Source organism: Odocoileus virginianus, unplaced genomic scaffold, assembly GCF_023699985.2.
Source record: "Odocoileus virginianus isolate 20LAN1187 ecotype Illinois unplaced genomic scaffold, Ovbor_1.2 Unplaced_Scaffold_3, whole genome shotgun sequence".
Taxonomy (NCBI): Eukaryota; Metazoa; Chordata; class Mammalia; order Artiodactyla; family Cervidae; genus Odocoileus; species Odocoileus virginianus.
In genome coordinates this window covers 3,679,161-3,751,249 of record NW_027224265.1, presented here as the reverse complement: position 1 = coordinate 3,751,249, position 72,089 = coordinate 3,679,161, and the positions used below count along the sequence as shown (strand labels likewise).

Below are 72,089 nucleotides of genomic sequence, written 5' to 3'. Positions count from 1 at the left end.
TTCCCTTCTCTGTGGACTATTTGTGTACACCTTCCCTCAAGTTTCTATTGAGTTATTGGTCTTTTCATGTGGATTTAATAGGAGATCTTCATCTGTGGGATACGTTAGCCATTGTCTGTGACTTAAGCTGCAAATATTTTTCTGAATGTTGGCTTTTACTTTGGTTGTTTTTTCCCATGGATATATTTTTTATTTGAAAATAATAGAATTTATCATTATCTTTTATCTGGTCTTTTTTCTCTTTTTTTATGCTTAGGATGGATTCCCCATGTGAAGATTATTAAAGATTATACTCTGGTTTCTTCTAATACTTCTGTGGTTTTGTTGTTTACATTACAATCTTTGACCACTGCAGAATTTATTTTGGTGTAAAGTATGAGATGTTGGTGTAATTACCTTTTTTTCCTAGCTGCTCTAGCACATTTTTGTGATAATCTCTTTCCCCAATAGTTTTAAATTCACCTTTATCATATATTAAGTGTTCATGTATTATTTTGGGTCTATCCCTGGACTTAATATTATTTCCTATTAATCTGTGACTCTGTTCATGCATACTTATCATACTTTTTATGGTAATGTTTTGTGTTTTATTTTACATATATGACATTGTATACAACATTCTGTAACTTACTTTTTTCATTCAATATTTTGCTTTCACAGATAGCTAGTGGGAACCTGCTGTATAGCACAGGGAGCTCAGCTCGAGCTCAGACTTAGATGGATGGGATGGAGGTGGCGGCAGGAGGGAAGCCCGAAAGGGAGGGGACATGTGCAAACATATAGTTGATTCACTTTGTTGTACAGCAGAAATTAACATACAATTGTAAAGCAATTATACCCCAACTAAAAAAGTACATGGTTCCAAGATCTATTCACGTTGATCCATGTAAACCTAGTTCATTGATTTTTCACTGGTAAACAGTATTCTTCACCGTATCAGTTCAGTCAGTTCAGTCGCTCAGTCGTGTCCGACTCTTTGCAACCCCATGAATCACAGCACACCAGGCCTCCCTATCCATCACCAACTCCCAGAGTTTACCCAAACTCATGTCCATCTAGTCGGTGATGCCATCCAACCATCTCATCCTGTGTTGTCCCCTTCGCCTCCTGCCCCCAATTCCCCCCAGCATCAGGGTCTTTTCCAATGAGCCAACTCTTCACATGAGGTGGCCAAAGTACTGGAGTTTCAGCTTCAGCATCAGTCTCTCCAGTGAACACCCAGGACTGATCTCCTCTAGGATGGACTGCTTCGATCTCCTTGTAGTCCAAGGGACTCTCAAGAGTCTTCTCCAACACCACAGTTCAAAAGCATCAATTTTTTGGTGCTCAGCTTTCTTCACAGTCCCACTCTCACATCCATACATGACCACTGGAAAAAACCATAGCCTTGACTAGACGGACCTTTGTTGGCCAAGTAATGTCTCTGCTTTTTAATATGCTATCTAGGTTTGGTCATAACTTTCCTTCCAAGGAGTAAGCGTCTTTTAATTTCATGGCTGCAGTCACCATCTTTGCAGTGATTTTGGAGCCCAAAAAAAATAAAGTCTGACACTGTTTCCACTGTTTCCCCATCTATTTGCCATGAAGTGATGGAACCAGATGCCATGATCTTAGTTTTCTGAATGTTGAGCTTTAAGCCAACTTTTTCACTCTCCTCTTTCACTTTCATCAAGAGGCTCTTTAGTTCCTCTTCACTTTCTGCCATAAGGGTGGTATCATCTGCCTATCTGAGGTTATTGATATTTCTCCCAGCAATCTTGATTTCAGCTTGTGCTTCCTCCAGCCCAGTGTTTCTCATGATGTACTCTGTATATAAGTTAAATAAGCAGGGTGACAATATACAGCCTTGGCGTACTCCTTTTCCTATTTGGGACCAGTCTGTTGTTCCATGTCCAGTTCTAACTGTTGCTTCCTGACCTGCATATAGGTTTCTCAAGAGGCAGGTCAGGTGATCTGGTATGCCCATCCCTTTCAGAATTTTCCACAGTTTATTGTGATCCACACAGTCAAAGGGTTTGGCATAGTCAATAAAGCAGAAATAGATGTTTTTCTGGAACTCTCTTGCTCTTTTGATGATCCAGCAGATGTTGTAAGCATACTTATACTATACTGTATTTATCAAATGCATTAGTTGATGGGAATTTGCACGGTTGAGTTTCTGGCTGATAGGGAATCTCTGCAGTGCTTGCCTGTACTCAGGGAATAGGCAGCATTCTAGGTGAGTATAATGAGAAAGAAGTGTCAGTTTGTCCTTACCACCATCCATATCTGACATGATAGCAAAGTGTCCGGTCACTTAACGGGTCAAGTTAAATACCTCCTGAATCTGACATCACAGTAAGTGGCACAGAGGAAAGTTTGTCTAGGCTAAGACTCCTAAAGCAGTAACTGAAAGGATTGCCATCTCTCCTTGAGAAAGAACATACAGAGGAATAAAGAAAGAAGCACGCCCACTCTGACTAGAATGAAGATTCAACACAAAATAATTCTCCTCTGACTAGTAATGTCAGGAAGTTGCATTCTCATTTCTGAGCCTCTAGAAATGGATAGGAAGTTTCTACAATATTTTCAAAGATATTTGAAGTTGACCTGGGATGGCAGAGGATAGCAAAGTCCGCTTCTGTAGCTATTATCCTCTGCCTCCTTGAACTTGAAGCACCTAAATGCTCATTAGCTAGTGTCTGACTTGGTGGGAAGGAGAAATCAGGAAGAGAAGAAAGAAGCCTCCTTGTTGGAGAATTGGGTGTCATTCTCCAGGATCTTGTCTCAAGTCGATGAAGGCCAGCTGCAGCGTGTCCTCCTGGAACCCAGGCACTGGGTCGGATCTGGCCAACTGTCCACATTCTCTGACATGCAAGTTGAACTGCTGTAATGCTTCCAAGGTGAGCTGTCTTACTTCGGCTTCCAGCAAAAGTTGCATCAGAGAAGTGGCTAAATGCTTGCAAGCTGACATACATGCAGTCTGGGTCACCTTTCCAGGAAGGTGTGTGAACACAGCAAAGGTGCTCTGTAGAAAGGCAATGACGTCTACTAGGTAATCACTTGTTTTGCTGCCCAAATCTCCTGTCACCCAGTCATAGCCAGCCAGCTGTAGAAACTGGTCAATTTCCTGGTTTAAGTTGGTATAAATCTCTTCTTCAGCTGCTTGTCTGGCAACCTTAAAAGACATGGTGCCATACAGCTTAGTAGCGTGGACTGTCCCTGGAAGCACATTAGTGATATTGGTGATAAATTCTTCAAAGTACTTACAGGATTTCTCCAAGTGTGTTGTATTGATAATAATCTGGACAAGCTCAGTAAGTCCAATATTCTTCCTTGTAATGACATTCTGCAGAGAGTTGTTTAGAGTCCTAGTCAGCTACAGGTCTGTAGATTTACAAATCATCTCATCAACTTCAGCTGAGCTCAGATGAAGATCTGAAAACTTCAGACAGCTGTAGATAAATTCTTTAATTTGATTGTACACTTTTGGCACAAATTCAAAAAATGGAAACTTTTGGAAATGGTTGCTTTTCCAGCTCTGTATCTTGGAATGGGAATTGTCCTACCATCTTTTTATACATCTCAGGACTGTAGTTGTCAGAATCAAGTATGTTTCTGAAAATACACGACCACTTCTTTAGCAAAGTTTAACTATACTGGTCTGTGATTTCTGGCAACATGTCAAAAAACTGACTTACAGGAAAACCATACAGCTGAAGTGTCAACAAAAAGTATAGTGAGGTTCTTCAAATCTAATATGAGGTTTGGATCAGAGCAGTAAGACAAGTGAGTACGGAGTGCTGCAGTGGTTTTTAAAAGTGCCATTTCCCACAGTTCACCAATGTGGGCTCTATTTACTAAGTCCTGCATTGTATGTAAAATGTGATCTTCACAAAAGAAAAAAAAGCCGACAATTTGATTAGAATACTTCCTGTAGCCATCTAAAGTTTCATGCATGTTAGACAGAGGTTGGAGCACCAAACAAGCCTGTTTTTGCCTCTGTTTTTGGTAGTAGTTCTCAAATGTTTCCCAGGCCCCCAGGACAGAATATGTGTAGACACTGATAAACAGGAGAGAAATCAGCCAAATCTTGGGTCCCAGGTACCTCTTCATCATCTTCCTCATCTTCAACATCCAGAATTCCTGAATCCTGTTCAGACTTGGGGCTAGTGCTTTCTATCTCTGTATCAAAAATTGTAGATGCTTCTTTCTTAGATTTTCCTATTCTGAGTTGTTGCAAGATGATGTTATCCAGGTTTCTTTTTTCTTGAGCTTGCTTCATGGCAGTCTCTCAAATTTTGTCTGAATGTTGCAAATGCTCTCCAGAAAGTCTTTGAGATCAAACATAGACACATCCTTAATTTCTTTTCGAGGCTTGGGGATATTGTCTACCCTCACCTTGCAGAATCGACAGTGGCTTACTTGAGGCAGACAGGTGTGTTCTACCTATGTTCCAGAGTTTTCAGTTCAGGATAATGCCTTTTAGTTTTCACCTGGTCCCTCAGTTTGCTATACATCTCCAGGACTAGAAGACACAAAATTAATTTATCAACAGTGGCAGAAATATTTCTCTGTTGTAGTTGACACTGCTTCAGCTCTTCCATTGCTATTACCAGTTCCTTTCCCTCATGTTGTAGTTTTCTATTAGTATCCGTCACTTGATGTTTGAGTTCCTGGGCTGTTTCTTTCACTTTCAGCAATTCTATTTTGGAGTCCACAAAGCCCTAACAAATGAAAGTTGCACAATTTATTGGTCATGATTGTGGATGCGAGTTTCAAGCTTCTCCATGAATGGTCCATGTTCTTTACCATCATTGACAGACTTGAGTGTGGGCCAGATGCGGGCCGTGTGGGTGCTCCGGATTGCTCTCTCTGTTTTTATTTTTGGCTTCACAGTGGTTTAACATGAACAGAGTTGAATATGACATTGTCTGACAGAAGAATGAACATTTTGCTGAATAAAAGCCCCGAGTCAGGATATATACACAGCAGAAATGGGGCCTCAGGCTCTCAGCACTTGTGCACAATGAAAGAAGGAATCTTTAAAAACAAGTAGTCAATAACAGAGGATACAGATGAAAAAGGCAGCACCACCACCAATACTGGAAAGGTGGGAAAGGGAGCAGAGCCCCTCTCTAGGGGCTGCTCAGGCCCAGCAGCCAGAGAGCTGGTTTGTCTCAGGGAACTTCAACATTTAGACGGACTTAAACCCCATATTAAAATCCAATCCTTAATCTCTCTGTTCAGGGTCTTGTCAGAATCAATAATCCTTTTCCCCAAGACTATATAAAGAACTCCAATCCTTCCATGATAGGAAGTCTAATAAGCAAAGAGCCCCCACTTTTGACTTGACACCAGAGTTAACCTGCTCCTATCCCACAACTTGGGATAGACATCGGGCCCCAGCAAACCAATGACCACCTCCTAGAGAGAAGCCCAGGAAAGCTGCCGGCCTCAAGAAGCTGCTTCAGGCTCTAAGATTTAGGAAATCTATACCCAGCAGCTAACCCTAGCTCAGCTTCTGGGGAGAATGCTGGGGTTCCATGGGAAACAAGTATAGGCAGTTCAATAACCCTGTGACCAAGCTGGGGAGGGCAGCCACACCTCTTGCCCCTAAGCCCCATTCAACAGCTCAAAGTACTCAGAAGTCAGACTGTGTGGTCTGTTCATGTGTTTCTAGCTTGTGACAGCACTAAATAGGATGAGGGGGTAGGGAGAATGGAAGGAAGAGAGTGGTGACGTCCTTCCCTACCACTGGGAGGTACCTAGAAAATGATCCACTCCCACCCTTCAGGGAGTTAATCTGGCAGTGGTGAGTTTCTCCCAGCCCCCAAGCCACCAAACCTGCAAAGCTAACCCGTAAAAGTAGCAAGGGCTTGGGGAGTGAGAGCTTCTGGCGCCCCCATACGGACTCACCTGCTGGTGAGCAACAAACAGGCAACCAGAGTGGGGCGCCACAAAGGAGGGGCTAGGTAACAGGATCTCCCCGGCTTTCCTATGGCTTTCTTCTGATTCTGAAGCAGCCAAGATGATGGACTCAAAACACCCACACAGCTTGTTCCATACAACAAACTGCTTACACTCTAAAATTACTGCCCTGAAAAGCAACAAGGGAGAAACAATAGCAAAAGAAAACTGGGAAAACACCTAGAGAAAATGAGAGTTTCAGGGGATCTCTTCCACCCCTAAAGGAAAAAGTTCATGCAGGTAGGAAAGGCAGGGTCTTTCCCTGCTCAGTGTTCCTGGTTAAACCTAAGAGTAAGAAAACGCCCCTGGACTTGCAGCATCAGTGTGTACCCAAGTGTCCCACCAGCACAAGAACCCCACCCCCAGGTTAGCCCTCTGGTATGGGTAAATGCCCAAGAAATTGCCTTCCAGTCCAATACCCCCCCATCCACTACCCAACCCCAAGCAGAGGGCATCTGCCTGTGGTTTCCTACCTCTCCTCTGAGAAAAGGATCCTAATAGAGCACCCGCGGTATAGTCAGGTACCAAGAGACACAATGCCAGACAGTCTATCAGGCCAGGGGATAGGCAGACAACTTCAGGTCAAAGAGAGAAAGAGGCTTCGCGCAAAAACCAATGTCAGTTCAGCAGGAAAGTAGAGGGCAAGTGGTGAGAGAGGCTCCTACTGGCGCACCTTCCTGGGGACGTAGTTCCTGTCAATTGCCTCCTCCTGCAGGAACATGTGTAGGCAGCGTTCCTTCTGAGCCAGTGGGTGCCCAGCAGTTTTGTTAATAACTTATTGCAGGCCCTGCCTCTTTCTTCAATAAAGGACTCCTCAAAGATCCCTTCATCTCCTCGGAAAGGGAGCTGCCGCTTCGAGGCTTTCCCAGGGAGTGGTGGTACTACAATCCTACTATCTCGCTCCAGCTCATTTTTTAGCCACTCAAAGTCACTGTAGCGTCGTCGTACACGGGACCGCTTCAGTCTGAAGGAGTCCTGCCTTTTGTCCGCAAGCGAACCTCACAGGCGGTGAGGCGCGCGCGGCCTAGGCCCACCGTCTGTGGATAAAGATGGCGGCCTCCAGGCAGTTACTCGGAGGCGTCGGTCAGGTCCTGCGGCTTCGAGTGAAGGCGCGGCGTGTCAGCTACTGCCGTGTCCGACATCTTTCCGAAGGAGAGACCGGGATGGGGGAAGGGGGCGGGGACAGAGGCCGAGGGCAGGAGCCTGCTCTGGATCTCTTGAGGAACCCGTTTGAGCTCCGCCATCTTACCCCGCTCCACAGATTGGGGGAGCCCCGCAGCGCGTCCCTTCCTGCTCCGCTCGGCTTTCGCTCCCTCGGTCTCCTCTCTCCCTCCAGGTTCCAGAGGCTCCTCAGCCTCCGGCCGCCTGCAGGACGACTTTCATGCGGTTTTAATTATTGTCACCTTATAGTATGCTTTAGTATCTAAACAGGCTAGTAACCCTTGTCGCTCTTCGTTTTAAGTAGTTTCTTTTCCTATACTATCATATTTCATATGAGTATGAAATACTAATTTTTACAATATTATTAAAACATGTGTATATTACTTTAAAAATTCTTTTATTACTTATATTAGGACTGTCTTACAGTATGGCTTAGTTTACAAAGATTTGATCTCTCTTTTTGAAGTATTGCTGGTTTACAACAGTTAGTTTCTTGCATACTGCAGCAAAGTGATTTAGATACATATATATATTCCTTTTCAGACTCTTTTCCATTGAGAGTTTCGGGTTAGTAAGTACACACTACTATATATAAAATAGATAAGCAACAAGGACTACTGTATAGCATGGGATATTATATTTAATATCTTATAATAACCTCTGAGATAGTATATTTAATATCTTAAGATACAGTATATAGTTATATAATAAACATAATTACTATAATTACCAATTAATTATAGTATAATTGTTATATATAGTAGTATATATAGTATATTAGTATATACTATATATCTATGTATAATAGTACAACTATGTAGGAATTACATAGTTACTATATAACTAAATTATAATTAAAATATATATTATTAAATTATATAATGAAATATACTTGAATTATAGTAAATGTTATATATGACTATTACAGAATTAACTGTTAAGAATCACATATAGTTATATATAACAACTATCTAGTGCTTATGTAATATATTGAGATATTAAATGTAGTCTCCCTTGCTCTACAGGAGCCCTCGTCGCTTCCCTGCTTTATGCACAGTCCTGTGTGTCTGTCAGCCCCAGACTCGCAATTCGTGCCTCCATTCCCCCTCCTCTGGCAACCATTAGTTTGTTTTCTTTGTGCATCTGTTTCCATTTTGTAAATAAGTTTATTTGTATCATTTTTTTTTTAGATTCCATGATATCACATGATACTTGTCTTTCTCTAATTTATTTCACTTAGTATGATAAAAAGAAATGGTATCTTGAAGATACAGATCTCAGACGTGTGTCTTCCTGTCTAGCAATATCTTATGCCAAAGAGTAACATGGGTACCATTCTGGGAGCTTTTAACAAAAAATGTCAAGCTTTTGGATGCGTTATGTGCCAAGGATTTAAAGTGGGCCTTGTATAAGTGCACCAATAATTTCTACTTTAGGACTTAGACAGGCATCTTGATTCTCTGTGTTATGGTTATGTCTCTAAAATTAATACTAAGCATTTTAAATTTAAATACATATAAAGAACCTTAAAAATTCATATTCTAGTAATGTTTGAAAACAATATAATTAAAGATATGTAGAAATATTATATATAAGAATGCTTAGTATTTTTCATAACAAAAATTGGAAATAATGTAAATGCATACTGGTGGAGGATTGATTAAATTATGGTAACCTTTATCTTAAAATACTATTCAGTGAGTCAAAATTTTTCTTTTCATAAATATTTATTACCATAAATATTCTAGTTATAATTTTAATGTAAAAGCAAAAGTTAATTAGTATGTTTCTAATATGTTTTTAAAAGTTGAATGTGTATGTATTATGTATTCTTTGAAAAAAGACAAAAAGTCAGTAAACCAAAATGTTAGCATTCGCCATCTGCAGAGTTGGATTGTACTTAATTTTATTTTTTCTTTGTTTTGTTGTATTTCTCATTTTCTGTAAGAAGCAGAATTATTTTATATTAATTAATTCTTAACGAAATCCTTAACAATGAGCTTTCATAACAAGGTTGTGGTGGAAGAGCAGGCATAGGAGGTGTATCAGTAGTTGAAAAATATTTTCTGAAATTCAGAACAGCGTATAAATGCTGAGTGATCCTCCTCTTTATTTATGGCATATTTGTCTTTCTGAAGGGCACTGCGAGTTTGCAAAGTCCTGGAATCATGGTTCCTTTATTGAATAGCTGATATATAAAAACATAGCTTCAAAAATGGTGGATTGTAGGAAAAAACATGAAAGAAACACAATAGTAAAGTTAGATGTGCAAAACTAGAAAAAAAGGAATCACGGGCTAATTTTATTATTTGCCAGTGGCTTGACTGCACACATTTTGTAAAACATAACAACAATAGAGAAATCAACCACTGTTACAGTTTTACTGTCCAAAAAAACAGTCTTAACCATCTGTAAATTAGCAAAAAGAAAAAGAGGCTAATTACATGATTGTGATGTGGATCAAGAGCAGACGAGGACGACAATATGTCTGCTCTGTCTTTACTGCCGCCAAAATGCCCGCTTCCCATTGTGTGTCTCTGTGCTCTCAGGATGAATGTTGTCAACTCTCTGTTGCTATTGTGCGTGTTTACTGCCCTCAGACACAAGAGAACAACGTGAAAACTTACTTGAACTCAGTCTTAAGAAGTGAAGATTTCTCTCTTGTTAGGTTCTATTTGAAATATTTATGGAAATGCGTTTTCCTTTTATCCCCAAATTCTTTTATTGCTGAGTTTTTAAATGTTTTTTCCTGAATTTTTTAAGAAATTAAATTTATAAGACACATGGATTTTTTTTCTGGAGGCTTCAATAACTACTGTGGGCTGAAATTTTGTTGACACATGAGTGTAACTTTTAATCAATGGAAGAGCATCAGGGTTTAAAATGAAAGATTTACAATGGCAACACTTTGTTTGCGGGGGTAGGGGGGCAGATGGGGAGAATAAAATTTTTCCTTAAAAATGTGTGTTTTTTATTCACTGCTGACCCTTGACCTTCCAACATGAGATATTTATAATCAAATGTTTTTCTAGGAAATAGTGATTTTTCTCAGGTTGAGAAATAGGACTCAGAGTTCTCAAACTGTTGGCAGTATAGAATTATTTCTATCCTCACCTACAGCTTCATTCAAAATCTGTTATTGAACACATACTATATGCAAGAGCTTGAAGATGTAAAGATAAATAAGACATGGTTGATGCTCCCAAAAAGGGTTAAGATGAGTGAAAGGCACAAACCAGGTAAGAATATAGTCATCCATTTACCTGGTATTGTGAAAGATGAAAGAGGAGCACTTCGACTCTGATCTGATATAGAAATTTCATCCAGTGGGTGGCAGCCTCAGTGGAATGGAGTAATAATGCTAATAATGATTGACAGCGAAGACAACAGTGATAACAGGGCCAGACATTGTGCTCAATACTTTACACATATTAATATATTACCTGTTTAGGCTTTGCCATAGTTCAATGAAGTAGCTGGTACAGTAATTTCTTTTTACAAATGATGAAACAAGAGGCACAGCTAAGATGCAAACCTGGGTCCATTTTATTCGGAGTCCAAACCCTTAAAAAGTTCATGCTTTGAAATTCCATACGCTAAATCTTCTCGCTGAATACCTACTGGTAAGTTAGTTCACCTCTTTAAGCTTTGGTTTCCTGCTTTGTAAAATCGTGATATTAATAACACCCGAGAATGCTGACTGCTTCCTACCTGATAGCTACCTCTCCTTCTTTCTTCCATGCCAATAGAGCTCACCTCTAGTCACTAAAGCTGAACATTCCAGATGCTTATGTTCTCAGCTGCCCTTATAGCAAGGGCCTGGACGCATGACCAAGTCCTGGCCCATGGAACCTGAGAGGGAAATCAAGGGAAGGAACAGTTCATCTCTATTAAAAATTAATGCTAGGAATCTACTTTCACTTCCTGCAGTGAAGCCCAATACTACTGTAGCCAACCTGCAATCCTAAAGAGCCACCATGGACACGCTGAGGAGAGCTCCCAGAAAGTGGTGAGCGGAGGAGTCCGTGTTAACATCATGGAGTGATGTGGACAGTACATTTTCTTCCTTATTTAAACCTCTTTTAATTGGATAGTCTGTGACTCAAAGGTATTCCAAATTTAATGAGTTTTAGATGAGCTAAAGAGTGTACAAAGCACTTAGTATAATACTTGCATACAGTAAGTGCTCAAGAATAGAGAGTCTTATCATCTGCTTGGTCAAAGTTATCTAAGTATGATTTTTGTTAGCTTTTGATCATTAGTAAAATACAGAGTTTTCTCTTTTTAAATAACCATTTCTAAATTGACCAAATCTAGACTTATAAATAATATGTAGACCAAATTACTGATACTCTTTGACTTCTCAAGGGATTAAGCACAGTGAAAGTAACAACCAGGGGCTTCGTAGGTGGTGCAGTGGTAAAGAATCCGCCTACCAATACAGGAGACTCAGGAGACTCGTGTTCCATCCCTGGGTTGGGAAGTTCCTCTGGAGTAGGAAATGGCAACCCATTCTAGTGTTCTTGCCTGAAAAATCCCATGGACAGGGGAACCTGGTGGGCTATAGTCCGTGGGGTCACAAAGAATCGGACACGACTGAGCACTCAGGCAGAAATTAACAACTGAGTTGGCCCAGAGCAGTGAGCTATCAGATACGCTGCTGGATCAATCATTAAATCCAGATCCACTCCAGAACTTGTATTAAAGGATTATAGGCATCCTTGTGCATGCATGCTAAGTCACTTCAGTCATGTCTGACTCTGTGTGACCCTATGGACTGTAGCCTGCCAGGCTCCTCTGTCTATGGGGATTCTCCAGGCAAGAACACTGGAGTGGGCTGCCATGCCCTCCTCCAGGGGATCTTCCCGACCCAGGGATCGAACCTGAGTCTCTTATGTCTCCTGCATTGGCAAGTGTGTTCTTTACCACTAGTGCCACCTGGGAAGCCCAGGCATACTCATAAAGAGGCTTTTGTCTTTTTAAATTAAAATAACATACAAGAACGCACCTGGAACTCCACTTTCCACCAGGTGAGCACTGTAGAAGTCATCAGTCTGCAACCTGAAAGAGGGCCCTCACCTGAACTCAACCATGCTGGCCCCGAGGCCTCAGACTTCCGGCCTCCAAAATGGTGAGAAATGCATTTCTGTTGTTTGTGAACAAAAATAAGAATGCACCTTTAGTTAGACAAGGTGGCTCGGTGCAGAGAGGGAGAACATACATCATGGGGAATGATGGAGCACCTCAGTGAATGGGTGTTAGGATGGTACTACAGGATTGGGACTTGGGTTAGGTAATTTGGAGACTAAGGAGACGGGGGTTTGTTCCAGGTCATATGATGTAAGAAAGCAAGAGCAATTCTATGATTGGGCATCAACAAATCTTACCTACAGAGAGGGGAGTTTAGACTGAGGATAGAGTTGTCACTGGCCTAATAAGTAGCAATAAGTCATCTTGGCCAAGCAAAGAGATGTTTGGCATTTTCAGGTAATACAGTGCCTTTATTTCTGTTTGTGCTTAGAAAAAATTATGTAGAGACCTTATTTGGTCTCATTTTATTATGATCTTGGCGTAACCTTGCCTGAGGTTGATGTCCTGTGAGAGAGATTCACATCTAATAGAGTAACATGGCCTCACTGTGAGGAAAAGGTAAACTTTTGGATGTCAGGGGCTGTCATTTTTGTTTTTATCTCGATGCAAAATGCAATGATCTTAGATGCACACGTGCTTCACTATATGTAATGCTGTATTTTGAAATCCAGAATTAAAATCAGTATGGGGATGGTGTGTGTGTGTGTGTGTGTGCGTGCTCAGCTGTGTCCTACTCTTTGCAGCCCCATAGACTGTAGCCCGCCAGGCTCCTCTGTCCATGGAATTTTCCAGGCAAGAATACTGGAGTGGGTTGCCATTTCCTTCTCCAGGGGATCTTCCCGACCCAGGGATCAAACCCATGTCTCTTGCATCTCCTGCATTGGCAGGTGAATTCTTTACCACTGGGCCACCTGGGAAGCTTCCACCTGGGACGGTACTTTAATGTAAAGGGAACAAGAGCAAAATCCTGTTGTTTCTATTAATGGTCCAAGTTGGGAAGATTCTGTAATTCTTTTTGGCTGATGTAAGGAAGTTAGAGAAGGAGTACCCCAACAATAGCAGAAAAATACTTCCTCAGAAAGGGTGTAGTCTCCAGCTAGCCACATAGTCCTTTATCCCTGGACAAAAGATAAAGAAGGAATATTCTACTTTGTTTGATTCATTCACATTTATTTTTTGACAGTCAAATCCCAGCTATCATTCTAAGTTGTTGGTTTTGTTTTGTTTTTTTTTAAATCTGGTGTTTATTTTTAAAAAGACCTTCACCTGTCCTTGGTTTCTCCCTTTCTATCTGTTCTTGTTCATATATTTAACGAATGATTACAAAAGACCATGATAATGAGAATAACTTAAGCATTGTTCAGGAAATGGTATTATAAGTTAAGATGAGCTGCAGTTGATGTGTTTCAGTTCTAGAAAAATTTTCATAGCATGTGGCCAGCTGCAAACTGACAATAAACCATGAAGACTTAGGGGTAGGAATAATGACAAAAAGTTCTGGATTACAAGTTGGAAAATACATTTTCACAGGGAAAAGTCAAGGAGACACTTAATGAAAGCATGTTAGTAACTGTCATTTCTGAAAGATATAAAAATAAATAGTGCTTGGATGATAAAGGGAATAGATATTCAGTTACTGCCCCTAAATAAGCACAAAATTCTGTCACACTCCCTCTCACTCCTAATATGTGATTTTTAACTCAAGATTTTCTTATTTCATCTATGTATCAAAAACAATTTTCTTCATTCAGAAGAACTATTGAAACACTTAAATTAAAATCTTTTTCATGTGAGATATCCCATCCTCAAGGGTGAGGATTACCCAAAGTCGTTCTCATTGCCTGGTTTTCCATTTTTTGTGCCTGGCTATATTAGGTTACTGGTTGTTTTTCCCTTCTCTTCTGTAACATATTTAACTTAGATTTATTCCCACAATAATAATTTATAATCTATTGCAAACTTGTCTTGAATTAATAGGTATATATGCAGCTCAACAGTAATCTGCTTTATGATATATCCAAGTTGCAGAGCAAAATGAACAGCATTTGACTGTTGCTGTCTTCCCACGTGTCCTGACAGAGGATCTCGTGTGAGAACAGCGGAAGCTGGCTCGCGGGGAAAGAGGAAGCTAGGCTGGGGGCTTGGTTCTGTGGCTTTCAGGATGCTCGCTGGTGGGAGGGGAGGCTGAGGGCACCGCTGCTTCTTCTCATGCTTCATTGTGCATCGAAATGACCAGAGGCTGTGTTAACACACCAGATGCTGAGCCCTGCCTCCAGGAGTTTCTGTTTCCTTAGGTCTCAGGGCTGGAGAATTTGTAATTCCAATGAATTCCCAGGTGATGCTGTTACTACTAATGCAGGGATCACATTTTATCTTTAAAATTTACTTTATCAACGTATAGTTGATTTGCAATATTGTATTAGTTTCTCTTGCACAGCAAAGAAATTCAGATATACATATATCAACTCCTTTTCAAATTATTTTCCCATATAAGTTATTACAGAATACTGAATATAGTTCCCCATGCTATATAGTAGGACCTTATTGTTAAATCCATCCTATATACAGTAGTTTGCATCTGCTAATCCCAAACTCCCAATTTATCACTCCTTATCCTTGGGCAACCCCAAGTCTATTCTCTATGTCTGTGAGTCTCTTTCTGTTTCATAGATAAGTTCATTTGTGTCATACTTTGAGATTCCACATGTAAGTGATATCATAAAGTACTTGTCCTTCTCTTTCTGACTTCACTTAGTACAGTCATTTCTAGGTCCATCCATGTTGCTGCAAATGGCATTATTTCATTCTTTCTTACGACTGAGTAGTATTCCATTATGTATATATGTATACATGCATATATGTATATATATATATATATATGTATACCACATCTTCTTTATTCATCTGTTGATGGATGTTTGTTTCCATGGCTTGGTTATTGTAAATAGTGTTTCTATGATCATGGGGTGCATGTATCTTTTTGAATTACAGTTTTGTCTGGATATATGCCCAGGAGTGGGATTGCTGGATCATATGGCAATTCTATTTTTAGTTTTTTGAGGAACCTCCATACTGTTTTCCATAGTGGCTGCACCAATTTACATTCCCACCAACAGTGTAGGAGGGAAGAACCACATTTTAAAAACCTTTACCCTTGTTGATAAATGTCTGTCTGTTGATCCCCCAGCTATGTGGGTTATAGGTTCCTCCTTTCCTGTATAACTTCTTACCATGCTGAGATAAGTCGGGAGTGGACTAATCTCATGTCTCCTCTGCTAGCTTGTTTCCTGGACCTCTGGTCTAGAGCCTGAAGCTTGGTGTCTTCTTAGGCTGGGTCCTAATTTTGCAGGCTCTTTGCTCATGTCCCCGAGTCTTTATTTCTCTAATATCTTAGACTGGATGCTGAATCACTGAAACATCTTCTCTTGGCCTTAACCTCTAGCCTGTCTCCCATACCCATGTGACTTACAGTGCCTGTCAACCCGTCTGTCTGTCTGCATCAATCATTCTTGGCCTGCCATGTAAATGGCAACCCACTCCAATATTCTTGCCTGGAAAATTCCATGGACAGGGAAGCCTGGCTGGCTACAGTCCATGGGTGGCAAAGAGTTAGACACAACTGAGCATGTGCATGCATGTTCTGTTATCATCTATGTCTCTTGTGAAACTTACCACCTACAGAATTCTGATTTCACTCAGTTCCATTACCATGATAAATATAATGAATTAGAGTTTCTTGGGAACTCAAAGGACACAGAAACATGTGATCTGATTGAGTCTGAAAGAAGCAATATATGGTTGTTAGTTGTTGTCATCAGAGCTAATAAGACAATGAGAAATTAATATAAATAATAATTGACTTCAGTTACAGAAAGGCATATTTAACACTGTACATGGTCAACACATACTTAAAGACTGTATTTGTTTTCTCATGCTCTGTGATCAGTTCAGTTCAGTCGCTCAGTCGTGTCTGACTCTTTGCAACCCCATGAACCACAGCAGTTAGGCTTCCCTGTCCATCATCAACTCCCAGAGCTTACTCAAACTCATGTCCATTGAGTCAGTGATGCCATCCAACCATCTCATCCTCTGTCGTCCCCTTCTCCTCCTGCCTTCAGTCTTTCCCAGCATCAGGGTCTTTTCTAATGAGTCAGCTCTTTGCATCAGGTGGCCAAAGTATTGGAGCTTCAGCATCAGTCCTTCCAATGAATATTCAGGACTGATTTCCTTTAGGATGGACTGGTTGGATCTCCTTGCAGTCCAAGGGACTCTCAAGAGTCTTCTCCAACTGCTTTGTGATAAATCACCATAAACTTGGTATCTTCAAGTAACACCCATTTATTAGCTCACAGTTTTGTTTATCAGAAGTCTGGAAAGCAGAGCTGGTCCACTCCTGGGAACCACACAGAGGTGAAATCAAAATGTTGACTGGTGGCATGCTCTTCTGGAGGCCTGACCAAGGAAGAACCTGCTTCCAAGCTCATTTGTGTTATTAGCAGAAGGCAGTTCCTTCTGGGTATAGGACAGAGGTCAGACAGAGGACAGTCAGCCAGGGACCACTCTCTGCTTGTACACAGCTCATGTAATTCCTTGATTAGGCCCAGCTGAACAATCTCCGTTTTGACATTTAACATAATCATGGGGATATAATCACATTCTTAGTTTCCACCAGCACTTAAAGGGGCAGATTATTTGATTATACAAGATCGAAAGACACTGGGGTAGAGTTCTGACTACTGCATTCCACCCTCTCCCCCACAGCAATTCACATGTTTCACATGCAAAATACCTGTACCTGCTCCAAAGTTTCCCAAGGGTCCTGTCCCTTTTAAGTATCAACTCAAAAGTCCAAAAAAAAAAAAAAATCATCTAAATCAGGTTCTGATGAGGCTTATAGGGCACACTCCCTCTCTAACTGTGGCCCTGTGGAACTATAGAGACAGGCAGTTTGCCCCCACACTCTCAAAATACAATGGTGGGACAGGCACGAGACAACAGTTCAGGCATTTCAGCTCAAATGGGGTGAAAATGGAAAACACAAAGGAGCTATCAGTCCAAAGCAGTTTTGACATCCAGCTCGGCTGACTCATTAGGCTTGAAAGCCAGAGAATAATTCTCTTTGACTTTTTGTTTTACTCTCTTGGTTGTTGGTTCTGCCCTCTGAGTAAGGGTTACTAGGGGTCATTATTAGACTAATGTTACTGTAGTAATGATTTGACTTTTGGTGTAGACTGCATTTTAGGTATCTTGAGGAATTCATGGCAGATACATAGGAATGCATGATATTTATATTAGTAAGCATAATTCAAACATTTATAAAGCTAACAAAATGGCACCCCAATTTTTAACCACAATGATATTAACCACCTATGTCAGTCATTCCACCAAGCCATGAGCTCATAAGATGATGACTTCTAGGAGTAAAGAGCATCCATTAGGAATGGTCATCTGATAGATGACTATCTCAGTGAAGAAATAGGAGGAAATCAAAGAACTGAGAAAACAAGTTTACAGTAATGCTTTAAATAAAGCTACTATTTTTTATATTAATCCTTTGTCTATTGCTTCGTTTGCTGTTATTTTCTCCCAATCTAAGGGCTGTCTTTTCACCTTGCTTATAGTTTCCTTTGTTGTGCAAAAGCTTTTAAGTTTCATTAGGCCCCATTTGTTTATTTTTGCTTTTATTTCCAATATTCTGGGAGGTGGGTCATAGAGGATCTGCTGTGATTTATGTCAGAGAGTGTTTTGCCTATGTTCTCCTCTAGGAGTTTTATAGTTTCTGGTCTTACGTTTAGATCTTTAATCCATTTTGAGTTTATTTTTGTGTATGGTGTTAGAAAGTGTTCTAGTTTCATTCTTTTACAAGTGGTTGACCAGTTTTCCCAGCACCACTTGTTAAAGAGGTTGTCTTTTTTCCATTGTATATCCTTGCCTCCTTTGTTGAAGATAAGGTGTCCATAGGTTCGTGGATTTATCTCTGGGCTTTCTATTCTGTTCCATTGATCTATATTTCTGTCTTTGTGCTAGTACCATACTGTCTTGATGACTGTGGCTTTGTAGTAGAGTCTGAAGTCAGGCAGGTTGATTCCTCCAGTTCCATTCTTCTTTCTCAAGATTACTTTGGCTATTCGAGGTTTTTTGTATTTCCATACAAATTGTGAAATTATTTGTTCTAGTTCTGTGAAAAATACTGTTGGTAGCTTGATAGGGATTGCATTGAATCTATAGATTGCTTTGGGTAGTATAGCCATTTTGACAATATTGATTCTTCCAATCCATGAACACAGTATATTTCTCCATCTGTTTGTGTCCTCTTTGATTTCTTTCATCAGTTTTATAGTTTTCTATGTATAGGTCTTTTGTTTCTTTAGGTAGATATACTCCTAAGTATTTTATTCTTTTTGTTGCAATGGTGAATGGTATTGTTTCCTTAATTTCTCTTTCTGTTTTCTCATTGTTAGTGTATAGGAATGCAAGGGATTTCTGTGTGTTAATTTTATATCCTGCAAAAATATACAAGCAACTCCTGCAGCTCAATTCCAGAAAAATAAATGACCCAATCAAAAAATGGGCCAAAGAACTAAACAGACATTTCTCCAAAGAAGACATGCAAATGGCTAACAAACACATGAAAAGATGCTCAACATCACTCATTATCAGAGAAATGCAAATCAAAACCACAGTGAGGTACCATTACACACCAGTCAGGATGGCTGCTATCCAAAAGTCTATAAGCAATAAATGCTGGAGAGGGTGTGGAGAAAAGGGAACCCTCTTACACTGTTGGTGGGAATGCAAACGTAGTACAGCCGCTATGGAGAACAGTGTGAAGATTTCTTAAAAAACTGGAAATAGAACTGCCATATGACCCAGCAATCCCACTTCTTGCAGACACACTGAGGAAACCAGATCTGAAAGAGACACGTGCACCCCAATGTTCATCGTAACACTGTTTATAATAGCCAGGACATGGAAGCAACCTAGATGCCCATCATCAGATGAATGGATAAGGAAGCTGTGGTACATATATACCATGGAATATTACTCAGCCATTGAAAAGAATTCATTTGAATCAGTTCTAATGAGATGGATGAAACTGGAGCCCACTATACAGAGTGAAGTAAGCCAGAAAGATAAAGACCATTACAGTATACTGACACATATATATGGAATTTAGAAAGATGGTAATGATAACCCTATATGCAAAACAGAAAAAGAGACACAGATGTACCGAACAGACTTTTGGATTCTGTGGGAGAAGGCAAGGGTGGGATGTTTAGAGAGAACAGCATCGAAACATGTATATTATCTATGGTGAAACAGATCACCAGCCCAGGTTGGGTGCATGAGACAAGTGCTCGGGCCTGGTGCACTGGGAAGACCCAGAGGGATCGGGTGGAGAGGAAGGTGGGAGGGGGGATCAGGATGGGGAATACATGTAAATCCATGACTGATTCATGTCAATATATGGCAAAAACCACTACAATATTGTAAAGTAGTTAGCCTCCAACTAATAAAAATAAATGGGAAAAAAATAAAATTAAAAAAATAAATAAAAAAATTTAAATAAATAGATAAAGCCTACTAGCATGTCCTTAAGCCAACTTTTCTCTAACATAGTCAAATGTCTTCAGGAGGAAAAAACCAACCAAAGGCCATATATTTGGGTACTTGTTAACATCAAAAAAGAGACCACTAAGACCTAATCAAGGACCAGTGTCCAGTACATGGATGACTCTCTGAAGTTATTTTGGCAGTGGCCTCTAAAGCATACAACCTTGGAGACCTCTTCTACACGAGGCTGTCCTGAATGTGACCCTTAGACAAAGTCACAAGAAGGCTGCTACAGACAAAACAGAGAGAAGATCTTTAGTCTAATAATTTGCAGCAGACAGGGGAAAGCTGAGGAAAAAGTCACAGTGATAATGTAGACATTGCATTATGTAGAAAAATGTAGGCATTTCACAGTGGCCCAGACCCACTGTGAGCACAGAACGTTCTTTGAGATGTTTTTCAAGTTGCAATTGTGGATTTGTGCTAATATAGTCATCATTTCTTGTCCAGTCTCTCCTGTGAACAAGGGCAAGTATTACAGTGTGTTATTGTTAAAATTACTACCGTGATAGGGTCATGTGAAAATTCAGTTTGTAGTGGGAGAATGAGACACACTCAGCCAGGCACAGAAAGAACAAGAACTCTGGGTTCTGGCCTTGTTCGATAGCCTAATGGACACCATTTACGGCATGCCCACTGTGTGTAAAACGCTGTCTTGTGTTTTATAAATGTTATCACATTTAGTTCTCAGAGCCATCCTTAGGCAGTAGGAACTTTGATTCAGTTTCATATTTGCAGACACTGGGGCTCTGAGAGAGGTTGCCATTTGCCCAAGGACACACAGTTAGTAGGTGATGGTTGTCTCTGGAGCACTCTGCATAGTTTCATCATAGCTTGCCCATTATGTTGAAATTACCTGTTCAAGTGTTGCCCACACCAGACTATAAGGTCACAAGGAGACGGATTCTGTCTTATTTGAAACCTAGTGCAGGCAATATATGTGTGTTGAACTGAACTGTCAGCCCCTAAAGCCCGTGCTCTTATCATCTGTCAGGATGTGTTAACTTCCTAACGTGATAAAAATATGGCAGAGAGAGAACCAGGCTTGGAGACAAGGAGGGTGCAGAGTTTTGGTGTTAGAAGACCTTCTAGAAATGACCTACATCTGTCTTTTCAGAATTCATTCATTCTTGAAAGTCTTCATTCTAGCAATTTCTTGTTGATGAAAAACTATCTCCATGAACAATACATAGAGAACTGCTGTAGAAATTCTCTCTTCCTCTAATTTCCTCCCCCACCCAGAGCACATGGAAAACAATAGAAATTGGACAAGCTATTTTTTGCATTTTTCCTATGTTCCTCTCAATGCTGCTCAAGAGAGATTTGGTAAATGGGTAACAAGGCACAGAATAGGCCAAGTACCTCTACCCTGTGTCTGCCATCTGGACCCTGGGGCTGTAGCCACCCCTAGGCCCTTTTTACCTTGAGGGTGAAATGATCTGGGCACAAAAATGTTCTGGATATACACTAACCACTGTCTGAGGCCTGACATCCAGGCCACAAGCTAGTATGGCACCCCACGGAAGCTTATAACAGGGGGCATGTTTCAGAGAGTGGAATTTCCTGGGTGTGGTATTTACTCAAAGAAGTCAGAAACAGCAAAATAAACGGGGTCAGTGCAAACCACAATTCATATGAGCCATCCACTTGTGAGACACGGTCACATATCAGGTCTGAAGGCAAATCTATCTGCAAATGGACAGTAAAGCCAGTTCTGGGGCCAGGCCTGAAAAGGCAGGTGGGAAGCAATTAAGGGATACAAACCATGAGCAGGACCCAGGTGGAGGCCTGTTCTCATGGGCGTTTCTGCCGTGGTAGAGGGGCAGGCCCAGAGAGGCAGAGTCCTTGAAGGAACCAACTCTGTTCAGAAGCTCGGTCCCAGGACCCAGAGAGCCAGGGGGCTGGGCAAGTGGAAACTTGAGAAGAAGACATGCATTACTGAGAAATTACCTGGGGGAGGCATGTATTGAGCTGGCCAAAAAGTTCACTGGAGTTTTTCCATAGGATTGATTTTTTAAAGTTTTTATTGAATTTGTTACAACACTGCTTATATTTTTTTAATTGGAGGATAATTGCTTTACAATGTTTTGTTGGTTTCTGCCGTACAACATGAATCGGCCAGAGGTCTACACATGTCCCCTTCTTGAACCTCCCTGCCACCTCCTTCCCACCCCACCCCTCCAAGTGATCACAGAGCATGGGGTGAGCTCCCTGTGTTACACAGCAACTTCCCACTAGCTGGTTTGCGCACGGTAATGTATGTTTCAGTGCTACTCTCTGCATTCTTCTCCACCCCCTCCTCCCCTGGTTGTGTCCTCTTTGTCTGCGTCTCTGTTCTTACCCTGCAAATAGGTTCATTAGTACCATTTTTCTAGATTCTCTATATATGTGTTAATGTCCAATATTAATGTATAATACGTTTTTCTCTTTCTGACTTACTTAACTCTGTATAACAGGCTCTAGTTTCATCCACCTCACTGGAAGTGACTGCTTCTGTTTTTTGTGTTTTGGTTTTTTTTGGCCCCGAGACATGCGGGATCTTATCTCCTTGACCAGGGATTGAACCCATACTCCCTGCATTGGAAGGCAAAGTCTTAACCACTGGGCCACCAGGGAAGTTCTGGGTGTTTCCATAATATCTTAACAAATGAACATTTTGGACAACGCAGTAGCACCGTGATTCAGAACTTGAGTTCTGGAGTCAAATTATCTGGATACCAATTCCGCCTGCCACAACTGACCATGTCATTTTTCTTGACTTATTCAATCTCTCAATCCCTGTCTTTCTCCAGCTGTGTAATAGTACTCACAGCATTCATTATAAAAACAATAAAGCAGCAATCCTAAAGCTTTTTTTGCAGAACCCCTTGCACACTGAAGTACTAAATACACGCTTAGTGTATTGTCTACACTACATGTGTAGCTATCAAGGAAGTTTTTATAGTTTATTTTCAGTAGCAGCAAATCACAGTACTGCTGCTGCTAAGTCACTTCAGTCGTGTCCGACTCTTTGCAACCCCACAGACGGCAGCCCACCAGGCTCCCCCGTCCCTGGGATTCTCCAGGCAAGAACACTGGAGTGGGTTGCCATTTCCTTCTCCAATGCATGCAAGTGAAAAGTGAAAGTGAAGTCACTCAGTCATGTCTGACTCTTAGTGACCCCATGGACTGCAGCCCACCAGGCTCCTCCGTCCATGGGATTTTCCAGGCAAGAGTACTGGAGTGGGGTGCCACTGCCTTCTCCAAATTACAGTACTAATTAGCAACAAAAAAATATCCCGTGGACAGAGGATCTTGGTGGGCTACAGCCCATGGGGTTGCAGAGTTGGACACGAATGAGCAACTGAGCACACAGCAAACACACACACACACACACACGCGCGTGTGCACAATTAGCAACAAAGGAAACTTACGAACAAATTGGAAACCCGTGGTCAGCACTGGGGCCTTCAGTGCTCACACTTTGCACACAGTGCTCCGCGTGCCTTCCCCAGGTCAGACTCTCCTCAGTGGTGATGGTGGGCTTGAAAGAAGGCAGCTTTGAAGTAATAGTCTGGAACTGATGCAGGATGTGAACACGCCACAGGAGTGAAGGCTGTGAAAGTAAAATTCACCTCCTGGGCCCTGTGAGAAGTAAGGCACCAGTGGATCATACGGGTGTTCAGGGCGCGGCAAACAGGAACCTAGGAGTGGTGTCTGAGGCTCTGTCCCCAGGGCTGGGTCAGAGGGCAGGAGTGCCCCCGACCCAGGTTGTGGGGCGGTAGGGGACCTAGATGGGCTGCTGCTTAGAAGCCATCCGATTCCTTCCTCTTCAATGAAGTGTGGCTCCTAAGACTTGGGTGGGGTGTCATGTGCTTGAACCTAACAAGATCCTGGCCTGTCTGATATCAGTATGGGTGGTGACAGAATCAACACCAGGGTTCCTCACTTAGGGTGGGACTCACCGGGCTAATTCTCCAGTAAGCTGTTCCTGAGACATTGCTGGGGTAATCCATCAGCCAGAAAGACGTATGCTTGGGCCTGAGCTAAAGAATTCTATAGTGGTTTTAGGTTTTCTGCCCAGTGAGTCCTTCTGAGAAGACACCGATGTGATTAGAGGAAGCGTGGTTTCTAAGATTTGTTTACAATGCAGACTCTTGTGCTTCACTTTAACTCTTAGTGAATCTGAATTTGAGAGTGTGGCCCAGGAAGCCTCATTTTAATCAACTTTCCTTGGTGATTCTTATTCCTGAGGTCTGTGGGCCATATTCTAAGAAACAATGATGTAGAGACTTATTCTGCTACAGCAAGTGGAGACGGATTTTCCATTTTATGAAGACTGAATGAAACGTGGCCCGATTCTGTTCATCTATGATGGCTTAGATGTGGTTGTAAGGAGTTTGGAGGAGGTGTGGTCGTCAGACTTTGCCATAACTGATAAAGATGAGATAAAATGAATAGATGTTGATGGTAAAATTTCTGGACTCATCAGGCCAACTGGGGACGAGGCCAAGGAATTACTGGCGAGGTGGAGCTACTTCTGGTTGAATGGACAGACATCCACACGGGCAGGGGCAGCCAGTCAGAGGAATGGACTTAGGAAGGACTCAGACTGAAGCTGCAGCCAAGGTCATCAACACATGGGGCTCTTTTCCGGCTGCTCTTAATGTGCTGACAGGAGTGTGCAGCTGACACGGGCCTCGTATCTGGGATGGCTCTGACTTCCTTCATCTGTCCCACACCTGGGAGTCTCTTTTAAGCTATTAAAAAAAAAACCCCAAATCCTCAGAACAGTTTCCCAGCTCTTGAGTTATCAACTGAATCCTCATCTCTTCAAGAAACTTGAGCTTCTATGCCAAACCTGCTAAACAACACTCAGGTGGGATGGGTTGGGATGTGAGTGGGGAGGCTACCAGGGGCTGGAAGCTGATTCTTAAGAATCTTTGGAATCTTTCTCACCCATTGCTCCTGGAAGGCTAGAGCCCTGACAACTTCAGGAAGAGAAATGACAAGAGAAACAGACACCTTTACAACAACGTGAGATTTCTAGCTCGAGATAATTCGACCCAGAGAAAACTGTCAGAATATGGTGACCTAGTTGCTGCCTCCTCTTTTTAAACTGTTCAAGGAAGTAAAGAGAAGCTCAACTGAAATACACCGGGGCGGGGGGAAGGGAGGGGCTGGAAATTTCTCAGCTAAAAGAATCCTGCCCTGCACACTTCTACAATTTTAAGATTCATCTGAGCTTACAAGTTTCCTTTTTAAAATGCTAGTACCCAAGGATGTCTTCTTGCTTGAAGCAGGTCACTTTCCCCAGGCCGCACATCTCCTAAAACCTCTAGGAGGACAGCTGCACTGAGGGAAAGTAAATCCTAGTTGAGCTGCAGAAACAGGAAACTGTGGATTATAATGTACTTCATGGTGGGGAGTAGAGACTTTGTACATTCAGAAGGTCGTCTAGTTTTCCACTCTCTACCTGGGCAGGAAGTGGGAAGAAAGAAAGAAAGAAAGGGCCATCTCTTGTGTTTTTTCGGCTCCCTGTTTCTCAATGGGGTTTCTGGTCTTTCCCATTGCCTTTTGACTGGGCTTCCTCCCACTAATCCTTGAAGATCCTGTTTAACCATTAGCCTCCTTTCAGATTTGCCCAAGGAGAATTAGTGGCTCTGTCCTTTGAGCTCTCACAGTTGTATACATATATTTCACTCTGGTCTGTTTATTGCTACATTTCTCCCACCATGAATTCCTTGAAAGGAGGGATCATACTCATTAGCATCTAACACACTATACAATAAGATTCAGTAACAAGTGACATGATGAATGAATTTACCACAAAATACTGTGGTAAAACAAATTATCATTGTTAATAAAATAGATTTCTTTTATAAGACAGGCATTTCTAAATAGTTTGGGGAGCATATAAATTACATACTACTCTTGTGTAACTTTTATATTCACTTAAGTAGGTTGCTTACATACTTTTCTGAATTAAACTTTCTGAATTAACTTTTTCTGAATTAACTGTTCAGTTAGTTACTAAAAATAAGAACTATTTTGTCATTCATCCTATCTTTTCCCTAAATTAGACCAAGTTAACAAAGTTTACCAAGACCGTGCAAGCTGACTCTTTCATTGAGGCTTCTGGTTTAAGCAGAGAGCAGCAAGAATGAAATATTTGAAAAATCTTCAAAGGAAAACTTTGGAAGGAATACTTTACTAATTATAGGAGATTATATGGAGCCCCTCCCACAAAATTACAAGGTGTCCAGGCAAATTTGGGAAATTTTGATGTACTATTTTACACATACCAAGCTAGCAAGAACTTTAAGAATTTAGCATACTCTCCTGCCACTGATATAGCAGATTGGCTTAACTCTTTGGGAAAATGATACAATATGTATGAGAAACCAGAAAGATGTTCCATAATCCAACTCCTGGAAATTTATCCTAAAGCAATATATAAAAAGAAGAACACAGCTTAGACAACTTGAGCATCTTTGTTGTTCTAGTAGTAAGAATACCCCTTCTCTGCTAGTCCAGTTCCTTTCCATCACCCTTTCAGGATGGGGTGGTGTCCCCTCTGGGCTTACGATGTCTTGGAGGCTTTGCCAGGAGTTGCCTTCAGAGGCACTTGTGATGTCCTGGGTCTCAGGTAAGACCAGTGAGTCAGAGCTGTGGACGCAGGGACACAAGGCTTCCCCTCAGAGACAAACTGGGTGTTCGACTCTGCTCCTCCAAGTGCTTCCTCTTTTGACTGTCCTCTGCTGGGCACTTACCAGTATGTGTTTATTCAGAGGCTCCATCTGGTCCTTGCCCTCCTTCTTCCACTCTAGTTCTCACCTGTACCACCTGCAGGCTCCTTGACCATGAGTCCATGGTTCTCCTTGTTAAATTCCTAAAAGCATTCTGCAGTTTTCAGGAAGACAGTAATTGCTGATTAAACCAGAGTTCAAAACCTTAGCGACCAAAGCAGTCCAAATCAAACCAAGCAATCCAACAGAACAGTTTTTCTTTCCAGTCATAGAAGGTGCCCTAGGAGATAGGTGTTCAGGAGTACAATGTAAGATCATTCCACATAAAAGAAAAAGGAATTTTAGTTATCTCTATGTACGAAAGCAAAAAGCTAAAAACAAAGATTGGAAGAACAATACAGCCAAAATCTTTAGAAAGGGAGAAAATCTCCAGTAGGAGGTTGATGAATAAATCAGATGTTTTTGTTCACATATATGAAATATTATTTACCCTCTTGCGTATTTCTAAGTTAACATTTAAATTTTTTTGTCTTATGTTAAGCAGTACCAAAGGATGAAATTTCCTGCATATTGTAAAAATGACATCTTAAAGTCACTCTTTTGTACTTTAAAATGTCATTTTTCCAATATGCAGGAAATTGCAGGCTTCCCTGGTGCTCACTGGTAAAGAGTCCGCCCAGTCATGCAGACCTCCTGGTTCCATCCCTGTGTCAGAAAGATGCCCTGGATCCTGGCAACCTACTCCTGTGTTCTTGCCTGGAAAATCCCATGGACAGAGGACCCTGGCAGGCTACAGTGCACAGGGTTGAATACAAGTAGACACAACTTAGTGACTAAACAACACAGCAAGTAACTCAAATGAATCCAGTGAAATCTAGTTATCATAGCAATTATGCCTGTTATCAGCCATTTATAAAACATACGAACTCTTTTACCTTCAGCACATTTTATGTAATTTATTTTTCTTTTCACACTTATAACTCCATTCCACATCCCCATCCCTCAAGAGTTTATCCTAATTTAATGTATTTTTGTTTGTGTTTTATTGATCATCCTATTATATTTCTCTTCATTGAAAATATATTTTAATTTTAAATTTCCATTTTCTGATTGAAAATTATTATATTTACTAGTAATGATTAGATGTTCCAATAATACAAAATGTATTGTAAAGTTTATGATTACTAAACATGTAACTTTTTACAATTAGTACACACAATTGTTGTTAAATACTGCATCTTATAAGAATGAGATAAGAGTTTAGCATCAAATGTTTTTCTCAATTTTTAATTTTTACAAGTCCTAAGAAAATATTTTTACAAGTGTTGATATGTTATCATATCAATGTCACTCAATTCTTTGAACTACTTCTAATTTATAAACTCACTTAGTGATCCTAAGGTCATACTTTGCTGAAAGCAATTACTTGCTCTGCAAATCAATCACCTGGCTTGCAAAAAAATTTGTTATCCAGTCATTAGAAGTATACTCTTAATATTTTAAATTGATTAAGAACTGATAGAGGTTGCCTGAGGTTTTTACATTTTGGAACAATGCACCATTTTAAGATTCTCAGTGAGTGAAAGTTATGTCCTTTCTTTTTGAAATTTGGGAAATATAGGGCTATTTTGGAAGGGAACAGGGAGACACCTTACTGCATTCCTTTACCAGCAGATCAATTTTAGGAAATCCTATAGACGCAAATTGAAGATTTCTGAAACTGGTGGCCTTAAAACTAAATGTACACCTATCCCTTGAACATCTCCTGGGGGATGCACATATGAGACTGAAGACCACTGATGTCAATTTTTACATCATGTTATTGAATTTGATAAGAAAGATATGTCAGCTCAGGTTAGGCCTTGACTGGGAAACTGTACTCTGGTGTTTACTCTTTGGGAGCATTGAACTGTGGCCTGTAACACTAGGGATAAAACAGCCAATCCCTCTTGATTGTTTGAATTTTTATTGATAGCTGCTCTCATCCTTTCTACTCTGTCCTGTGTTTTTTTCTCAGTGGTAATAACTTTTAATTTCAATTGTGGGGTAGTGATGTTGAGTTTACATGCTGACAGCCTGAGGCAAATATAATGCTCCACTTAAAAATGATTATTAAGATCATAAAAACTTAATCTTTACAGTGTATTAAAAGGGAAAAAGCAAAATTTGTAGTTGTACGAAAATTATTATTTCAGTTCTACGAAGCTACATAAACTTCTGAATAATAAATCAATATGCAAAAATGAAGTTGTGATTTTTTAAAATGTCTTTAGTGTCACATTACTTTTAAAGTGATAATGCTGATAACATATATGATACTGAGCGGGTCAGATAATCTAATACTCTCTTTTTCTCAGCGGTATCAAGAAACTGTGAGTTTAAGCTCCCCAGGAGATTGAAAACTATTGTTTTTTTCAAAACTATTTTCTCATCATGATTCACTATGCATGTTATTCTCCAAACACATTTAAACTCTTCCTCAATCGAGTTTAATACATCCGACGTGTTAACGTCACGAATCGAAGTAGCAATTCTTCTCATCCACATTAACTTTTTAGCCTCCTTTCATTTCCTGGTTTTATTGCTTAGGGTCAAGAATTCGACCATGTTGACTTACAATGGTCTCATTTTATCATTCCTTGAATCTTTATAGTTTTAAGGGTTTGTATTTTTAAAAAAATAAGTTTGACACTCGCTAAAAGGAATCTTTTTCTCAAGTTTGTATACTGCGTTGTTCTTGTTTGGCTTTTTCGAACCTTCCCAACGAGCTCGGTATATTCCAGGGCCCACCAAAGGAATAAGCCTTAGAAGAGACTAGTTTGAGACAGTTTATATCTGTCAAAAAAGAATATAACGACTACCACCCCTCCGGGGGTCACGGCCGTGGGACTCCAAGGCCCCCAAAACGAGCACCCAGAAAAGCGGAGCGCGGAGAAGCCCGCGAGATCTCAGCGGCGTGTCCGCCAACCTCCGGCCGCCGCCGCCTGCGTGGCCACGCCCCCTTCCGGACGGCCCCGCCCCGCCCCGCCCCTAGGCAGTTGCTCGCAGCGGCCGCCGCCTTCCCCCGGCCCAATGGCTAGGCTGCCGCGTCAATGATGTGAAGCCGTGCTCTGGCTTGTCCGGCCCCCGGCCCTCAGCCCCATTACACCATCCGCCGCGGCAGCCGCTGCAGCCTCTGCCACCCGCGCAGCCTGGGAGGGCGGGAGGTGGCTCGGCGTGGCGGGGCGGGGCGAGCGGCGCGGCCGGATTCATTCCTGTGGGGCGCGGGGCATGGCGGAGCGGGGCGGCCGCAGGCGGAGCGGGGCGGCCCGGACGGCGGCGCGGACAACGGTTTCACTTTGAAGGGACGGCCGGCGGCGGCGGGGAGGACTAGCCCCCGGGCAGGTAGTGGCGGCGGCGGCTGCGGTGGCCTGGCGGAGCCCAGGCTGCGGCCTGAGGGACCTGAGGGGAGGCCTGGGCGGGAAGGGGAAGGAGGGCGCCCCCAGCCGCGGAATGCGGGAGGCGGGCTGGAGGCCCCGGGCTGGGCGGCCCGCCCGGAGCGGGTCGAGGAGCTTGAGGGGTGGGGGGAGACTGCCTGTGTCTGGAAATGGTACAGGTGAAGGTTATGTAGGGGCGATCGTGGTTTGGGGAACTTAAGGATCCCTTGGAGGGGAGGATCAAAACGGGGCGAATGAAGTTAGCTCAAAGGCAGCCGGATTTCCTGAGTCTCGAGTAGTTTTAAAGGGAGGAAAACCTTTCGGGTGAGGGTTTTGGCGTTAGCTGGCCGCAGTTTGTTGGGTCCGACCTTTTTTTTGTTCCTTCTTGAAAGCCCTCCAGGCGACAACAGGGCCTTCCAGCCGCGCGCCCTTGGCCCGCTCTGCTCTGCAGATGTGAGAAAGGGAAACATTTCTGCACCCGCGCCTCCTGCCTCGGTCGGTTGTACTCTCCCTGGGCGTGTGCAGAGCAAAAACTAGAACAAAGCTTGGCTGCTTAGGAGGCGAGAAAACCGGTTGCCTGTCGTGTTTAGATTTACCGTATATAGAGAAGAGACTGCTTCCCACCAAAACATTTGGGTCTCTGTGTATCTTTTTGTATTCTCCTTTCCCACCTTTTTCGGGGCCGGGGGCGGGGGGGCGGGTGCGGAGTAGTGCCTAAAGAAAGTATGGCTCCCTTTCTCAGGAGTAGAAATTAAGAAAACCTACTGTTTTCGCCTTTACCTGTGGAAAATTCAAAACTGCTACTTTTTTTTTTTTCTCCTTTTTCTAGTTGGGTGCTCTGGTTGTCGGATGTTGGAAGGCAGTAGACAGAACGTACTCTGCGTGGTTTTATATCCATTCTGGGATGCAGTGATTAACACTGAACTTTGGTTCCTCTAACTCTTGCCTGGGTCGATAGAGTTAAGCTGCAGGTTTGCTTCGAAGGATAAATAAAGCACAGCCTCTCAACCGGACATAAATGGATCTAAAGACAGCAGTATTTAACGCAGCTCGAGATGGCAAACTCCGGCTTCTCACCAAATTGTTGGCAAGCAAATCCAAAGAGGAGGTTTCCTCCTTGATCTCTGAAAAAACAAATGGGGCCACGCCACTCTTGATGGCCGCCAGGTATGGGCATCTTGACATGGTGGAATTCCTCCTAGAGCAGTGCAGTGCCTCCATAGAAGTCGGGGGCTCTGTCAATTTTGATGGGGAAACCATTGAGGGGGCTCCGCCTTTGTGGGCCGCTTCTGCAGCAGGACATCTGAAGGTGGTTCAGTCTTTGTTAAATCACGGAGCGTCTGTCAACAACACGACTTTAACCAATTCAACGCCTCTTCGAGCTGCCTGTTTCGATGGCCATTTGGAAATAGTCAAGTACCTGGTAGAACACAAAGCTGATTTGGAAGTGTCAAACCGGCATGGGCATACGTGCTTGATGATCTCATGTTACAAAGGACACAAAGAGATTGCTCAGTATTTACTTGAAAAGGGGGCCGATGTCAATAGGAAAAGTGTTAAAGGTGAGTTCATCTTCATTTTTTTTAAGTGTTTGCCACTTATTTTCAGGAAGTGTGATGCATAATTTTAAGCAGTGGTGTTGAGTAAGCCAACATTGACAGACCTGTTTTGATTAGGTGTCCATTCCTAAAAAAGACCTCTATCACTGTGTTAAGCAGCATTTTCTCTTTTTATTTGGAGTGACTTCCAGTTCTTGAAAAGTGGGTTCCCCAAAGTTTAGAGCATGTTAGTGGCAGTTGATCTGAGCCATTAGACTTGTGTTTCCTTAAGAATATACTTTGATGTGATGCATTATTCTAGGTTTTATTTTTTTAGAACACCCTTGGAGTAGAAACTACTATATTTAGTGAGTCATTGTTTTGTTTATCTTAGGTAGGCATTTCATTTGTTATTCCATCAGAGAAGACCAGGCCATACTACTTGGAAGGATTAATATCATTGAAAAGGAGAAAATCTGTTTCCTTATTCCCTACTTACTGTGTGGCCAATAGAAAATCCTTTCATTAAATATAGCAAGAGGGAAGGCAGATTTTTTTAAATTGCTACAGTGCTGAGAGCAAAACAAGGACTAGCTTAAGCAGATGTGGATTTGTTGACTAGCAACAGTGTAAATATCTTTGTCCAGAAGAGGAGCTCAGGTTTATGATTGTATATACTTTTTTAGGATATTTATTTAACTGTTAAAAACAACTGCTATGATAGTATAATATTGATACTTAACATTATTTTCCTTACACATGTTTGTTTTTATACAAAGGAAAGTAATTCACTGTCTAATATTAAAAAACTATAAAATTTAAAGGAGCATACATACATGATAAAAAAGAATCATACAATACAAATGGGTTTATAGTGTTTGCTATGAAAAGTAAGTCTTACTACCTTTCATTTCTAGACCTCCAACCATTATTTACAGTGTTTCGTGTGTCCTCAAGATAGTCTGTGCAAATACAAGTATATTTGTCTGTATATCTCTCTTCCTTCTTTGTTACTTGGTATATACTGTTCTTTCTTTTCTTTTTTAAATTTATCTTGGATATCATTCAACTCCACACACATAACTACCTCATTCTGTTTCATGGCTACACAGTGTTTCATTGTATGAGTGTGCATAATTTATCTAGTCCCTGTTGATGGGCAGTTAGGTCACATCCAGAATAAACAGTGCTGCTATGAATATTCTTGAACAAATGTGTGTCTTTGCACACTTCTGTGAAAACAGCTCTATTGCAAATACCTATCAGTGGATTTGCAAAATTAAAGTGCATGCTCGCTTGTCATTGTGTTAGTGACTGATTGCCTCTCAGAGCAGCTCAACCTCAAAATTACGGGGCTCTACAAAGTTACTGGAGATATTTACTGAAGTCAGTATAATCTTTTTTAAAAAGATATGTCATAAAAATGATACAGCCTCATTGTGATTTTTAAATAATTTTTTTTCCCAAGCAAGTATAAAAATCTCACAGAATTCCAGCACTTAGAGATAATCCTCCCAAAGATACTGAATTTTGCATTTAGATATATGTATGCAATTTTATTTTATATGCTCTTCTGTACCTATTTTTTTAGCTTAATGTTATCCTTAATGTCATTAATTATAGCTCTTTAATTTCAATAGCTGCTTACTCTTCTGCTGATGGAGTTTTACATTGCTTTGCTTCTGGCTTCTCACTATAAGAAATGTTTCTGTAAACATTCTTTCTTGTAAATTCATTGTTCCTGATTATCTTTGAGGTAGGTATTGAGTCAAAGGACAGCATGACTTTTTTTTTTTTCTGAAACAGTCACCATTCTTTTAAAGAATGATTGTTTTGAAAGAACAAATTATGCTTAATTGGCCATGTTAGTATTGGGAATGCTTTGAAATCATACCTAGAAGAGAATGGGTTAAAGGATATGGCTGCATGTTAGGCTTGTTGAATTTTTAGTTTGTTTTGGCTTTTTATTCATCAACCTAATGATGTACAGATTGTTGGTAAACTCATGTATTTAAATCAATTTGGAGCATATTTTAAACTCATGTCACTGGAGGGATGAATACTGGTACTATTTCCCTTCTGTTTTTCGAAATTTTTTATAATTTTAAAGATATAATGTTTGGGAGAACTGTACTGTAAATAGCCCATATTTTAGTGAGCATTTCTCCTTAGTAAACTGAACAACATTTAACTTGATTACCTTTGGTATTTAAGAAGACTGTTCCTTTAAGCACAATTCATCATACAGATTTGTACTTGAAGATGTATATGCTCCCTCTTGGCTAATTCTAGAGTTTTTTTAAATATACTTTTTTTTAAAGTACATGTAATTTTTTAATACCAAAAATTGTATTATATAGTTTTAATTTTATATACACATATATAGAAACAAACATATGTATTGTTATACATATATATAATATATCATTTTGTGTGCAGTATTTGAATTTTTGTATGGTGCCTTTAAATTTGACAGTGAGTCTTAATTAATGAATTTTGGGCGCAGATTAAAGTACATTTGTACCTCCCCCACTCTGATCCTGAAGTTTCCATTCTTTGATAATTACTCTCTCATCTACTATTCAGAGTTTTTCATTTTTTAATTTTATGGGTTTGGGGTAATAGAAAAACAGGAACCAGTTGAAACTGAGGCAGAAACACTGTACAAGGATCTGGTAGAACATCAAGAAAGGATTTTTTTCCCCCACGTTTTTTATCCTCTTCCAAAAAATGGGAAAAACTGATAAGACTAGGGGTAAAATAATTTCTTAGGAAATTTTATTTTATATTTCAGCTGTTGGAAATTGTTCTGGAGAAAGAAAATGCCAGTAGATTATGCTTGGTCTGCTAAAATGTAAAATTCATGTGACTTCTACCTTCCATTACTTTTTAACAGGCAGTTGGTATTTGAATATATTAGTTAGCCTCTTTCCATTACTTTTTAACAGGCTGTTGACGTTTTGAACATGTTTTAACCTAAGGTGGAATTGATTCATTAATTGAGAGTATTTATTGAGTTCCTTGAGTGTGCCAGGCTGTTAGGAAAGAAATGGCAACACATTCCAGTATTCTTAAACGGAAAATCCCATGGACAGAGGAGCCTGGTGGGCTACAGTCCGTGGGGTTGCAAGAGTCGGACATGACTTAGCGACTAAACCACCACCCTGGAAAATCCCATGGACAGAGGAGCCTGGTGGGCTACAGTCCATGGGGTTGCAAGAGTCGGACATGACTTAGCGACTAAACCACCAGCTTACAAAGATGAGTAAGACGAGATTCAGGCCTTGATTCCCTGCTCTTGAGGAGCTCATGGTTTGATTGGAGAGACAGGTTCATAAGCAGATACTTAAACCACAATATGGTAAGTGCAACAGTAGTGTTTTTTTGTCTTAGATTTTTGGAAATACTTTATCCCCAGCTAACTCATTATCTGAGGGGACAGTGGGTTCCCATGGCATTCAAAAAGAGGAGAAAAACTGAGATATTCTAAGTGCTTCTCCACTTTAACACAGCAGTTGATTTTTGAGACAGGAAAGTTGGTTGCTGTTTAAACAGAGTCCCTAAATGAGAAGTGATTAGACAAGCCCATCTTAGAGCCATCCACATTTATCTCAGTACTTTATAGTTATAGTCATTTTTTACTTAAATTGGTCCTTTTTTATTTGAGTTTTTTGTTTCTGTTTTTTTGTTCTGTTTTTATTTGAGGTTTTTTTTTGTTTGTTTTCAAATGCCAAAAACAAACAAAAGGCTTAAAGTAGGACTTTGCAGATCTATGGAAAACTTAAGTCCTTAATTCAGCTGGAAATTGAGCAGCTGAAAGTGATTGAGTGCTAGAGACCTATAGAATGGCTCTGAGTTGGAATTGGGGAGACTAGCCCCAGAGGACACACTATCCTTAGGCATGGGTTGATCACTTTTAATTATCCAGGGTAATTAAATAAATTGGTAATCAGATAATTCCTGTGCATTTTCTGTCAGCAAGGTATTGTGTCAAGACATTGTGGAAGCTTTGAAACGATAGAGCACATCACATATGTTCCCTGTTAAAGGAATAGTATAAATTCATTCTGTAGGATTTTGGAAGAGTAAACTGACTGGAAAGGCTTCATGGAGAAGTTACCTGGGCTTTAAAAGGATTGCTGGAGTTCAGGTCTGCAGAAGGGATTTGATTCAGTTTTTAAGCTTTAAGGAATGACATAAGGAAAGGCGCATTGAGAAATATGCTTGGAGGGTACAGAAATTGGAAAGTAGGCATATTTGGACCAGTGGGCACTCAGGGCTAAATTTTATAGGACATAGACTTCCAGGTAAAGGACTTTGATTTTATTCTTTATGCATTTGTAAGCCGATGAATGTTTCCAATAAGGAATGACTGAGTTTTTTTTTTTCAAAGAGAACCCTATCTTACAACATTCTAATTCTATTACATTGTGAGCTCTTTGAGGTTAGAGACCTGGTGTTTGTATCCATGTGTTAGAAAGAGAAATCCCAACCACAATGGGCATTTGGTCAATAAGCTTGTTGACTGAATGTGTTGCATTTAAGAGAGGAAAGCTCTTTGATGTCAAGGACTGTGTTTTCTAGTCATTTTAGTACAGAAATACATACATGAAGACATTGGGACAGTGATTGTGAAAAATAAGTGGTACAGGTGGAACTCTATAGCAGTTCAGAAAACAGAATTCATGTAGGCTCGTAAGTATAGACTAGGTTGGTGAAAAAGTAATTTTGGCTTCAGCCCATGAATTTTAAATCATTATAACTAGGTTCAAACACATCTTTATTAATCAAAATAGGAGCCATTACAATCAACACATTTTTGCCAACAAGTTTGTTTATTCCTGTAGCATAAAAATTTGTGCTTCAGGATTCAGTGAACTCTTGGAAAGCATTTTCTGCCTCCTGCTGGTTGTGGAAGCATTTTTCCTGCAAAAAGTTGTGGTGATGCTTGAAGACATGGTAGTCAATTGGTCAGGTGAATATGGCAGATGAGACAAAACTAAGTAGCCCAGTTTGTTCAACTTTTGAAGCGTGGTTGTGTGACGTGCTGTTGAGCGTTGTTGTGGGGAAGAATTGGGCCCATTCTGTTGACCAGTGCCAGCTGCAGGCATCACAGTTTTCTATGCATCTCATCATTTGCTGAGCATACTTCTCAGATGTAATGGTTTCACCAGGATTCAGAAAGCTGTAGTGGATCAGATGGGCAGCAGACCACCAAACAGTGACCATGACTTTTTTGGGGTGCAAGTTTTGATTTGGAAAGTGCTTTGGGGCTTCTTCGTCCAGCCACAAGTCTGGCCATCACTAGTTTCTTACAATATCCACTTTTCACTGCATGTCACAGTCCAATCGAGAAATGGTTCATTGTTGTTGCATAGATTAAGAGAAGACAACACTTGAAAATGCAGCATTTGTGATTTTTGGTCAGCTCATAAGGTATCTGCTCATCAAACTTTTTCACCTTTCCATTTGCTTCTAATGCCGAATGACCATAGAAGGGCCAACGCTGAGTTCTTCGGCAACTTCTCGTGTAGTTTTAAGAGGATCAGCTTTGATGATCCTCTCAGTTGGTCATTGTCAACTTCCAGTGGCCAGCCACTACACTCCTCATCTTCAAGGCTCTTGTCTCCTTTGCAAAATTTCTTGAACCACCACTGCACTGTATGTTCATTAGCAGTTCCTGGGCCAAATGCATTGTTGATGTTGCAAGTTGTCTCCACTGCTTTATGACCCATTTTGAACTCAAATAAGAAAATTGCTTGAATTTGCTTTTTGTCTAACATCATTTCCCTAGTCTAAAATAAACAGCAAGTAATAAGTCATTAGCAAAAAACATAAAGTGAGAAATGCACATTAAAATGATGTATAACATAACCACATTTATTTAAGAATGTATTCCAGTATCAAATGGCAAAGTTCAACTGGACATTTTCTAACTTAGGTGCAAGTGGAGAAAGCAGAAGAATACTTTAAACTGCTATGTACTATCATCTTGCTTCAACATTTATCCACATTTGCCAGTGTATGTTAAAAAATACATTTCCTTCATCCACGTATTTTGTTATCTACAGTAGTTTAAAGCAAACCCTAGGCATTGTTTCTCTCCCACAGTATAGGCAATTTTAGGTATAGATGTATTTCAATCAAGATGAATTTTTTTTTAAGATCTTTTTTTTTTGTTACTCACTGTAAATCCAAAAAGAATACATAAAAGAAAATCTCCACTGTAAATTAAGAATGGTTGGAAATAAGGTAATGGACAAAGATAATGACTTGCCATGTAAATAGGTTATTTGTATACTTCAGGACTTAAGTCCTGATAGCTCAGTTGGTAAAGAATCCGCCTGCAATGCAGGAGACCCCAGTTCGATTCCTGGGTTGGGAAGATCCCCTGGAGAAGGGAAAGGCTACCCACTCCACTACTATTCTGGCCTGGAGAATTCCATGGACTGTATAGTCCATGGAGTCATAAAGGAGTCAGACATGACTAAGTGACTTTCACTCTACTCCACTCAGGACTTAAGGGTGTTGGAAGCTGAAATTCTCTTTCTCTTTGAGAACTCTAGCTCAGGTCTTAGTTACCTCAGAATACACCTACTAGCAGAGAAGAGTAAAAGAGAGGGATTTAAAATTTTCTACTTGTAGCATTCTGCATTTATTTTGATTTAATAATAACATTTAATAGTTGAATTTGTTAATTTTTTTTTTTTTGGCCACACCACACAGCATGTGAGATCTTAGTTCCCCAACCAAGGATTGGACCTAAGGAGTCTTAACCATCGGACCACCAGGGAGGTCCCAAATTCATTTAACGTTTTAATCACAGATGAGGTTACTCCGGCAAGCTGTTTCTTGTTCACTCCTTTCCTTCCTGAATCCCCTGGCACACTTTTTCTGTGTCCTCAGGGAGACTTGGCATCCTAGTCGGGGAGGCTAAGCTGTAGATGGTGTGTCAGTTGAGTGCAGTAGGAAGCTATCCATCGTGTTCCTCTGTCCCTGGAGATGAGGTTGGGAGCTGTGCTCCTTTAATATCCTAAAGGGTTCCTCTCTACCCCTTCCCACCTGCTCCCTTAACACATGTTGCTGCTGTTGATTAGTTGCTAAGTTATGTCTGATTTGTGACCCCATGAACTGTAGCCCGCCAGGCTCCTCTGTCCATGGAATTTCCCAGGCAAGAATACTGAAGTGGGTTGCCATTTCCTTCTCCAGGGGATTTTCCCAACCCAGGGATCAAATTCATGTCTCCTTACCAATTAGCTATTGGTATAAATAGCTAATACCAGGAATAAATACAGGGATAAAATGCTTGAAATCAGTATTTTTATGTAGTTGAGCTATACACCTCCCTCCCAGTCTTCATAGGTAGACCTCCTTTAAAGACTCAGCTTGGTCCCAGCTGCAGGGTTGAAAAATGGATGCCAAAAGCACAGTAGGCTAAAGAGGAGGGATGAGAACTGTTTTTGTGCATTTCCAGATGAATCTATTACAATAGAAGACCTTTTAATTGCTGCTTTTATCAGTCAAAACTTATACTTTACTAGAGACACACTTTGGTTTTAAAACCGCTTTGACACATAACTCACATACCATTCACCCATTTAAAGGGTGCACAATCGCTGATTTTTAGCATGGTCATAGATTTGTGCAGCCATCACCACAATTTTTCATCCCCCCCCCCCCCCCCCCCCCCCAGAGACCCCTTACCCATTAGTAATCACTCCCATTCTCCCCTTCACTCCATTCTCACCCCCAGGTGCACTAGTTTTAGGCAACCACTAATATTTCTGTCTTTGTAAATTTGCCTGCTCTGCACATTTCTGGTAAGTGGAATCATACTATGTAGTCTTTTGCAGCTTTCACTTAGCGTAGTGTTTTCAAGACACCCATTTTGCAGCATCAGTGCTTTTTATTGCTGAATAATCCATTCTGTACATACACTGCATTTATCCTCATCACTTAATGGGCATTTGGGTTGTTTCTACTTTTTGGCTATTATGAATAATGCTGCTATGAATATTTGTGCACAAATTCTTCTGTGGATATATATTTCTCATTTCCCTCAGGCATATATGTAGGAATAGAATTTTGGGGTCATATGGTAACTATTTTTTTAAGGAACTGCCAAACTGGGTCTTTCAAAGTGGCTGCATTCCTATCAACACTGAAGACGGGTTCTAATTTTTCCATACCTTTACAAACATGTTATTACTCTTTTTTAAAATAATAAGTTTTTATCTATTTTTGGTTGCACTGGGTCTTTGTTGTTGCTCACGAGCTTGCTTTCGTTTTGGCAAGTAGGGGCTACTCTGTGGTTGCAGTTCGAGGCCTTTTCATTGCAGTGGCTTCTCTCATTGCGGAGCTCAGGCTCTTGGGTGCATGGGCTTCAGTAGTTGCAGCTCGTGGGATTAGTTGCTCTGCAGCATGTGGAATCTTCCTGGACCAGGGATCGAACCCATGTCCCTTGTGTTGGCAGGCAGATTCTTAACCACTGTACCACCAGGGAAGTCCCCCTTCTTTTTTAACATAGTTTTCTTAGTGGCTGTGAAATGGTGTCTCATTGCGGTTTTGATTTCTTTTTCTCCAGTGGTTAATGATGTTGAGCATCTTCTCATGTGCTTATTGGTCATTTGTATATCTTCTTTAGAGAAATGTCTTCTTATCCTTTGCATGTTTTAAAATTGGGTAATTTATCTTTTTATTACTGAGTTGTAAGAGTAATTTACAACTCTTGTTGGAGTTGTAACATCACCGACTCGATGGACGTGAGTTGGCATCATCAATTGGAGTTGGCATCACCAACTAGATGGACATGAGTTTGAGTAAGCTCGGGGTACCTTTCACAATTGAGCATAAATTCCTATCTCTCTTGAGCCTGCTATCAAAAATTACAAGTCTCTTTTAAGTTATCACCATTTAGGACTGACACTTCACACCAGTCTTCTTGAGGAATACCATCATACTTTAATGCGTGAGCACTTACCCCAGTCTCCTTCCCATAGTAGCCATCTCCAAAATAGCCCAGTGAACATGGCTAGTTTTTTCCTTCATGTTTTTTAAAGCACTGTTTCTGTGTTATTATGCAGTTGAAAACTAGTGTATTTGGATGATTACTATTTTAAGTTTCTTTGGAAATAACTTAACACTTAATGTATCACCAGTTTGATTTTATAGAAATGTCCATATAATAAACACATCTTTTGAGAAATCATAAAAAATTTGCCATTATGAATTCAGTACCAGAAATTTTATTTTTCTCCAGAAATTTATTTTTTAATCAGGCATTGAGAATTGTATAATAAGGTATTGGTGACCCTTGAACAACATGGGTTCAAGCTGCAGGGGCCCATTTATATATGAATTATTTTCAATAATAGCTATAATACACACTGAGGATGAGGAACCATGGATACCAAGGCTGTCTGTAAGTTGTCTACACTTGAATTTTCCACTGCATAGAGTGTTAGTGTCCCTAATCCCCGAGTTATTCAAGGGTCAGCTGCTCTTAATCTTTTTTGTTTAACTGAAGGTAAATTCATTAAATTTTAATGCTAAATATCCTTTATTTCACTTTTTAGAAAAGATAGGTATTTTTAATTAATTAACTTTTGGCTGTGCTGGGTCTCATTGCTGCCCACGAGCGTTCTCTGGCTGTGGCAAGTGGAGGCTCCTCCCCAGTTGCGGCGCACGGGCTCCTCTCGTGGCAGAAGAGGGACTCTGGGGCTTGCAGGCTTCCGTAGCCGCGGCGCTCGGGCTCAGCAGTTGTGGCTCATGGGCTTAGTTGCCCTGTGGCTGTCACGAGGGATCTTAGTTTCCAGACCAGGGATCCAACCCATGTCCCCTGCATTGATAGGTGGATTCTAGGAGGCACGTAACCCAGGGAAAATGCCCGAGTTGAATCTTCAGTAGTACCTGGCAAATAATATTGTGCATTAAAAGTTGAAATCAGTGAAGTTTCCTAGCAAGAGTTAGATGTGATCTTACTGGATCTTTGGCATATGTAGTTTAGCACAGACTACTCACAAGGCCATGGTAACTTGATTTTAAAATTCAGCTTGTTATATTTTTTCATGGGACCTTCCATTTATAGTGTATCTAATTCTTGAATGAAAGAACAAAGGAAAATAATATGCAGTAAATATAACAGACTATTATATACATATATCATTTTATAAAGTACTTATATGTTGAAAATCGACTTATCCCAGAAACGGGAACATAAATATACATGTCCTGAAAGAAAATAAAGTTTGTGAACAGACATGGGAAAATATTCTGTATACCTAGGTATAGAGGTAGTATAATTACAGTTAATTCCAGTGCTAGAAGGAATACCGTAGAAGCATGCTTTTGAAGGAATTTATAATTCTTTTGAATTATAAAGAGTCAAAAGAATCTTTTGAAAGATTTAATGACTCCTTTGGAAGTGAATTAAAGATGTCTCTTAAGCTGTCACACATTTCTGGTTCTAAGGTAGGAATTAATTATTATATCATTTGTTTATTGAATTATACTTCATGTACAATAAAATCCATCCTTTTCAGTATATAGTTCTCTAAGTTTTGATGAACATAAGCAGTAATTTAACCACCACTACAATATAGATGGAATGAAAAATTCCTGTATTGCCCCTTTGCATTCTCTCCGCGCCCACCCTCTGGCAATTACTGGTCCCTTATCTGTCCTTACAGTTTTTTAGGCATTAGTTTTAATAGTGAAAATTCTGAAGCAATGCAAATGTCCATCAGCAAAGTGTTTATGCAAATTGTGACATGCCTACTTCCTTGAATTGTAACCAAAAAGCCTGTAAGAGTGATCAGTTAGATAGTTTCTATGTAGTTCATGTAAACTGTGTACATGGAACATGACAGAATGACTCAGATGTAGGTGAAAAGCAGGAAACAGTTGTATATTTTCTGATTACAGCTTTATAAAAATATACTATGTAAAAAGACTTGGAGACATGACATAGTTGCTTTAAGATTATGCTTTTCGGACTTCCCTGGTGGCACATTGGATTAGAATCTGCTTGCCAATGCAGGGGACATAGGTTCAGTCCCTGGTCCAGGAAGGTTTCACAGGCAGAGCAGTTAATCCGGTGGACCACGACTTCTGAATCTGCTGCAACTCCGCATGCCCTGGAGCCTGTACTCTGCAATGAGAAGCGGCGGCAGGGAGAAGCCCGCACACTGCATCAAAGAGCGGCCACAGCGCAGCCAAGAGCGGCCCCGGCTTGTGGCAGCTGGAGAAAACTCATGCAAAGCAACGAAGACCCCGTGAAGCCAGAAATGAATAAATAAAACTAGGCGTTTGTTTTGTTTTGGATTTTGGTGGGATTTTTTTTTTAACCTGTTTTCTAAACTTTTAAGTAATGAACTAGGCTATAATTTGAAAAATTTTTTAGAGCTTCCAGGGGCAGGGGCATGAAAGTATGGTGGTTATATACTTGTTAGAATAAAGACCATATCCTCCTGCTAAGATTTTACTTTTCTTTTTTTTTTAAAGATTTTACTTTTTAAAGTTATTTTGTCCTTATTTGAAATCATGTTTTGTGATATCAAGTGTTAAAAATTTAAGAATCTACCTTAGCTTTGATACTGTGCTAACTGCTCTCTGGGACATAAAGGAAATATAGGCTCTGTGTACTTTTAGGAATAGGCCATTTAGGTAAGAAAACCTATTTGTGAGGCCAGAACATATTATGTTACTTCCCTTGTGGCTCAGAAAAGAAACAATCTGGTTGCAATATGGGAGACTTGGGTTCAATCCCTGCGTCAGGAAGATCCCTGGGAGAAGGGAATGCCTGCCCCCTCCAGTATTCTTGCCTGGAGAACTCAAAGGCGAACACAGCTGAGAACTAGTACAGCAACAGCATGTTATGTGGGCTTCTCCGGTGGCCAGGGTGAAGAGCCCACCTGCGAGCGCAGGAGATGTGTGTTTGATCCTGGGTCGGGAAGATCCCCTGGAGAAGGAAGTGTCAGCCCACTCCAGTATTCTTGGCCTGGGAAATCCCATGGACAGAGGCGCCTGGGGTCACAGAGAGGCGGAGACGACTCAGTGCCTCAACAACAGCAGCAGCAGCAACATACTGTGCAATGTAGTACATGAGGTGTTAGATATGAGTGCTCATCAGGATGAGTGAGACACTCATCCACCAGACGTTCTCAAAATGGTAAATTAATATAGTGTAACCGAGAAAGCCTCTTTGAACAGCTAAAATCTGTTGAAACATGGCAGAAGAGAAGTTAAAAAAGTAAAGAAGCAGGAGTATAATACAGCAAAATTAAGAGGCATGGAGGGGAAAGTTAGCAGGACTGTTTGTGGGGCTGGAAGAGGTAACTTAGAGTGATGGGAAGGCTAAGCAGCTTCTCTGCCTTGTGTGTAGCAGGTATTGATAATGGCTTTTGGGTCAGAGTAGGTGCTGGCAAACTGTGCCCCAGAGGTCAGATTCTGCCCACCACCTGTTTTTGTACTGCCTGAGAACTAACATACGGTTTTTGTAATTTTTTAGTGGTTGAAAAAAATCAAAATAATATTTCAGGACCCAAAAGCTGTATTTTGGCATCCATAAATCAAGTTTTGTTGGATAACGGCCGTTCTGTTAATTTAACCAATTGCTTGTGGATGCTTTTTGTTATGTGGTAGAGATGACTGATTACAACAAAGACCTTATGGCCTGCAGAACCTTGAATACCACCTAGTCCTTTACAGAGCAAGTTCGTGGCTCCTGCGCTAGGTACGCAGAGCAGTGTTCATACTGGAGGTGACGAGGAGTGTGAAGCTGGTAGCGTAGGCAGATACTTCTCTCTTCAAAAATCTGTTTCCCATAGTGTTTGTTCTCATGTGTGTTTCCACTACCAAGATTAAGCTTTACTTCACATAACATGCCTTCTAAAACTAGATTTCTGCTTTGTTGCTTTCTTACCCTCTCACAGATAATGATTTGAGAATCAGTGCTGCAGAACTTTTAAATCTTAAAGATTTTCAGCTGTTTCCTTAGAGGAAGCATAAAAGCTTTTGAGCTGGAAAGTAATGTGATTGGTAGAAGTTTTGTTATGAGGTTTGTTTTTATTAGAAATAACTTATTCACAGGAGTATAGTATGACTAGCATTTAAAATACCACCTTAGATATGTGCAGTACATTGAAATGGCAAATGGGAGGCATGGATTTTGATTTTAATACTAATTCCTCTGGTTTCTATTTGTAGAACAAATTTATCTTCTCTAGTTTGCATAGTTACTAGTATAAGATTACAGGAAGGCAATAGGTAATAAAATTACTGGTACCTTTTTTCTTCATTTATATCTGCTTTTTATTTTTCACTTCTAGTTTGTCTAGGCTTACTTTACTTTTTCCCCTATAACTTCTTGAGATGGAAACTTGGCTGTTTTTTCAGAAAGTCTTTCTTTTTTATATCATCCAGCTAAAAATATTTTCTACTATCCTTTGGGATTCCTCCTTTGACCCATGTACTATTTAGAAGTATATTTTTAAATTTCAAGTATGTGGAGATTTTTCTAGGGTTTTATTTTTTTCTAATTTTTGGCTGTGCTGGGTCTTTGCTGCTGCACACGGGCTTTCTCTAGTTGAGGCAAGCTGGCGCCACTCCAGTGCATGGGCTTCTCACCCATCAGCTTCTTCTGTTGCGGCTCCCAGGCTCTTGAGCAAAGGCTCCGTAGGGGTGGTGCACAGGTTTAATTGGCTTGTGGCATGTGGAATCTCCTGGACCAGGGGTTGAACCTGTGTCCCCCTGCATTTGCAGGTGGATTCTTAACCACTGGACCACCAGGGAAGTTCCGTTTGTTTTTAATCTGACTTGTATTGTGAACTTAAAACATATTCAGTGGTTTCAGTCCCTTGACATTTATGTGAGTCTCATTTTATGGCCTAGAATGTGGTCAATATTTATATATGCTCCAAGTATCCTTTCCAAAAAAAAAAAAATGAAACTGTAGTGTTCATTATTCTAAGTCAAGTGTGCCTTAAGAAGCATCACTACAAACAAAGCTAGTGGAGGTGATGGAATTCCAGTTGAGCTATTTCAAATAAAAAAGTGCTGCACTCAATATGCTAGCAAATTTGGAAAACAGCAGTAGCCACAGGACCGGAGAAGGTCAGTTTTCATTCCAGTCCCAAAGAAAGGCAATATCAAAGAATGCGCAAACTACCGCACAATTGCACTCATCTCACATGCTAGCAAAGTAATGCTCAAAATTCTCCAAGCCAAGCTTCAACAGTATGTGAACTGTGAACTTCCAGATGTTCAAGCTGGATTTAGAAAAGGCAGAGAAACCAGAGATCAAATTGCCAACATCCGCTGGATCATCAAAAAAGCAAGAGAGTTCCAGAAAAACACCTATTTCTGCTTTATTGACTGTGCCAAAGCCTTTGACTGTGTGGACCACAACAAATTGTGGAGAATTCTGAAAGAGATGGGAATACCAGGCCACCTGACCTGCCTCCTACGAAATCTGTACGCAGGTCAGAAGCAACAGTTAGAACTGGACATGGAACAACATACTGGTTTCAAATAGGAAAAGGAGTACGTCAAGGCTGTATATTCTTACCCTGCTTATTTAACTTATATGCAGAGTACATCATGAGAAACGCTGGGCTGGATGAAGCAAAAGCTGCCATCAGGATTGCTGGGAGAAATATCAATAACCTCAGATAGGCAGATGATACCACTCTTATGGCAGAATGTGAAGCAGAACTAAAGAGCCTCTTGATGAAAGTGAAAGAGGAGAGTGAAAAAAGTTGGCTTAAAACTCAACATTCAGAAAACTTAAGATCATGGCATCCAGTCCCATCACTTCATGGCAAATAGATGGGGAAACAGTGAGAGACTTTATTTTTTTAGGCTCCAAAATCACTGCAGATGGTGACTGCAGCCATGAAATTAAAAGATGCTTGCTCCTTGGAAGCCAAAAGTTATGACCAACCTAGACAGCATATTAAAAAGCAGAGACATACTTTGCCAACAAAGGTCTGTCTAGTCAGAACTTTGGTTTTTTCAGTAGTCATGTATGGATGTAAGAGTTGGACTATAAAGAAAGCTGAGCACTGAAGAATTGATGCTTTTGAACTGTGGTGTTGAAGAAGACTCTTGAGAGTCCCTTATTAAGGGAAATCAGTCCTGAATGTTCACTGGAAGGACTGATGCTGAAGCTGAAACTCCAATACTTTGGCTACTTGATGCAAAGAACTGACTCATTGGAAAAGACCCTGATGCTGGGAAAGATTGAAGGCAGGAGGAGAAGGGGACGACAGAGGATGAGATGGCTGGATGGCATCACCAACTCAATGGACATGAGTTTGAGTAAACTCTGGGAGTTGGTGATGGACAGGGAGGCCTGGCGTGCTGCAGTCCATGGGGTCACAAAGAGTCGGATATGACTGAGCAACTGAACTGAACTGATAGTGTTTATTTAATTTTCTGTATCCTTACTGGTTTTGGTCTTCTATACTGAGAAAGGTGTGTTGAAATGTATTATGAGTGAATTTATCTGATTTTCTTTGTAGTTCTGTTGATTTTTGCTTTATTTTGCTGTGTTTTAAATGAAAACAAACTTAGAATTATATGTTTATGTTTTGAATTTTATATTATTATAAAATGTTTCTTTATCTCTAAACATGCATTTTGTTTTAAAGTCTACTTAATCTGATATTTTAATATCAGACAGCTTTCTCATGGTTAGTTTTTGCATAAGATATATATATTTTTTTCATCATTTTACATCAGCCTTTTTCTCTTCTTACATTTAAGGTATTTCTCATGTAAGCAGCATGTAGTTGAGTTTTATGTGTTTGTATTTTTAGTCTGATAGTTTTTGTATTTTAATGGCATATTTTGTTTGTTGTATTTAATATAACTACTTATTCATTTGAGTTTTAATCTCCTAGCTACTTAGAACTAATTTTTATTTGTCCTACCTGTCTTGTAGTCTTTGTTTCTATTGTCATTTGGATTAGTTTTCATTTTTTCCATTTTTTTCTGTATTGTAGGATACGTAGTAATTATCTGCATGTATGCCCTCTATTATTTTAATGGTTCTTCTAGATAGTACTACTTTGACTTATTAAAGGCTAACATAAATTACTAATTTTACCCTTTTCTAAGCAATGCAGAAATCTTAGAATACTTTAGCTTGTTACCATCATTACTTGTATGCTATTTGTGTCAAGCATTTTTCTTCTATACAGGTCTCAAACCCTGTTATAATGTTTAAAGTAAATATTTATTTAGATATCTCACAAATAAGTTGGCATTTATTTTCCTTTACTGCTTTAAGGCTTCTTTTGTTCTAATTAGAACTTTGCTGTCAATCTAATTGTTGTTCTTTTGCTGGTCATTTCTACCTATTCTTTTAAGAATTTTCTCTTTGTCCCTAGTATTCAGCAGTTTTGCTGTAGTGTCTCGGTGTAAGTTTCTTTTTTATCTAGCCTTCTTGTTTGTAAAACTTTTTAAATTTGTGGCTTAATGGTTGATCAGCTTCAGAAAATTCTCAGACTTTATCTCTGTAAATATTGCCTTGCCTTGGGCCCTTTTTTCTTCCTCTAGAATTCTGGTTTTAAGTATATTAATCCTTCTGACATTATTTCGTCTATCACAGTCTCCTGCTTTTTTATCCTTTTACTTTCACGCGTCTTTCTGTGTGTTTTCATCTGACTTATTTTCTAGTTCACTGATTGTCTAGTCAGGTGTGTGTAGTCTACTCTTAAAGCCACCCATTGAGTTTTTCAGTTCTAGAATGTTCATTATCTAGGTCCTCTGTTGGGCTTTTCTCTTAGCGCTTATTTCTCTCGGTTTTTGTGTGTGGCTCCTGGTTTTCTTTTCTGTCCATTATGTTTGATTAGATACCAGGCATTATAGATGAAGAATATGTATATAAATAATTTGAACCTAGTGTGATAATTGCTTCATCTAAATAGTATTTGTATTTGCTTCTGGCTTTTGATTACATATGCCAGCAGTCCTGGATTACTTTAATTCCATATCAAGATGATTTTAATTTCCATTTCAGTTCCTGTGATGACGGGTTTATTTGCGCTTCGTCTTACCTCCTAGAGAGCAGCCCCACAGGACTGTACCCTGAGGTGTAGAGGGATTTCTTAATGGGCTCTGGACTTTAGTTTTCTCCTCTAACCCTGCAAGATCAAAAGCTCTGCTCAGTTTTTCAGCTGCCTCTTCCACAATCAGTAGAGGTCGTTGGGGGAAATTTCCCCAAATTCTGGACTTAACTAATTTTTTTTATTCTCCTGGATGTTGTCTCCATGTGAGCCCTTACCTGCTGTCGCACGGATTTTTTAAAATGCACTTCTCAGCTTTTCTGCTTCTTAGTGGGAGGAGATCCTGTTACCTCTGCCGTTACTAGATGTGAGTCTTGTAGTCCTTTAAAAAAAAACAAAAAACTTCTTTTCAGCATATGGTGTGTTCAAAATATATGTATATTCTGCATTTTTCCAATACAGCAATTCAGTTAATTAAAAGACTGCCTTTTGCTGCATTTTTATTCTTGATTTTATTACTATGAATGGAGAAGAATGCCATCTAAGCTGTCACTTTATTATACTCTATTTCTTAGAGAAAAAAGAAGTATTATGGATCCTAATTCAAGAGATTTTTAAACAATATGCTTAGTAGTAGTCATGTTTAACTGAAACTATTTTGAGCAAATAAACAGGAGTAGTCAGAAGTTCTGGGCTCTTGAGTGCTTGGTTACTGTACACGTTGCTAAAACCTTCAATCAGACTGTGAAATGCTGAGTCAGAATAAATACACAGATGTTGTCAATGTAATCCCTGTAGATACAGAAGACAAAGAAGCAGGATACATTTGTGAAGAGATTAAAGTCCTATTATAACTTGTGCTTGTTTGAATTTTAGTTGTAGATTTGTTATGTGAAGGATTCAGGTTTAAACCACTTTCTACATATCCTGTACCTGGGGTTCCTATGGCCACCCCCACGTTTGGAGTTAACACACAGTCGTACTCATGGCTAAGATTTATTACAGTGATGTAATAAGGACATAAATCTGGATCATGAGAGGAAAGGCACAGGGGGGTCTAGGGGACTCTTGTGCAGGCTTGTTTATGCTCTGTCCTTCTTGTGAGAGGTTCTCCTAGCAATGTAAATGTATGCGTGTCATGTTCCTGCCCAGGGACTCCCATTTGATTGATTAGACACTCAGTGCCCAAGTTTTTATTGGGTGCTTGTTACTTAGGCATCCTCTGCTGAGCACATATTCAAAATTCCAGACTCCCGGAAGGAAAGCAGGTAGTCTGCATGAATTCACCCTTATCATTTAGGGAAACTTGTATCTTGGAACTGTTTACCAAACAGCATTCCAGATGCCGGCCAAGGGCCATCCTTGCAAGCAGGTCTTTCTAAGAATAGCTGTCTCAGCCAGCTAGGTTAGCTCTTTTCCACACACATGCCTAAAATGATTCACTGTTGAAATTTTCTGTAAACACTATGTAAATGCCAAAGATCTGCATGATAATTTCTGTTTTGACCATAAGTAGAATGTTTATCATTAAACTTAGGTAGCTAAGAATAACTTGAGTGGTTATTATGTCTTAGTATGTTCCATCCATACAGGGCTTTTTATTAATGTGCCAGTGCCTGTTGTCAGTTTTAATCCATGTGTGGGAAGAATCGGACAGTATTAGAACATTTAGTACATCTAAAAAGAATGTTTAAAAAATTAAATTACAGTGGGAAGTAATTCATTATGAAAGGACACTTCAGATGTCTCCTTTTAAAGTTCATATTCAACCACCCACATGTTCTTTAGATTTCAGTGGATTTGTTTTTCTTATGGGAGTTTTTTGAAGAAAGTACTTTGTTACCAGTAGTTTTGACTAAAGCTGAAGTTCACTTGGCAATCTGGAAATACTGAAAAAATAACTTCTCACTCTTAGAATCAAATTGAAGAATCTTAGATACTTATAGACTAGATTTCTTGTTTATAAATGTGGAATCTGACTCAGAAAGTTACGTGACTGTCAGCAAAACTGCACAGCTGGTTAATTTCATTAGTTTTTAGTTGTAGAATATACACTTGAAATCATTATCAAAAAATACCAAAAGGGCCATGGCCTAATTTTGAATTTCATTTAGTGACTTGAATATCTTTTCATGCCTAATTTGGTCATTTCATTTATTCAAAGAACTTAACCAATATTATTTTTCCCTTGCTGTGTGTCAGATGTTAATTTTAGGTGCTGGGGATCTTTTTTCCTTATTTGGAAGCAAATTAAAGTATGTCCCATTGAGGGTGGCTTGGAGCTGCCTACTTTTCTTTAGATTTTAAAGTACATTTATGTATTACATTGTATCTTGGTTCCTCAAAATATGTTATTTCTTTTTTCCTTCTCCTTAAGGTAATACTGCATTGCATGATTGTGCAGAGTCTGGAAGTTTGGACATTATGAAGATGCTTCTTATGTATTGTGCCAAGATGGAAAAGGATGGTTATGGAATGACTCCCCTTCTCTCTGCAAGTGTGACTGGTCACACAAATATTGTGGATTTTCTGACTCACCATGCACAGACCAGCAAGACAGAACGGATCAATGCACTAGAGCTCCTGGGAGCTACATTTGTAGACAAAAAAAGAGACCTTCTTGGGGCTTTGAAATACTGGAAAAAGGCAATGAACATGAGGTACAGTGATAGGACTAATATCATTAGCAAACCGGTACCACAGACACTAATAATGGCTTATGATTATGCCAAGGAGGTAAACAGTGCAGAAGAGCTAGAAGGTCTTATTGCTGATCCTGATGAGATGAGAATGCAGGCACTATTAATTAGAGAACGTATTCTCGGTCCTTCTCATCCTGACACCTCTTACTATATTAGATATAGAGGTGCTGTCTATGCAGACTCCGGAAATTTCAAACGATGCATCAACCTATGGAAGTATGCTTTGGATATGCAGCAGAACAATTTGGACCCTCTCAGCCCAATGACCGCCAGCAGCCTATTATCTTTTGCAGAACTGTTCTCTTTCATGCTGCAGGATAGGGCTAAAGGCCTGCTGGGCACCACTGTTACCTTTGATGATCTTATGGGCATACTGTGCAAAAGTGTCCTTGAAATAGAGCGAGCTATCAAACAAACTCAGTGTCCAGCTGACCCATTACAGTTAAATAAGGCTCTTTCCATCATTTTGCACTTGATTTGCTTATTAGAAAAAGTTCCTTGTACTCTAGAACAGGACCATTTCAAAAAGCAGACTATATACAGGTTTCTTAAGCTGCATCCAAGGGGAAAGAATAACTTCAGCCCTCTTCATCTGGCTGTGGACAAGAATACTACCTGTGTAGGGCGGTACCCTGTTTGTAAATTTCCATCTCTGCAAGTTACTGCAATACTGATAGAGTGTGGTGCTGATGTGAATGTCAGAGACTCCGATGACAACAGTCCCCTCCATATCGCTGCTCTGAACAACCACCCAGACATCATGAATCTCCTTATTAAATCAGGTGCACATTTTGACGCCACAAACTTGCACAAACAAACTGCTAGTGACTTGCTGGACGAGAAGGAAATAGCCAAGAGTTTGATCCAGCCTATAAACCACACCACGCTGCAGTGTCTTGCTGCCCGTGTCATAGTGACTCATAGAGTGTACTATAAAGGGCACATCCCGGAAAAGCTGGAGGCCTTCGTTTCACTTCACAGATGATGTTTGACTGTTAAGGCACGAATTGGTCACAGTTGTTGCATAAATGAGCACTCTTGTGATAACACCAGCATTCATTTAGCTTGAGTCCATTGTGCTCTCATTGGCTAAAGTGCTGTAAGCATCAAATTTACAGGATTGGTTTCCCAGTATTTAATATAAATATACCATATAATATATTGTTTGTGAATTACTGAGAAATGAAATGTCATATTCAACTTCTGAAATTGTCTGCCAAAGGCTTATCCATTCTGGTTTTGTTTGCGTTGGGTGTTTGGGACAGAATTAACCATTTTTCAGTGGTGTCTTTATACTTTTCTGATTTGTGAATTTTATACAATTGAAGGTCTTTTTTCCTGCTGCTTCCCTCTTTTCTCCAAACTTCTCTCCTGTTTCCACTTTATTTTTAACTTAACCATTTCTACTTAGCAATTTTTCTCCCCTCATGGACCCATGTTAAATTGTATAAACTTTATGGACTTGTTACCATTTGCAGTTTACCATAAGTGCTTTATCTTCTCTATGCACGGGCTTCAACTTGACTGTTGTATGTTAGCATATTTCTATGCAGCAGTTGGTCAGCTTCAACTCTGAAACACTGTTAGATATGTTACAAAGTTCATTTTATGAAAGTACTCTTGTAGCATGACAATTTGTAGAGCTACAGGTTAGCTACCAGAGCTTGAGCTTTTTTGTTGTTTTTTTCTTTACATCTGAGATTTCTTTTTCTAATCCACTGAAATTATTGTGTGCTAAATTTGGGGAGCAAATCTATTCTAACTCATTAACCCGGTTGAGATCTAGGTCTGTCATCTTAATGTATCATGCAGTAAGAGGACTCTTCATAAAGAAACCCACCTTTCATGCCAGCATCGTCCTGCTTGTGCTGATGGTGTGATTAAGTGTAGAGAGTTTGCTTACATTTAACCTCAGAGTTTATCACACAGCTTAATGAGTCACACTGAAATACTCAATAATTGAACTGCAAATCACTTTTAGTTACTAAAAGAGCTGAAGCATGTCAGTGGCATGATGCTTGCCAAGCCAGACCTAGGCATCTAGGATAATTAAGGTATTTTAGTATGCAATTTACTGCCATAGTATCAAAGGTCAGTAACAGTGCTCTTTCTTTCTTCAAGCTTAAGTATGCCTTTGACAATGATGTGCATGGATTACTTCGGTCTCAATATTTGTCACCATAATTAAACACAAGGTTGCAGTGCTTCCTGTTCCTTTGCTGAAAATTAACTTTTCTTTCTTTTTTTTCTTCCTTTCTTCCCCTTGCTTCCTCCCTTCTTTCTTTCTTTCTTTCTTTCTTTTTTTAACAGCTTTGCTAATGCCACAGAAAGGGCTCTTTTAACTTAAGAAAAAATAAGTGAAAAGTACTAAAAAAGTTCAGGTAATTATCATTCAGCACTTTATTGTTACTCAGAATAAAATTTATGATGGCATATTTGCCTTGCCAATGTCTTAATGAAATTGTTCTGAATAAAAAGCTCCTTATTGGTTTGAGAAAAACTCAATTTACCTGTGAGTTTAATGAGCTGGATCACTTGGGTTTTTGTGTTGACATTTTATTCTGAGGGTGGATGTAGTGGTATTAAGAGTTGTCATTGCAAACAGTCATGTTAGGTTTATTTCATCTTTACTCAGTAAAAAACTTGTAATGAAGAATCGTAAATAAATAAAGCTTTAGACTCACTTTCTGGTTAAAAAATTGAAGTTTAATTTTTTAAAAGAGATACCCTTACTCATTTTACTAGGTTGTACATTTCATTTCACCATTGAAAAAAGTGGTTTGGATATAAATGGTTACTCTCCAAACTTTTGATGAGGAGATTTGCATATCGTGTTTACTGTGGGCAAATTTGATGAAATATTTGAACTGCCGCCATATGTTATGACTAATTTGTGATTTAGAGAAATATTCTGGAAATATCAGACATCAATTTTTGAAGTCATTTGCCCTGTGGTATAAGAACTATATATGCATAAACTACTTTTTTTTAAAAAATGAAAACTTTAAGTATAGTAAATTTGCATTAGTTAATCTCAATAATTTACAGGTGAAAGGTGAGCAATTTTAAGTGGGTTAATAGTCTTTTGGGGGATGGGGTAGGAGGACTTTACATGCTTTTATAGTAAGACACATCTCACACTACTTTATAGGTGAATTTGAATTGTGCAACTTGAGTATAAAACAAGGATTTGTTTACATAGCATTTTCCCACCGCTGACTATAGATAACTTAGAATTATTCCTCAGTCTTGATAACTGAAATGCATTATTTCAATTAGGGTACAATTCTATTTGCCATCTCCCCAAATGCTGTTAGGAGCTCTTGAAAAATCAGTTAGTTTAAAAGGTCAAAATTATCCATTTTAAAGGAAGTTGTTTCATAAATGTGACCTCAGACACTGTTTAAGGCCTTTGTCAGAAAGTAATCTCAAAATTATGAGGCTGAATTTTTAAAAAACTTAACATTTGTGTTATTTTTTAAACCCTCAGATGAGTAACTTAATACTTAATGAACTAATTTTATTCTCTACTGTACACTGTAGCATGGTAATGTTGACTGGAGCTAATGTATACATTGATGATATTTCCATGAAAGTTCTCAGTTATGGCCTGATGAATTTTAGATGTTCCACTCTTGATCGTTTCTGTAAAAGAAAAGAAGTGGTAATTTTACTCAGATTAGATACCAGTCTACTTTATAAAGACAAATGGATTATAGATTTTAAAAATAGTCCTTTTCTTCCCATTAATTGGACAGGGACATAAGCCTACATCAGCAAAAGGTAATTTGGTGGCCAGGATGATTTTGCAGTTAAGTGATTGCTCATTTGTAAAATGACTACCTTAAGGTATAGTGTTTTCAAGACCCCCATCTACTGTGACTTGGGAAAACTGTTTAGGTTATATTTGAAAAAGTAGGTTTTTAAAATCATATAGCCCAGCAGAAACCTTAGGTTGAATTTTACAGGTGTAATAATCCTTGTAATTTTCCCAGAATTGTGGGGCCTGGATGAAATAATAACCATATTCTTGTGCATTGTAACAGCAGTTTTACTGCTTGGACCTTTAGCCATTTTAGAGTTAGATACTAAGGAAAGTAAAATTGTTGTCATGGTTTCTCCCACCCCATATCACTAAACAACTAGTTCCCCTGCCCTTTTGTCAATTCCCATTGTGTGTTCTTCCAAAAAGTACTGTATTCTGGTGCCAGCCAATAAATTGTCACACAATGGAAAATTATATTCATTGTAAGGTTTAATAAAATGAAATTTGCACCAAATACTAGTGTATTATTATTAACTCAATACTTGATTGATATTATCTTAGTGAACTCCTGTCTCAAAAACACCCACTGGTAATGTATAGTTAGAACTCATGAGATAGCATTTATTATTATACTTCTGTGTGAAAAACAGGGATGATTTTTCTAATTTTTTTTTTCATTTGTAACCACAGAAACTAAAGATACAGTAAGATTTTTGTTGTGAGATGAATGGGAGAGGGACTGCTTTTACCTCTTGTTTTTTAACTAAAGTCAGTTTTTTAACTGAGTTTAAGATTAAGTATCAGAAGTATGTCATAAATATATTACTATAAATTTAAGTTTTATAAACTTATTTGCATCACTTCTATAAAAATCTTAAGTAGTCATTATCTTTTCCTTATGTGTAAGTTCCCCCATATAAAAAGTTTTCATAGATTCAGAAAATGCATACTTTCTAAACTCCAGGCATAAATTATAATCTTCAGTTGTGGGCTTTCCTCTTGAAAATTTGAATTTGTTATATTTTGAATATATTATTGAAAATTTGAATTTATGCGTAACAGATGTGGATATGTCTTTGTCTTCATTGCGACAGGACTCTTCAGAGTCAGTACTCTTTACCCTTGGTCACACGGTCGTTCTCAACTACAGCCAGAGACGCTTATAAGGAAGTCTTACCAGACTTACAAGGATAAGCGTATTTGTAAGGGTTTGAACCAAAGAAAAGTTATTATATCCTTTTTTCCCTCCATCTCTGCACTTTGTCAGAAACTTCTTTGTTGAGTAATATTGGGATTGTGGGAGAACTGTGAAGTTACTGGTTTCTGTGTGCCATGTCATCTTACATTCTATTATAAGGCTCTTTAAATATATTTTTCCTAAAATTAATTCAGTTTTTAAATAATTATCTCAATTTAGTTTCTTAATATGTCTGATTTGAAAAATAAAAATACGGTTCCATGCCTTTAAAAAATTGAAAATTTTAACTTTAAAAAGAAATACACTTCAGACATATGTTTCCATTAAAGGATTTAATTTAGTCCCACTAAAAGAAATTGTGCGCTTATCAATCATCATATTTTGGTGTAAGTCAAGGAGTGGAGTGGTATAAAGTACTTGACATCACCAAAAATATGAAGAAAAGATCATTTTCCTGGTGGCTCAGATGGTAAAGAATCTGCCTGCAATGCAGACCTGGGTTCAGTCCCTGGGTCAGGAAGATCCCCTGGAGAAGGGAATGACACCCACTCCAGTCTTCTTGCCTGGAGAATCCTATGGACAGAGGAGCCTGGTGGGCTACAGTCCACAGGGTTGCAGAGTCAGACATGACTGAGGGACTTAAAAACAAAGCCCCAGTAAAACAATTTGAATGTATTTTGTTGTAAGTCAAGGAATGGGATGGTATAAGATATTTGACATTGCCAAAAATATGAATAAAAGGTGTTATGGTCTATCGCTGAAAAATTACTTAACAGAACTTCCCAGTAATGTCTTTTCTAAAGTGAGGTCTACTTGATTTATTTTAGACATTCGAGCCTTATTATTAATTTATTTTTTCCTTTTCCAGAAGAAGATTTTGTTAATAGCAGTCTCCCTTTTTGTTTACCTAATAGCCATATTAATTGATCCTAGGATTGATACTTCTAAAATACACTCATCCATATAAATGAATGGGTTTGTAGATTATATAGCTTTATAAGGATACTTGTGATAATACTTGGTTCTAAAAAGTTAGAAGGTACCTGTTTTGTTTTCTATATTTCTTTTAAAACACAAAATATCTAACATACTTATTACAAGGACTCAGCTGAAGACAACTGAAAAAGCTAAAATGACACACAGCTTAACAAATCAAAGAAAGGACAGACCATCTAAGGAATAACCGAGGCAACTCGTGAAAGAGGCTGGACAGCTGGAACCGGGGTTCTTAAGTGGAGGGAGACCTGCTCTAACCGCAATTTCTCGGCAGTACTTAAAGGTGGTGGGTGTTTCTAGAATTTAGCAGCATGTGTGTTCTGAGGCCTGTCGATGTTGGGTTCTACCAGGTTCTACGTGGAGAGCAGGTGGTCCTGACGTCACGCAGGTGGGCCCACTTGGCCTCCAAGCACTTCAGCCCGACGTGAGCCTGGCGTCCACGTGGTGCCGGGGCAGGGCTGAGGAGCCTCACTGCGCACGCGCTGTGATGGAAGCTGGGAACCCCGGGGACAGACCTGGGGTCTTCACGGACCGTTCCCGCTGCGCTGGGGATGGTCCCCCACCCATCTGGAAAGCTCTGATGCAGGGTAGGCAAAAATTTCCTTGTCTCCAGACTTCCTGGGGGTCACCAGCTCCTACTGGAGCGTCTTGTCCACGGGCCGTCGCCGCCTCTGCTGGGGGACGTCCCATTCCTTTAAAGGAGTGGCTGCGGGGTCTTGGATCCAGTCGGTCACCTTGATTCTTTAATCGCAAAAGTAATACCAGTTCAGTATTCAGTCAATAATAATTGAATTCCTGCAGTAACAGACATTGTCAAATGATTGTTTTACTCACTATGGTAGATTTTCAAAGATGATCAAAAAGAAACCGATTAACCCATACCTCCCAGTTACACAGTTAATGCTTAAGTATTTTTATTTTTCTGTTTTCAATCTTAATTTCTTTCAAGACAAATTCTTAAAGTAGTGGATTGTAGCTAAAACTCGGAAAATTCTGAAAATAGAGTTAGGTCACAATGAATTTAGATGAGTGTGACCTGTTTATTATCGAGTGTTAAGGCATATTCTCCTTGCCCTTTCAGCGTAATCTTCACAAAAAAAATCAATTAGCAAAATGAGAACACGTTCTTTGTCAGTCGGTAACAATTCATTCCTGTTTATCTCTGAAATAGCTGATGTTAGGACAGCTTCTAGTCACCTAAATACAACTTATTAAAGAAAACATGGAAACTTTATTTACACAAACAGCTTATAAAATACATTTAATTCTTTCTGATTTTTCTGTAATCTTTAAAAATAAGATATTTCTAGTATTTAGTTCTTTTCCTACACAGACTGACTTTGAACAAGATATATTTGAACTACAAAAAATTTTTTTTACAGATGAATTACGCAAATTAGTAAGAGTTGTAGAATATTTTTATTTCGATGAATACACTGAAACTTTTAAAAGTTTTGGACTAATTTTAGATTTAGAGAAAAGTTGCAAAGATAGTACCGAGAGCTCGTATATATCCTTCATCTAGCTTTGCCTAGTGTTAACACGCTACATACATGGTACCTGTTCAGCAAAATTTTGTTTGTGAAAACCAGGAAATTAACATTGGTATAATGGTATACTAAAGTTGTACCAAACTATAGACTTTACTTGGAATTCAGTTTTCCACTAATGTCTTTTTTCTGTTCCTGGATGAAGTTTAAGCCACCACAATTGGATTTAGTCACTGTGTTTCCTTAGCCTGTTAACAGTTTAGACCTTGAAGTTTTTGAGGACTGCTGGTCAGATATTTTGTAGAATGCCCCTCAAAGTGGATCTGCTGATGTTTTCTCATGATGTTAGTGGGATTGTGATTTTTTGGGGAGGAATACGACCAGAGATGAGGTGCCCTTATCCTTACATCACATCAGGAGTATGTGGTACCAAAAGGACAAGACTGATGACACTGACCTTGATCACTTGGTTAAGATAGTATCTGGTGGGTTCCTTTCTTTATTTGAGAGGTGCATTTTTCTGTTCCATAGGCTATTCTTTGGAAGTGAGTTGCTAAATCCATCCCTGGTTTGAGGAGGAGAGGAATTAAGCTCCTCTTTCTTGACGGAGGTTGTGTGTGTATATTATTTCTAATTCTAATGGAAAGGAAGTTTGTCTCTTTTCCCTCGTTCAGTTATTTTTCAGTTATAGGCTCATGGGTATATGTTTTATTTTTTTGTGTTACAGTTAAATGCTGTGATTGTTTTGTTGCTCAGATTGTTTCAGCTTTGGCCATTGGGAGCCATGCCATTTTGACATGACCCCCTTTTTCCTCCTTAGCCTGCCTGCCTTTCTGTAAGCATACTCCAGACTCATGTTGTATTTTTTCTGCCCTAGCCCTAGAATCATCCATTTCTCTAGAGCCCTGTTGTCTTAACTGGAGAATGGTATTTACAGCCGATGATTTGATTGTTGGGTGTACTTGTTGAATGTGTATTAACATGTGTAAACACACGTATCTTTAGTTGTTTCTGTATCTGTGTGTATGTAAAATAAACCTGAGTTCAGGCTGACGTCTCCTGCACCCGGTCTGACAGCACAGGGATTGTTACTGCTTCCTTCTCTGCTTGGAACTTCTTTTCTGTCAGTGATAAACCTGAGTCCCATTATCTACACTTTGTTTACTTATTTTTTTCAGCTCCAGTACACACATGAAGTACTTTTAAAATGGCTAACCCAGTATCCTTGTGAGAAATTTACCTGTTAGAGTACGGTGCTCATGTACATTTTGTTTTCTGCTTTTGTTGTTAGCTTTATAGTATTTAGTCAAAGCTCCGTATCCCAAGATAGCTTAAGGCAGCTTCTTTTATCCCCACAACTTTTTTAATGCCTATTTTGTAACAGACATCAAAGAGAGTAACTTTAATGTTCTAACTGCAAGTTATAGCTCTGTGAAACAAGGAAGTATATAAAAGACATAATGTATAAAATGTTAAAGTAAAAATATATATATTCAACCTCTAACTAAAATTGTCCCCTTTTTCCTTTCTCAGCTGATTGTTCAACCAAGCTCACTCCAGTATCTTCACTACTTTTGCAGATTTGCTAGTTTTTTTAAATGTTAAATTTAGAAATTGTGATTACTGAAATAGAATCAAAATGTCAGTTGGTGAAATTCATTGTCTGATATTTTGAGTAGGCCTTAAAAAATGAGGTGATGTTTGAGTATTGTTTGAAGTAGGATGGGAGCAAGGTTAGAGAAAAGTCATTTATCTTTTTAAGAAAGATTAAAGGAAATTATTCTCTGTGTTTAAATACTGAAACATTTTTGTGCTAAAAGCCGAAATAAGGGAGTTGCTGGTAACCACTACAACAATTTATAGGATCTGTAGTGAAGGCACTGGCTTTTCTTTAGACCCCATCTACTTCATCTGCATGCAGCAACATGAGGCCAAGTTTAAACTTCTCTAGCCTACCAGCGTACTGAAAGTTTAGGGAAAAGAGTCCTTATGACCGAAGGGAAATAAATTTGGGAGGAGTTTATCATGTAAACTCACACGTTCAGTAAATGTGTTGGCCGTGCAGTGAGTGTATGCAGTGAGTCTTCAGTATAAAGACTAATGATACAAGTCTGCCACTGAAAAGAGCAGTATTTTTAAGGAAGCAAATGAAGCTCTTTCAACTGTATTCTGAAGGGTGGAGGGTTTTTCTGACTTTAGGTGAGAAAAGAATTGACAAAGATCTTGAATTAAAATTGCTTATATGTTACATTGTACACTTAAAAAAAAAAACTGTCCATATTTTTAAGACTGGCTATTTCATCTTTTTATCAAAATGAGGTTTAGAGGAAAAGTGCAAAGTCCACTGACTTGAATTTTCCTCATCATTTTGACATCACTGTTGTGTTAAAATTTGTACTTTGTATTTTATTTTGAAGTTTGTCCTCTTCCTTACATAACGTTGTAGGAGCTGTCCTTTGAGTGAGAGAGTGTGTGTGTGGGTTTCCAAGTAACGTCTTTTGTATTCTGAACTTGTTAAATCTGGCCTGTGCTGTGCATTCAGTATTTGTGCTCACCAGGATTGAAAATCAGTCAGAGCCTACCAGTTTCATTAGCAAGATCTGTTCTCTGAAGTCTGGAATTTCAAAGAAATTTTATTAAGACATAGAATTGGCAGAAGAAAAAAATTTGTGTGAGGGGTCAAAAATAAATCTCACAGTTTTAACCATTTGCTAATCTTTTAAGCCATCTGAAACTATGTTTTAATCTTAAAACTGATCCAGAAAACTTAACTCCTTAATTACCACTAGAATGGGGGAAATTTGGTTTGAAAACAATTTTTTTTCTTTTTTTCTATTTTGTAACCTTTGTTTATAGTCTGGTCTTAGTGTTATCACAGGTGAAAATGATTTCAGGATATTAATCAAATGAGAATGCCTGCCTTGGTAAACTAAGTTGCTGCGGAAGGTATAAAGAGAATGGGACCCGTGTGTGAACATTCTGATCAACAATAGTACCTGTGGGTTTTATTTCCTTTTTAGTTTAATCTGGAGTTGTCTTTTAACAATTGCAGTCTAACTTATTTACACTTACTTTCTAATTCCTTTGGACTTAATTTCTAGCATCTTATTTTACCATGCTTTTATTTAGCTCTTATTTCTCATTTCCTACTTCGGGGAGATTGTTTTCTATATTTCTTTTTCCCTCTGTTTGGAAGTTTTGCATTTCATTAGAAAAATACATTTTTAATGGCCACCTTTTTGTTTTTAACATGTGCACTGGGTTAAATTGTGGTCTCTAAAGATACGTCCGCCCAGTACCTGGGAATGTGACCTTTTTTGGCTTACGGGTTGCAGATACAACTAAGGATCTTGAGATGAGATCATCCTGGATTAGACTGGGCTGTAAATCCAGGGGAGTGTGGAGAAGGCAGTGTCAGAGGGGCACGGGATGGAAGGCTGTGCGAGGCTGGGGCAGGGAATGGGGTGGCGCGGCCCCAGGTTAAGGAACGCCAAGGGTTGTTGGCAGCCCTGGAAAGCTGGGGCCAGGTTCTCAGAGACCCCAGAAGGGGCTAGGCCTCTCGACACTTTGATTTAGCACTTTGGCTTCCACAACTGAGAGAGAATGTATTACTGTTGTTTTAATTACATTTGTGGTAAACTGTTACGACAGTCCTAGAAAATTAGTCCAGCATGAGCCCTGGCCTCATAGAGCTATGCATACTGTAAGGACCTTCGAATGTTTTAACTCCTGTCAACTTTCTCTTCTTGTTGTTGTTTAGTTTCTAAGTTGTGTCGGACTCTCTGCGGCCTCATGGACTGTAGCCTTCCAGGCTCCTCCATCCATGGGATTTTCCAGGCAAGAGTACTGGAGTGGGTTGCCATCGCCTTCTCCAGGGGATCTTCCTGACCTGGGGTCAAACCCATGTCTCCTGCACAGACAGGCAGATTCTTCAGCGCTGAACCCCCTGAAAAGCCGCCCTCATCTTCTTTTTGTTTGTCCAGTTGCTGAGTTGTGTCCGACTCTTTGTGAACCCATGGACTGCATCACATCAGCCTGCCCTGTCCTTCACCAGCTCCTGAAGTTTGCTCAAACTCCTGTCCATTGCGTTGGTGACACCATCCAGCCATCTCATACCTTCTAGGTTGTTACAAATCTAAGATAATGGTCCACCTTGGTTTAACCTCCCTCCCATCCACATGAATCATTGTGCTGTTTTACTTTGTACTCATGTAGACTTATTTACCAGTTTTATTAATAGTCCTACTCATTACTTGGGCCCCGTTTCTTCTTTTTGGGAAAATTTGTCTTCTTCGTAAAGCACTTCCGATATTTAAAAAATGTATATTAAAATACCTTTAATATTATTCTTTTGTTAGTGGGGGTGGGTATTGTGTGTTATGTCTCACTCTGACAGCTTGTCTCTCAGCATTTTGAAGATACTCTTACATTATCTTTTGGCCTCTAATGTTGCTGCGAAGTTCTGTCATTCTCTGTTCCATTGTGGTAATTATTTTTAAAAATCTCATTTACGTTGAGATTGTCTCTGTCTTCAGCATTTTGCTGTTTCCTCCTTAAGTGACTAGGTTGGGATTTATTTGCTTAGCTTGCTTGTGACTCAGCATGAGTCTTCAGCCTGTGGGCTGGCGTCTTACTTCAGTTCTGGAAAATTATCCATGAGTGGGCTTCCCCGGTGGCTCAGCTGGTAAAGACTCCACTTGCAATGCCAGAGACCTGGGTTCGATCCTGGGTCAGGAAGATCCCCTGGAGAAGGGAATGGCAACCCACTCCAGTGTTCTTGCCTGGAGAATCCCATGGACAGAGGAGCCTGGTGGGCTGCAGTCCGTGGGGTCGCAAAGGGTCTGACAGAGCTAAATGACTAACACACACACGTATCTATGTGTATTGACCCTTCCTCAGTCTCTTTTTTCTTTCCTTCGGGATCTCTTATCAGACATATTCTTAGACTTATCTGATCGCCTGTCTTTTACTTTTTCTCAAATCTTCAGTCTCTCTGTACCAGGCTCTGGTTTTCTGAAACCTTTCTTCCCTTCACTAATCCTGTCATTTCTGTCTAATCTGCTAACACAACAATGAAGTTTTAAAATTTCAATGCTTGCATTTTTATTTTTAGAAGTTCTGTTTCGTTCATGATTTCCTATTCCTTTTTCAGTTTCCACCTCCTCATCATCTTGCACGTTTTCACTTTACCATCCCCTGCAGTTAGGCCTGCCCGCTCCCGTTTCCAGTGCTGCTCTCTCCGGGATGGCGCCTCTCCTCCTGGAGGTTGTATCGGGGTTTTTGTGGCTGTCTTCAGCATGCAGTGTTTCTTCAGGAGGAAGACCTGTGTGTCCAGGGTTTTGCGAGTAGCCCATAGAGAAGCAGGGCCCGGGGGTTCCAGAACAAGTTTTATAGTAAACCTTCAACTTGGGCACCCTGTAGGAAGGGCCCGTCTTCTCAGCGGGCGTGTCTCCTGGGTTCCTTACATTCCGTGTGGGGTTCAGTTCCAGCTCCCTGTCTAACTGGGACTCAAGCAGATGCCTCTGTGGGTGCGAAGCCCTCACCCCCTCGTTGTTAGACATCCCTGCCCCATCAGTGTTGCATCAGCTCACGCACTTAGGCCGTGAATTGCCCTCTTCACTTCTGAAATGGAAATGCTCTCCTTTCTCAGCTCAGCTCTGCATTAGAAGCGGGGGAGGTTTCTCTGCGCTTCCGCGTTGGGAGTGAGAGCGGCCCGGCCTGTGCGCACCCGCCCGACCTGCCTCCTGGTCTCTGGCACTGTGCGGGGTCACCAGTGCCAGAGGCGACTCAGGGGTTTTCAGGTTTAGAAATTACGGTTGAATCAACGTTATTTTTATGTTGACATTCTCCTTAGAAGTCAGCTGCACTTTGTCAATGGACCAGGGAAGCGTAGGATTAGAATCGCGACCCTGGGTATGCCCACGGAGTTCTGCTCTGAATGTGAACGGTGTTTTTCCTCTGCCACAAGAAACCGAAGTTGCTTAGAGCAGCCTGTGCTCAGGCCACGACTTGGGACTGAAAACCTTTGAGCCACAGAGCAGTCTTCATTTCACAGTCAGAGACTGCGGGCTTAGCTAGTAAACCCTGCTGCAGTTTCCAGGGCAAGAAGGAAGATGAGAGTTTGTATAATGTGTTTTCTCTGATTTACTAGAAAAATTCACTCATGGGTTATTTAAGGGTAGAAAATACATCTTTTCTTTCTCTTTACATGTATCCGAAGCACTTAGTGTTTCATGATTGTATGCCTCTAGCGATGAACTAGTATCTCAAGATACCTAAAAGAAGAAATGTGTATTTAATGTATCCTTTCATCATAAACATTCCATTACATGTGTGTTATATGTTGACCCATAAGACACTCCATTTAATATGCACATATAAAATATAAATATATATATACACACATACTATACATCAATGTGTATATGTGTTTGTGTGTGTATGTATATATATATATAGAGAGAGAGGAGACAAAGATCCTTCCCAAAACATAATTAAATATATGACTAAGAAGTAATGCACTTCGTTGGACTGTACCAACAGCATCACAGATAGTGTATTTGTTAGAGTGCTTGTCTTCAGGTCAAGGAGTGACGTATTTAGTTATAATGGCAACACTGTCTTTAGCCCTAGAAAATGAGAGCCATTCAAAGGTCAGGTGTCTCAGACCAAATGGGGTCTGTCGGATGGGAACACACTTTAAATACTGTGACCACGATTGTTTTGCTTGCTTGTCTCCTGTCACGCAAGCCCAGGACAGCCGTGCAGCCGCAGGGAGGAGGTGGTAAATCACCCCGGCTATCAAACCGCTGCGAAAATAGTTTGGCTCCAGTAGTGAGTGAGAAACTTAGGTTTAGAAAATAAATCAAAGCTCATTGGAGGTTTTTCACTGCGTGAATTCATTCAGCATACCTTCTTTGTAACATACCGTTACAGTGTTAAAGGATTAAGTGTTAATTATGGATGTTCAGTTTTCTTAGGTAGCTACTGAATATTGCCTTTTCAAGAAATGTAAAATTCCATGTGATTTTATTTATTCATTCAGTTAGATTCAACAAGTCAGGTCAATGGCGGTGATGAACAGAACACAAAATTTAAAACAATTTATTGGAGTGTAGAGATTAATATATTACTTGACACATGGGTCTCTGTTACTAGCTCTGTGACCTTGAGCTTCAGTTTCATAGTTCATGAGAGTTGATGCCAGCCTCACAAGGTTTTTCTGAGGAGTAAATGAAGCATTTCAAGTGCTAAGTAGAACACCTGGCACATAATAATTTTTTTTAATAAATGCAAGTAGCTGTTACTATTTTTTGGTGGAATAGTAGATAACAAATGCTGAATTTATTTGTATTTTAATCCTCAAATAAACTTAATAGCTACAGTGAGCTTATTTTATACTTGATCAAAAATGTGAATTTTTTGTTTTCTGAAATCCAGAATATAAAACTGAAGAGTGCAGCTGGTTTTTGAGACTAGTAAGTTGTACTTTCTTGAGAGATGAACTTGGAATGTATAGTAGGAGGAGAGAGGTTAGAATTAAAGAAGCTTCTTTGTTAATTTTGAATCACGAAGAGCCAGGCTGTGACATCTAATATATCAAAATTCTGTAATATCTGTAAGATCGAGCCCTGCAGTAGCAGGTCCTGGAATGAGAAATGTGCCTAAATTTTCAAAGCTTTGCTTCGAAGGATCCCAATTGTATTGTCTTTCAGACAGGGAGACCTGATTTCTATTCTGTGTATAAGAGGAAATTGGCCATATTTTCAGTATTATGTGGAGAAGGAAATGGCAACCCACTCCAGTGTTCTTGCCTGGAGAATCCCATGGACAGAGGAGCATGGTAGGCTACAGTCCATGGGGTCGCAAAGAGTCGGACATGACTGAGCGACTTCGCTTCACTTCAGTATTATGAGCAGATTCCTAATGTCCAAAGGGAATTATGTTCTGTCTTTTATTGCCTGTGGGAGGGGTGTTGCTAAGAAACAGAATTCCTGATACATTCTGAGGAAGGCAGTTTGTCATTTTAGTGATGCACTGAGAATAAAACAGACTGAAGACAATGTAAATTCAAAATCTAAAGCTGTTACTATCCAGAGGAGACTATCTCTAGACAGTTAGATGTAGCTCATCTGACCAGGCAAGGCTCAGAAAATGGCCTGCCAAATCATTCTCTTATGAGTGTTTGAAGGACGAAAGACAATGACCTACAGCTTGAAGGCTGAAGGAAGCAAGCATGCACCGAGGACTTCCGTGTAAGCACTGGGCTGGACTCGGTCACAGTCATACCTTGCGGATGTTCCATGGTAACCTGTCAAGTCGGGGCCATAGTCTCCACTTTACACATAAGGGGATGAGTTCATCTGAAATGACCAGTCACAAGGCCATCAAATGTCATTACTTATAACTTCAGACTTAGTTTACTCACTCCAAGTGCAGAGTTCTTGCCACTACACTTACCATCTACTGACTTCCGTTTTTAGAGACTGAAGTCGGGTCACATCTGCAGGGGAGATCAGACAGCGTCTGTGATATCAGGACACAGGCCTAAATATTCTGGATGGCCTCGATTTCTGGTTCCCTTGGCTGCTAAAGAACAGGTGCTTCCTCATTTCATCCGCTGAATTACTGTACCCTCAAGTGAATAGGAATTCTTGGCAAAGATCTTTAAGGTCCAGAAGCCAGGGAAGTACTGCCAGCCTACCAGGGGCCATGTGATATGGTGCCATGTAGGAGGCGCTCTGAAATGACTGGGGCCTCTCAGGGCCCACCCAGTTCTGTGTCTCACATACCACCATTTTCAGGCACCTGTTCTTGCCTTTATGGCACTCAGGTAAGCTTTCTCTGTTATGTTACCGGGGGTCATAAATCGTTCATGGAAATAAACATGGTAGGAGAATTCATTCATCCAGCTGGTATTGATGGAGAGCATGCCATGTGAAAGGCAGTGTCATAGGAACTGGGAATCAGCAGGAAAGACAAAGTTCCTGTTCTCAGGGGGCTTATCTTCCGATAGAAGAGAGACATATATATATATATATATATATAATTTCAGATATTCTTATGTGCTCTGCAGGAAAAAAATAAGGGCAATGTGGAGGGATGGAGAGTGAGTAGGGACGGGAATGTGGAGCGGGTTTAGAAGATTGGTCTGCAGGTGGGCCCACTGTTTGTGCTGAGACCTGAGGGGTAGGAGGGAGGGAGTTGTACCACCTTCAGGAGACGGAGTGTTTGAGACAGAGATAATAGCGGCGTAAGGTCCTGAGATGGGTGCTCCAGCCTGGTTATTTAAGGGGTGGCAAGGACATAGCACCCAGGTGGGAGGTGCGTGGCGTCTGCCTGCATGGGCGCGTGGAGGAGTCTGGGTCTTCTTTGGGGTGTGATGGACGGGAAGTCACTAGAGGTTTCTGACCTGTTATTGAATGATAAGTCTGGCTGCTGTTGGGAGAATCAGTTGTTTGAGTGGAAGCTGGGAAACCTGTAGAAGGCTCTTACTCTAGTCTGGGTGAAAGATGGTGCTGCCGGTAATGGGCCTGGAAGTGGAAGGACGCAGGCTAACGCTTAGAGGTAGTTCTTGAAGGACTGCTGATGGACTGAGTGATGATATGAGGGCAAGGAGTCAGGGACTCTATAAACAAATGCTTGGCAACTTGTCACTTTCTTAACAGTTGTAAAACAGAACACCCAGTCTTTTCTGCCACTCTCTGAAACCCAGCAGCAGTGACTGGCTCTATACTCTACTTGTGAGTGATGATGAGATTTTCTAAATTGAAGCTTTAAGTGCCTTTCCTTTCATTCCTGCCCTCATGAGGTCTGTACACCCAGATCAGGCCCAGAATGTACCTTCTACATGCACTTCTGGAGACCTTTGTCTCTTTGTCCTTGCTGTCGGGATTTAACTGGTTATAAGGCGGGAATTTCCTTTGGTACTGACTGGTAAGTTTGGGGGTACTGACTGGTAAGTTTGGGGTAGTCTGGAAGCCCAGCCTCTTCTGCAAGTGGGTCCTAAGATCCAGACCCAGGAAGCAAGTGGTATAAAGTCTGTCTCGAGGTCACCCTGATTCAAGGCAAGCACACGTGCTGTGAAGAAATCCCAGCAGTCCTAGGGGTTAGAGGGCAGGGGGTAAAGGAGATAGGGTAGTTAGGGAAGACCCCTCTTAGGACGTGAGGTTTAAGCTGACATGTGAATATGGGAAAGGAGGAAGCTATTGTGAAGATTTGTGGACAGAATTTTTGGAGCAGAGGACTCAGCAAAAGTAAAGTCCTTGATGGGAAATCAGCTCAGATGTTCCAGAAGTAGCAGGAAGACCAGGGGAGGTGAGTGGTAGGACAGAAGTTCAGAAAGAGGAGCAGGGGAGTGTGTCGTGCCTCTGAGGCCCTGGTTCAGTCACTTCAGGTCAGCTGCTCAGTCGTGTCTGACTCTTTGTGACCCCATGGACTGCAGCACACCAGGCTTCCCTGTCCATCACCAACTCCCAGAGCCTACTCAAACTCATGTCCATCGTGTCAGTGATGCCATCCAACCATCTCATCCTCTGTCATCCCCTTCTCCTCCTGCCTTCAGTCTTTCCCAGCATCAGGGTCTTTTCCAACGAGTTGGTTCTTCACATCAGGTGGCCAAAGTATTGGAGTTTCAGCTTCAGCATCAGTCCTTCCAATGAACACCCAGTACTGATTTCCTTTAGGATGGACTTGTTGGATCTTGTTGCAGTCCAAGGGACTCTCAGGAGTCTTCTCCAACACCACAGTTCAAAAGCACCAGCTCTTCAGTGCTCAGCTTTCTTTATAGTCCAACTCTCACATCCATACATGGCCACTGGGAAAACCATGGCTTTGACTGGATGGACCTTTGTTGGCAAAGTAATGTCTCTGCCTTTTAATATGCTGTCTAGGTTGGTCATAACTTTCCTTCCAGGGAGCAACTGTCCTTTAATTTCATGGCTGCAGTCACCATCTGCAGATTTTGGAATCCCCCCAAAATAAAGTCTGTCACTGTTTCCATTGTTTCCCCATCTATTTGCCATGAATTAGGCCCTGATTAGGAGTTTGGATTTTATTCTGAGCATGATGAAAAACACAGGAGGGTGTCGAGTACAGAGCGATGCAGTCAGATTCGTGTTTGAAAATGCCACTGACAGCTCTAGGGAGAAGAGATGGAGAGGAGCTAGGATGGAGGGAGACAAGGTGGTAGAAGTGATAAGTGGACAGAGCTGGGATATATTTTGGATATGACTGATACATCTTGTTAAAATTTTGAATATTAGATATGAAGGAATAAGAGGGAATCAAGGATGCCTTCTAAGTATTGAGCCTGCGCAACTAGGTATATGGTGGTACCATTAATTAAGATGGGTGAGTGGAGTGGGGAGAGGGTGGGAGTGGAGGGCAGAGTTCTGTCTGGCATGTTACACTTGGGATCTTATTGGATATCCAAGAAGAAATGTGAAGTGTAGTCCAGTCTGTAACTCTGAGGAGAGATTGGGGCTGGAATATAGCCGTCAGTGTCGGGATGATGATATTTCAAGCCATGGGTCTGGCTGATCTCACCTATGGGGAGATTTACACAGGCAAGATTTTTGAGAACTCAACATTAGAATGCTGCCCTCATTTAGATTGGAAAATGGAGGCTGAAAAGGAGACTGAGAAAAAAGTTGTTAGGATCTTCCAGAGAAACAGAGTCGATAGGATATGAATGTATAGAGAAAGAGATTTATTTGTTTCAAAATGTAAACTTTTTATCTTGTATTGGGGTGTAGCCAACTCACTAGGCTTTCTTGGCGGCTCAGACAGTAAAGAATCTGCCTGCAGTGCTGGAGACCCAGGTTTGATTCCTGGGTCGGGAAGATCCCCTGGAGAAGGGAATGGCTACCTACTCCAGTATTCTTGCCTAGAGAATTCCATGGACAGAGGAGCCTGGTGGGCTACAGTCCATGGGATTGCAAGAGTTGGACACGACTGAGCGACTAACACTTTCATAGCCCATTAACCGTGTTGTGATCTTCAGGTCAAGAGTGAAGGGACTCAGCCATACAGATACCTGTATCCATTCTCTCCCCAGTCCCCCTACCGTCCAGGCTGGCACATAACGATGAGTAGAGTTCCTTGTGCGCTATGATAGGTCCTTGGTGATCCATGGCCTTCCCAAACTCCCTAAGTATCCCATCACCACCACCCCCCACCCCACCAGCAACCGTAAGTTCATTTTCTAAGCCTGTGAGTCTCTAGAGAGAGAGATTTGTTATAAGGAATTGGCTCACACAGTTGTAAAGGTTGGCAGGTCCAAGTGTGCAGGGGGAGCCGGCTGGTCAAGACTGGGGCAAGCTATTGGTGCAGATCAAGTTCCAAGGCTGTCTGCTGGGGAATTCTCTTTCACTTGAGGGAGGGTCATGAGGCCCACCCACATTAGGGAGAGCAATTTGCTTTACTGATTAAAATGTTAGTCTAATGTTAAACCTATTGATATAAATGTTAATTCCACCCCAAAACATATAGAAATACACAAACCAAATATCCAGGCATCCTGTGGCCTAGTCAAGTTGATGCATGAAATTAACCATCACAGTGGTACAGTCAGGTAAGAAAGTGGGTTTCTTGACTCTTGATACGTAACAATTTCTCATGCATATGTAAATGAGCTGAACAGAAGTGGCAGAGAAACATGGCACGTTTGAGTCTACTTTTCAGCAAGAAGCATAAGACCCTGGAAGAGACCGTAAAGGTCAACTTTCCATCCGATTTTTTAATCTCTGCTAAAACATTTGCAGTGCTAAGGTGCTCACTACTTTCCAAATTTAAAAATTCTGTTAATTTGACTCTCTGTTTCTTAAGGAAAAAAAAGTTATCCTCATGTTGAGCACAAGTCTTCCTTACGAAGCCTGCATAGCTGTAGGCTTCCAGGCAGGTAGTACGGATGCGAAGCTGCCAGATCACCGCTGCCAAGGCTTGCCTCAGTTCCGGAGCCTTGTGGAGTTTGGAGAGCTTTATCAGGCCTGGAACACAGGACTCTTTCTCCCCAGGACACCAGCATGCCACCCAGGTAGCTAGGTCAGGATGGATGAAAGTATTGTTTATCTGAAACCACTTACCAGACACTCAGGCCTTACTGCTAAATCTGCCGGCTGCTTCAAACCGTGACCATGTTCCCAGATGCCTCTCTGACCCCAGCAGCTGACATCTGTCAAAGCTGAAGGCCGTCAGCCCTGACAGCTTAAGTCTGAGCCACCTATGGACATGCTGCTTTCTTTTTTTTTTTTAATTTCTCAGCCTATGTTTAGGTCAGTAGAAGTGAATAGATTGGAAGAAGGAGACACGTGGTTTAGCTCCAAATCCCTGTGCAGACATTAGCTCCATTCTCCCTGGAGATGCTGTAGTTGGGAGGACCACACATTGCTTCTGGTTTTGTTCCTTGGTGACACAACCCTTTTTATAGCC

The 72,089-nt window shown here is 40.3% G+C and overlaps 1 protein-coding gene and 2 pseudogenes across 1 annotated transcript; 1 reads left to right on the top strand and 2 right to left on the bottom strand.

Moving 5' to 3' along the window:
• Positions 1-1,574: 1,574 nt before the first annotated feature.
• On the bottom strand, positions 1,575-4,784 carry LOC110136711 (exocyst complex component 6B pseudogene; annotated as a pseudogene).
• A 73-nt stretch (positions 4,785-4,857) lies between these two features.
• On the bottom strand, positions 4,858-7,203 carry LOC139033356 (sorting nexin-12-like; annotated as a pseudogene).
• Positions 7,204-29,580: 22,377 nt separating this feature from the next.
• Positions 29,581-55,488, top strand: FEM1C (fem-1 homolog C). Its single transcript, XM_020892550.2, has 3 exons — positions 29,581-29,927; positions 30,789-31,521; positions 50,884-55,488. The coding sequence occupies exons 2-3, from the start codon at positions 30,978-30,980 to the stop codon at positions 52,191-52,193; spliced, it is 1,854 nt and encodes a 617-aa protein (XP_020748209.2). The 5' UTR covers positions 29,581-29,927; positions 30,789-30,977; the 3' UTR covers positions 52,194-55,488.
• Positions 55,489-72,089: the final 16,601 nt, after the last annotated feature.

Coding starts and splice junctions, on each gene's coding strand:
- FEM1C (XM_020892550.2), top strand. CDS start 30,978: ATGGATCTAAAGACAGCAGTATTTAACGCAGCTCGAGATGGCAAACTC. Junction 31,522..50,883: donor CAATAGGAAAAGTGTTAAAG/GTGAGTTCATCT, acceptor CTTCTCCTTAAG/GTAATACTGCATTGCATGAT.